This window comes from Chiloscyllium plagiosum, chromosome 2, assembly GCF_004010195.1.
Source record: "Chiloscyllium plagiosum isolate BGI_BamShark_2017 chromosome 2, ASM401019v2, whole genome shotgun sequence".
NCBI classification, from domain to species: domain Eukaryota; kingdom Metazoa; phylum Chordata; class Chondrichthyes; order Orectolobiformes; family Hemiscylliidae; genus Chiloscyllium; species Chiloscyllium plagiosum.
In genome coordinates, this window is record NC_057711.1 from 83,618,465 (window position 1) to 83,687,748 (window position 69,284).

Here is a 69,284-nt window from a genome sequence, read left to right on the forward strand (position 1 = left end):
GGAGGCGGTGGATGGGAGATCCCCTGAGGTGATGAGGTTATGGATGGTCTGGGAGACGATGGTTTGGTGGTGGGAGGTGTGGTCATGGTCAAGGGGGCAGTAGGAGGAGGTGTCCGCGCGCTGGCGTTTAGCCTCAGTGGTATAAAGGTCGATGCGCCAAACTACTACCACGCCTCCCTTGTCTGCCAGTTTGATAGTGAGGTTCTGGTTGGAGCGGAGGGAGTGGAGGGCTGCACGTTCCGAGGGTGAGAGGTTGGAGTGGGTGAGAGGGGTGGAGAAGTTGAGGCGGTTAATGTCGCGGCGGCATTAACTCAACTTCTCCACCCCTCTCACCCACTCCAAGCTCCATTCTCTACTCCCATTACTGATCTGGGCCAAACGATGCGTACACCACTTAGTACACTTGTATGAACAGTCTTACTGGGTTACCTCTGAAAATCAAGTACCCAGAAATGCTGATGTTAAAATTTCACACTCATCCAGTGATTCTGTCCTTCATCCATGGCCTTTTAAGGGATGGATGGAGAATCTGTCTAACAAGAGGCCCTATTGAAATCTAAACATTAAGCTTGACCCATAAATCCATTCTTTCTGTTGAACCTCAGTTCGAGTTACTGCAAACACATGTTGGAAGGGCTGAGGGGTTTTAACCACTAAAAAAAACTGAAAAAATGTAATATCTCTAGGAAAACAGTCACAAAGGTTTTTACTGCAACCTGTTCAAGGTTCTAAAGGATAGTGCGATGAGATTTTGTCTCCAGCAGATTATTTTACTGATGTGACAGAATTTGTGTTATTCTTTGAAGCATAAGATATTGAATGTGGATATCGTGTTACCAAATGTTCCAACAGGCATATTACAGCTAGCTATCATGTGGAAATGATACATTCCACAGTTAATATGCAACTGGACTGATATTAACCCGTTGGTTACAACAAGGTTGCATCTTTCTTATGGTGTGCATGTTTCAAGTGATCCTGGTGTAAGATGGCGGCATGGTGGCTCAGTGTTAGCACTGCTGCCTCACAGCACAGGTATCCCAGATTCAATTCCAACCATGGGTGACTGTCTGTGTGGACTTTGCTTGTTCTCCCCATGTCTGCGTGGGTTTCCTCCGGGTGCTCCGGTTTCTTCCCACAGTCCAAAGATGTGCAGGTCAGGTGAATTGGCCATGCTAAATTGCCCATAGTGTTCAGTGCATTAGTCAGAGGGAAATGGGTCTGGGTGGGTTACTCTTCGGAGGGTTGGTTGGGCTGAAGGACCTGATTCCAAACTGTAGGGAATCTAATCTAAGATGAAAACCTTTATTCCCTCAAGTCACATACATTAAAATGTGTCCCGATGTAATAACCATGAGACCTAAAAGAACATTATATATACCTAAAAATGATAAACCGTGTTTATATTCTTTAGATTCTGGTATTTCCAATTTCAGATCTCAGCGTTTTCATTTTATTTTTCATTTTCATAACTATATCTGAATTTAGACATGGCAACTGATGATTTAATAACATATTGTGGGATTCCATTTCATAATTTGAGAAGAAAGCTGCAAAATGGGTTTTGCTGAATGCACATAAGTTTCCTGAAACATCTCATTCCCAGCATAATGTCATATGCATATGACAAAAATGATTTCACTTACCAAATGTTTGATGATTTGGGCAGGTCATTCTGACACCAGTAAATGAGGACCGTATCATAGTGTCCCTGCAAGATCAACTCGGCTTGTCCCAGTCCCTCACATTTTTCCATAGTCCTTATATTTTTTGCATTCCCTTTTGTAGTTCAGAAATGAATCCAACTTTAAAACATTATTGGACAGTGCATTCCAGATCTTAACCACTCACAGCATTGAAATGTTTTCCCCATGTTGCCTTCATTTCTTTTCATTCCTCTTAAATTGGTACCCTCTTATTCTGAACGATTTCAACAATGAAAATAATTTGTTTCCAATTGCTCTATCCAGTGTCTTGTGATTTCAACTATCCAGTATCTTGTGATTTCCCACTGAATCTTCTCTACTCTAAAGAGAATAGCCCTTGCTTTTACTTCTTTCCTTATAACTGCAGTGCCATTTCTGATATATATTCTACAGTGTTATCACATTCTTTCTAAAATGTAGTGCCCCAAATCAGACACAATATTCCATTTGAGACTGATCCATGTTCTATAAAGTTATCATTTTGAGGCTGGCAGAAGTTCAGGGGAAGGTGAACACCTGGATGGTCATTCTGTTTGGACTTCAGGCAACTCTCTGAATGACCCCTTTCCACATTGGGCACATCTACCAATCACCCAAGACCAGCTCCCTGATGGTTTTATAATCAGCCATTTCACCAAGTTCCACACCACACATCCCCATAACCAAGAGCCACACTGCCCCTCATGCCATGAGACTCACATAGTTCATCTAATCCTGAACTCTGGGACTTAGAATCTGGGAATTGACTGTAGTCTCAGTCAATACCCAAGTATATCCAGAAGAGCAGTTTGAGAACCAATACCTAGGGAACACCATAATATATCTCCCTCCAGTCAACTACTGTTTAATGTTATTCAATTTCTGATCATACAGCTATTGTCCATGAAGTTTCAATTTGCTAACAAGTCTATTATGTGGCATTACTGACACCAGCATTGATGGAAATACTGACCTGTCACCCACTCTGAGGTGGAACTTCAGCCAATGAATACGCCCTTAAACATCAAGTAGCTAGTAGCAGGCAGGGAAATCCCACCATCCAAAAGTTCCTACCCTTTGCCTGTACTTCAAAAGTTCAGGATCCCACATATTGTATTGACCATTTTCTCAATGTATCCTTCCATCCTTAATGATTTGAGCACATATACTCAATTCCTTACCACTTTAGGATTATATCCTTTATATTGTATTGCCTCTCATCATTCTTTACACTAAAATATAACAATTCACATTTATCTGCATTATATTTCACTAACCACATCTCTGCCCATACCAGCAGCATGACTTGTGAAGTTGCTTACCATCCTCCTCATAGTTCAGAAGAAATCCAAGGATTGCATCATCAACAAAATGTTGAAATTGTTTCTGGTATACCCAAGTATACCCAGAAGATCAGTTTGAGAACCAATACCTAGGGAACATCATAATATGTCTCCCTTCAGTCAACTACTGTTTCCTATTTTTCAAATAACTTTCTAACCATACTGCTATTGCCCATGAAGTTTGACTTTGCTAACAAGTCTATTATGTGGCATTTTATCAAGTTCCTTTTGAAAGTCTACGTATACTACATCAGTTGCATTACTTTCATCAACTGTCTCTGCTATCAAACTCAAGCAAGTTAGTTGATAAGGACTTCACTTTTTTTGTTAAGGGGCAAAGAATTTTCATATATAGACGCTGACCAATAATTGGAGAAAAAAAAAGATATTAATCATCCCTCTGTGCTCTGGTCAAAAAACATGTTGTGGTCCACTAAAGCTACATGATAATACACTTTGTAACACAATAATTTTTAGTCAATGGAAAATCAACAAAATAGCTGCAGTTGAGAATTGGTCAGGTACTAATAAATAACCAGGTGTGCATTAATGGGTGACTTACATTTAGCAGTAAGTCTGAAACAGGAAATGCGCTGACTATGTACTGACTTAATAAAGTGCCCTCATCACTAATTAATGTAGACTTTTGAATGACCCAATGCCTGGTCAAAGATGATACAATCAAATGTAAAGTTAATAACATGTAGCCAATGTGGTATGAACTCAATTTTTTGCATGTCTTGAAGATAGCTGAGAAATTCAGCCTTGCACACATATGAACTCACAGTTGTTAATGAAAGAAAGTAAAATCAATTTTCTAAAAGCTCAATTTGATCCAGATTTAAGGCATTTTTGATATTTTCTTTAATGTGCCCAGTTCAATTAATTTCTAATTTTATTCAAATTATTTTCCGATAGATGCAATTTTATGTTTATGTCTGACTGTACTGTAATAATCCAAACATGAAGGAATCTAAATCACATTTTAATTCGGGCAAAAACAATGATCTGGATTAGGAATCAATAATTAACACATATTCACCTAAAATTTTGAAATAGTGTCTTTAAAGTCAAACAAAAATTTATTAACATAATATTCCATTTCCTATTTCATTGTTATGACTGTATTAAAATTAGATTTTCAATTTTATGAAAAGAAATCTGGAAGGACTTTTTCACACAAATGGTCATGTTAATCTGAAAGTCTCTAATCATAAAAGGCTGTGAATACTGATATTTTTAGGCTGAAATCATTAAAATTTTGTTAGATAAATATATCAAAAGATATGGAGCAAAGAAGCAACGTTTCTATCTTTCTATGTTTCTGCTACTACCCTAAGACTCCTCAGAACTAGTGCAAGTTTAAGGCAAAAGCCTAACAGAAATCAATGGAGCCGTCTAAGATATTTGGTCAGTAATGATAGGCTGCTGCTCCATACTCAGTTCATCATTAGATTTCTGCAGGGTCACGGGAATTTCAAAATTCAGATGTTAAAACAAAAGGACAGAGGAATCAGCAATATGGAATCACTCAATGAATTACTCACTGATCCTGCCTCCCTTAACCTGATAACACTGGGTGTTGGCTATTTATTGATAATCAACAATACAATTCCGACATCTAAGGTATTCCAGGCCAGGGTCATGTCTTGGAAGATTCAAACAAGACACTTGAAATATTTCAAACCATGTTCAAGTTATGCAACTATAGAAAGCCTGATAAATCATTTGACCACCTGATGTGACCCACAGTTCCTGTTTGACGTGCTCCTTTATAGTAGGCTTTGCCTTCTCTTGCACTTCCTGCACTGGCTGTTCTTTGGTAAGATTTTGTGGCTCAAGAGATGCTGGTGGTCATCTGCGGTAGTGCGGTCCAATTTGCCTTCTTTTATTGGGTTGATTTAATTCAGAATATTGCAATTGTACAAAATTGTCAAAGAGGGTAGGTTTTCAACAGGAAGCAAACCAAATCAAGGATTGCTATATTGAACTGCGTTACCAAAGGTCACCCAACCTGTGCATCATAAAAGCAAAGCAAGGAAGCCATCACTCTCTCACAGAAATTATTCTGCCCAGTCTGCCTAAGGGAGTAGCCTCCAAATATTCAACTACATTAGTCGTCACAGCTGCTAAATTCTGACTTCAAATTTTCAACCCCATCTCTGTGAAAAGAGAATATTCAAGATCTTCAATAGATCTTCAACAATCTTAGAGATTGATTTAATTTTCGCCTTTATACATTTCTTTAATTCTTGCTTACTTTTAATCTATCTGTATTTATTAGTTTATAACCTTTACTTAAAGAACTTCTAGCAGTAGCTGTTTTAAAAAACTTTGATCTTGTTTAAAGTATTAAATTATGTTGTCAATTATTTTTAAATTGTAACATCCATAAACAAAAAAAGGATATAAATTAATGATACAAAAATGCAATTCACATCCCACTGTACATGCCAAATATGTTTTTTACATATCTACATGATCTAGAAAAAGGGAAGAAAACTAAACGTTAGTATATAGTTTTATTAGTACAACAGATCAGTAATGACATTAATGAATCTGAACTCTCCCTGAAATTACAGATAAATAGGAATGAAAGTTGGAAATGAAAGATGCTAACATACGGGAGCCTGTGCCAATTTTTCACTATCACCGATGCTGATTTTTAAAAAAAATAATTCACAGAATGCTGGTGTCTGCTTCCTTGAGCCATTTATTGCCCCATTGCTAGATGCCCAAAGGACAGTTAAGAGTCAACCGCATTGCTTTAATTCTGGGATCACGTCAGACAGACTAAGTAAAGACAACAGATCTGAATGACATAACAAAACCAGATCAGTTTTTCTGACAATGGTTCCATGGTGATCTTGATACCTCTAAAGTCCAGATTTACACCTGGTTCGGCGGGATTTGAATCCACATTCTCAGAACAGTAACTGGGTCTCTGCATTAATAGTTAAGCGATAATACCATGGGGTCATCACTTCCCTCTAATAAGTTATTCAAACACAATATCCCATTAAAAAAATCATATTGGCAGTGACTGATTTATGGTATTATTTTCTAAATATCTTGCTATTATTGCTTTAATGATAGATTCTAACATTTTCCCAATCAAAAATAATAATCTTTGTAGCATTGTATGCTTTTTTTCTTTCATTTTAATATTATCCTTAACTTCCACATTTAGCCATGGATAATGAATCTTTTTCATATACTTTATTTCTCAATGTAAAGTATCTCGCTGGCAATTATTAAATATTTCCTTAAATGCTTGCAACTTCTTTCTTGTCATATTTTAAATCTGTTCCTCCAGTTCTCTATAACTAACAGTGGCCTCGTACCCTTGTAATTGTCTTTATTTAAAGTTTAAGTCTTGGACCAAAATTTCTCATATTCAAAATAAATGTAAAATCCAATCATATTATGGTCATCACCTTGTTTTGAGGTTGGGTTAGGCAGATTTTTGACTGACAAAAGAGTTAAGCTTTCTGAAGTAGAACCAGGAAATGGAATTGAAGCTACAATCAGATTAATTGTGATAGAATTGAATGGTGGAGCAAACCTGAGGGGCTGAAGGGCCATTCTAACTCCTAATGTTTTGTTCTTGTATCTCATGGCTCCTGATAAATCAGCAGGATATACGTCATATAACTAATCTCTGGTTTCACTCACACTTCAAAAAGGACCCACACAGTTGTGTTGCAATTTCCTTACCATTTGGCCATTAGTCTTCAATTAAGGCACATTAACATGTTTAAAATAATCTGCTTCCTTGACCATATAATCATAACATGTCAGAGCAGAAATAGGCCATTTGGTCCATTGCTTAACTGGTGCCATATATCATTTTAGCAAGACTTCCCTACTTTTATATTCCATGTTCATTTACAGTCCATTTACTTAACTTTTTACCTGTTGAACTTGAATGCTAGCTTTTTTGCTTCATGCACATGAACCCCTTAAACTTTTTGTGTGGCAGCTTTCTGCAGTCTTTCCCGACTTAAATATCATTTAGCTCTTATATTCTTTCTGTTAAAGTGCATAACCACACATTTTCCCACATTATATTCAAGCTGTCAGGTTTTTGCCTTGTTGGCAGCAGATTTACTCCTCTAAGAATTTGTCCTGAATAAACTCTATGAATTAATTTAGCAGGACATTATTGCCAATCTGATTTGTGAAGTTCGTGAAGATTGAAATCACCCATGATTATTGCAATATCTTTCAGACAAGTCTCATGTATTTCTTCCTGTATACTCTGTTCTACTCTGCAGCTACTGTGAAGGGTCCTATAAATTACTCCAACAAATAATTATTACTTGTGCTATTTTTTTATCTCTGCCCAAACTCGATCTTGTAAGGTTCAGTCACATGGAATACAGACAAACTAGCCATTTGGATATAAATTTGGCTCGAAGGTAGAAAAGAGAGGGTGGTGGTGGAGGGTTGCTTTTCAGATTGGAGGCCTGTGACCAGTGGTGTGTCACAATGATCAGTGCTGGGTTTTTTTTATCATTTATATAAAATGATTTGGCTGTGAATGTAGGAAGAATACTTAGTATGTTTGCAGATAACATCAAAATTGGAGGTGTCGTGGACAGCCAAAAAAAGTTATCGCAGAGTAGAATGGGATCTTGATCGGATGGGCCAATGGACTCAGCAGTGGCAGATGGATTTTATTTTTTTTTAAATGTGAGGCCTGCATTTTGAAAAGGCAAATTGGGGCAGGACTTATACACCTAATGGTAAGGTCTTGGGGAGTGTTGCTGAACCAAGAGACCCTGTATTGCAGATTCATAGTTCTTTGAAAGTGGAGTCCCAGGTAGACAGGATAGGTATTTGGTATGCTTGCCTTTATTGGTGAGTGCATTGAGTACAGAAATTGGGAGGTCATGTTGTGGTTGTACAGGACATTGATTAGGCCATTGTTGGAATACTGTGTGCTATTCTGGTGTTCCTGCTATAGGAAGGATGCAGTTGTTGTGGGTATGTTCGCTGAGCTGGGAATTTGGTTTGCAGACATTCCGGCCCCTTTCTGGGTGACATCCTGAACTGTCACCAGGGACAGTTGACCTTCTCTCTGATCTCCCACATCTGACAGGAGCAGCATACCACTCCACTGACTGCTATCTCTGCCCCTTTAACAACTAATGGTTTGGGGGAGAAAAATCTTCCCCTTTCCTGTTGCTGCTTGCCTTCCTCAACAAAGTTGGTACTCACCTAGGCCTGCTCTTAGATCTAACTAGCAGCACCTCGACCACAAAGCAGCCCCTTGCAAAAAATGATTGGAACAAGACAAGGCAATGCCTCCTTCCTCCATTTGCCGAAAGTCCCACAATTAGCTCAATTCCTTGCACTTATACTCTCTTGTCATCCTGCTCATAAAAGAATCAATAAGGTCACTTGACAGTCTTCTATGTGTTAGATATCACAAGTTCATTGCACTGAATTTTCATCATTTCTTTCTTACAGTTCCAAGATGACAGTGGAGTAGGCTTCTAAGCTGGACCTTGTCCATTCTGACCCTTTTTCTTTCTTCTTTCTCGCTTTATTTTATTTTTGATTTTAGTTTATCACTCTACTTACCTTCTAGGGGGATCTCGGTCATGGAGGCAGTGGCAGCAAGCTGGGGGCCCAGAGTGCGGACTTTGTCAGTCAGCCACGATGCAGTAGGTCTGCCCGGGCAGAACTCTTGAGGTCGGCATCATCATGGAAGTAGCTGAGGGCCTGAAGCAGCACCAGAGCAGGAGTCTAGTGGCCTGTGGTGAGGTACCTGATGAGCCCAGGTGGGCAGTCAACAGCAAGACGGCAGCACAGAGGCAAGGGGATTGAAAGATTCAGCCCAGAAATCAAGCCTTCATGGGGAAAGCCAGTGTGAAGTAACTGTGGACCCATGGTTAAAAAAAGCACTGTAACTTAGAACGTTTACATTTATTTCTTACTTACTTCCTTAAAATGTTATGAAGTTGATGGCACGAACTGGGACCTGAGGATCCAATAATTTGCTTAGTCGTACTTCCCTGGTAATTGCAATTTTCTTTATTTTCTCCCTCTCTTCCATTTCTTTGTATCCAGCTATTTCTGGATGGTTGCATATATAGTGACAACCAATGTAAAGTACCTGCTAAATTAATTACCATCTTCTCATGTTTCATTATTAATTCCTCAGATTCACTTCCTATAGGGCTCATGCTCACTTCATTAATTCTTTCTTGTTTTCAAAATTGTTATGAAATCAGCTGATGCTATTGCTGGACAAGTCACAGACTAAAACCTGTCTTGATAGGTCACAAATTGATTTGTTTTGGATTTAACATTGTGGTTTCTCACTGAAATATAAGCATGCAATGCTGTAAATTTTACTTTAACAATAAAAAGAAGTTCATTAACAGAATAAATGAAGAGAAAATAGAATATTCCAAACTAACATAGAAACATTGAAACTAGGTGCAGGAACAGGCCATTTGGCCCTTTGAGCCTGCACTACCATTCAATATGATTGTGGAATTTCAGTATCCCATTCCCAGTTTCTTTCCAAAGCCCTTGATCCCTCTTGAATATATCTGATGAACTGGCCAGAGAATATCATAGGTTTACAACTCTCTGAGTGAAGAAACTCTTCCTCATCTCAGTCCAGAATGGCTTACCACTTATTCTTAGACAGTGACCCCTAGTTCTGGACTTTACCAAAATTGGGAACATTCTTTCCACATTTAGCCTATCCAGTCCCACTCATTCTTCTAAATTCCAGTGAGTACAAGCCCAATCTTAGAGTCATACAGCATGGAATCAGACCCTTCGGTCCACAAACCAGCCTTTCTTAATATGTCAGTCCTGTCATCTGGGAATCAGTTTGGTGAATCTTCACTGAACTCCCTCAATAACAAGAATTTCCTTCTTCAAACTAGGAGGCCAAAACTGCACACAATGCTCAAGATGTGACCTCACCAAGGCCCTATTCCTACTCCTATACTTGTTATGTACCAGACCAGACCCCCTCGAAATATTTTTTAAGAAGTAGACCCTAATTTTTTCTTAATTTAAGGTTAGAGGTGAAGTGCTGTGTTGCGGATGTGATGCAACTCATCAAACCACTTGACGTTAAGCAAAACACATATTTAGTTAAGCACTGTTGTTAAAATACAAACAAAAGAAAGAGGATAATAGAATAGCTTAACTATTGGAAAACTTACCTGAATAATATGTACAGTATCTGTTACTAATTAACTGTTCCAGTGTAGTCACATCCCAATACACAAAAAGTTAAATTCAGATACAGATTCTTACATGCAGTTCTCCAAACCAGGAGAAAGAAACATCAAGAGAAAATTCAGAGAGTGTAGCAGCCATGAGATATTCACTGAAGCTTTTGAGACCCCAAACAGCTTCTGATGTTACTTGAAAAAAAACCCCAGAAATCTGCATCTGTGAGAGCTGATCAGACCCATTCAGGTTGCTTCCATTGTTCCAACTTTTTAAAAAACTCTAAATCCCTAAGACATCATAAGCTATTCACTTAACTTATCTTCAAGTAGCCAGTTCGGTACCTCTGCCTTACAACTTCTCCAAAAAAAAACACAGGACAAATAACCTTTTAAAGTGACAGCATTATCCCATATTCAAATCCTCTCACTATGAAGGCCAGCATGCCATTAGCTTTCCTCACTGCCTGCTGCACCTGCATGCCAACCTTCAGCGACTGTCCTACCATGACACCCAGGTCTCGTTGCTCCTCCCCTTTTCCTAAACTGCCGCTATTGAGATAATATCACCTAATATCTCAAATTCAAGGATGTCTTATAAACACAACAGAAGTATAACCAATTAATCCCCAAAGACTACTTAATAAATTAAAAATAAAAACAACAGCTTTTCCACAGTACCTCAAAAACATAGCATCCAAAGCACCATCCATACAATACTCACTGGAGTACCTGTCTTGAATAGCTCAGTGGGTTTAAGTCACTCCTCTACTAACATGTAGGCTGGAACTGCTAAAAGCAATTATACACCTTAAGGAATTATACATCTGAATTTAAATATACTCAGCTTTAAGCAACCTCTTCTGGGTTTATTTCAACACTTCTGATCTGGGACTAACATTAATTCTTCAGTTAAAGGTAGCCTATTTCATTATCTTCTTTCTTTCTCTGCAGTCTATACAGCTACCTTTATCCAAGGGACCGCTCAAAACTCAGAGCAAATTTTAAATAAAACTCTCTCTAAACTATGGGTGTTTCCCTAATCTTAAACAAACAAGTTCCAGAAATCTCTGATAAGACGTCGGACCCCAAAGGCTTTTATCTTGTAGAGTCACAAAGTCGTCCAAAGTAAACACAAATTAATTAGTGCTGCAAAAAAAATTTCCAAAGCCAGTCCTCAAAAAATGGTGTAAAATAACCAAAACTTACAATAAATGATCTTAAAAATAAATTACAAAATTTACATTATAAAATTTCTAAAGAAACTATTAACATCTATTTTGATATTTTTAGCTAGCTTTCTCTTGTATTTTACTTCTCTCCAAATTAATAATTTTGTCATTCTTTCCATCTTCTAACCTGCTGGGTCCAGAATTCTTTGTAGAATTATGTGCTTTTTCTTTACGTTTGATACTATCTTTAACTTTTTAAATAAACCACAAATAGTGAGTCTTCTTCATGGATGTTTTTTCTTTTTCATTGAAAAAGATCTGTTTTGTCAATTCTAAAGTATCCCCTAAAGGTCTGCCACAGCATGTCTGTTGACCCATCCCTTTACTGAAATTTTCAGTTCACTGTAACTAGCTCTGCTTTCATGCCCTTATAATTGTCATTATTTAAGTTTAACATGGTAGTCTTGGACCGATTTTTCACTCCATCAAATTGAATGTTAAATTTAATCATAATCTGATTGCACCTAGAGGTGTTTTAACTATTAAGATAATCAAATAATCCTATCAAATTGGTTGAACTGTGACATTTCCGCAAACTCTTTCATGTTCTGGTGAGGAAGATCATTAAATGTATTGCAGCTACATATGGCTAGCAATTTGTGCATTAGTTGGTGCTTCCTCACTCCACTCACATAGCTTCTGACAGTAATATATGTTCACAAGCTACTCAAGGATATAGTACCAAAGATAGAAAGAAAAGTAAAAATAAATCCAGGGCAAGGATCTACTGGATTTAATATCAGTAGCAGTTTGGTAATAGAAAAAAAAGATTGAAGATGCCAACTCTAGATATAAAAGGTTCCACCCCAGGATACTTAAACACATAAATAAGAAAATTGTATGTGTTCTAGTCTTGGTCTTCCAGCATTCTGTTGATCTAAAATTTCCCCCCAGTATTAGAAAAAGCTAATCTATTATCTAAAAAGGGTGGGAAAGACAAACTAGGAAACTTATTATTTTGTCGCCTGCAAACTAGTTATTAAGTGCAGATTGACAGAACATTAGGACAAATAAGAACAGATCAGAGAGCTAACGCAGATTTGACACAAACTTATTTGAATTTAATGAAGATTTTATGAACATACATAATGGATTGCCTATTGATGCCAACCATCTGGATTTCCAGAAGGCATTTGATAAAATTCCATTTTAGAAATAGTTAATAAACATTACTTTGCAAGGATCTGGAACCAAGCTATTGGCATTGGTAGAGAACTTTTTGAAAATTAATTTACAAGATGTAGGCATCCTGACTGGTCCAGCATTTATTGGTCATCACTAATTGCCCAGAGAGCTGTTAAGGGTCAACCACATACAGCTGTGGGCTTGGAGTCACATGTCAACCAAATGAAGTAAGGCTGGCAGTTTTCTTCCTAAAAAGACATTAGTAAACTAAAGTGTATTTTCAACAATCAACAACTGTCACAGTTCAACTCTTATTTTGTTTGTTCATTGAAATCATGTTCCACCGTCTACCATGGTGGGATTTGAACCCAGGTCCCAGAATGTTAGTTCCCTGGATTAAAGGATCCAGGGATCTTTGAATTAATAACAATAATACCACTAGGCTATTGCCTCACCTCAGGAGGTAGAAAACTGAAAGTAAGGATTACATATTGTTGTGGCAAAGGATCAGAATGTCAATCTAGTTATAGACTCATTTTAACTTTTAATTCCAAAATGTATTGTTCTTAGAAGGAGGTCAGTGACAGAAAAGCTACGTATTTAAGTTTAGTGACTGACAAATCAATTGACTGTTAAGGAAACATCAAACAGGGAACAATAACATTTGACGATAAAGTAAAATGAGCAACATTAGATTATTTGCCATGACACGGAAATTCCTTTCCTCTGAATGAGTTTCTTTATTTAAGAAATATCTTTGTTCATTGGAAATTTCATGACTTTGCTGTCTGCACTTGCTGTACGTTTGATCTTGTTTCAGACTCCACTCCATCCTGAACATGTCCTGCTTTATCCAGGGCCACCTTCTCCAGCAAAATCTTCATAATCAATGTTTTAGGATTGCTCTAGATGCAGGCAAGTAAATACTAACTCCCTTCAAGTACAATGCGTTTAAAAACTTCTATATCCTGAGTTCCCAACATACGTTAGGTTGACATAGCACTGCCTACATGGAAAACATGCAAGGATCTGAAATAAATTATTTAAATTTAGCAAACCTTGTCAAACCCCAATGGAATTGGCTCACCACACAATGAGGTCAAGGAAATCCTCTTTTTGGCCCAATCACAGAATAACCGTCCAAATTGTTAAATACATGCAATTATTTGTTTATGAATACTACTCAGATCTATAAGAGGGATAGAAATGTATTTAAAATGATTTATTATAGCCATTATTTGCTATGTAACAAAATTTAAAGTAGCTCATTTTGTTCCTCATTAAGAATAAGAATGAGTATTCCAGATTTATTAATTCTCACCAGTGTAACATGCTGAAAATCAAGTCTGCAGTTCCTTGGGTTGTCACAAAAATTAAAGAATTTAAAGTATGCAAAATTCATCAATTTACCTGTCTTTTAGACCCACATTGACCTTCTGAAAGCAAGTGAAAGAATGTGGAAATTATTATTATTTAACAAAAACGACTATTTATTATGAATAAATAAATTCTAACAGCAGGTAAACAGCCATGATCTGTCAATGTATAACGGCGCTAGATAAATCTCTAACACCCTACTTAAACCCATCCCTACACACGTACAGACAGGCATAAACAGGCAGAAGACATTGGCATTATGGGGGGAGGGGGAATCATGAGCAGTTCAATTACCTTAGACTACAGGGCTAGCTAATCTGATCCTTTTACTCACAGGATTTTCTATTCTTCAGTCTCTTTCACTTCTTCACAGGAGGCACATGCAATTTGCACTTTAACAGTAAAGTCTCTCTATTTATCGTTAAAGGACACAGTTTACAGTAATTGGTGAGAGAAAATAAATTAGCTTTCTTCAGGCTTTCCATATTTTACTGGAAAGAAAGACACACTGTTGTGCCCTTACAACAGGATGAAGGCTTCTACCAGTGTTATGCATATCCATAAGCTATTCTGCTTCTCAATCACATAATCATTGTAAATCTGATGGCTTTGTCATTCACAATTGGTCACAACTCCACAAACTAATCAGTAATCTGCTGCTGGCCAAAACCCACTCTGCGTACGTTTATTGGTGCTGGCCAGTCGACAAACAATACCACCACTGCGAGAGCAAAGCAACAGTGTAAACACAGTTTCCAATCAGTTTTGGCAGCTTTCTTTTCAAACATGCAGCAATTGCTTCCACAGTACTTGCTTTCACAACTGTCCCTTTCCCACTTCAGTCAACAATCAAAAATACAGAAATGTAAAAAAACTATGGTCTTTACATTATAAATAAATACAAATGTGCTCATTAAATTCTGCTAAGGATGATGCCACTTTGGAAAAAGCCTTGTTTTCTAAAATGAGTTGCAAGAATTTTGTTTTATAAAATAATAAATTAATTTAGCAACTTTCACGGTGTAATGTTTGTGCTTATCAAGGTTAAGAAGGTTGAGGATTGGGCTTGGAGACATTTAGGGTTGGTATTAAGTGTATGTTGGTACAGGGAAGTGGGGAAGATCCATGGCTTACTCAGTTACTGAAATCCAACCTCACAGAAGGTCTCTAAGGAAATATTAATTTCACAGTGACAGTTCCAAAGAGTCTGGCTGACTGATCAAATATAACCGAATGTGGAAAGGATTGAAAAGTTAAAAGGATGATAGTGTCTTTCTGTAATTATGTAATGCATTCTTAGGAAGGGACACTGCACTGACATGTTAACTCTGATTTCTTGGTTTTCTTGAGAATGGAATTCCTCAGTACGGTGCAGTGAAGTGAGAGACAAGCATCTCAAAATTGTTGGAAGGTTCCACTCTCTCTAATTTATAAGCGTATTTGGGTTTCTCAGATGAATATACTTTAGTTCAGAAATCTTGAAAATGTCTCATTAATTTTGAATAACCATGTTCTAGAGGAGTTTGTGGTTACTGTGTTGAGAACACCTTTGTAGTTTATGCAGCTAGTGTCTGAACTATCCCTAGGTATGTGAAGCTCCTTCTGCCATGCCTCAAACAGGGCCCTGATATTCCTTGTTTTAATAGTAGAGTTTCAGATTGAAACATGGAAAAAAGAGTAACTAGAACACTCAATTCTTGCTGGCATTTTTAACTGCACAAATTCTGGGATGTTATTACCTTATCCCTTTAAAACCATTGTCATCACTGTTCCATTTCAAGAAAAAGAGGCCAAAGTATTTAACAACAGCAGGAACTTTAGTGTATAAAGTGTTGAATCTACAATGCAGCAAGCTACACTGAGCCGTTTCCCTCCAAAATAGTCAATGACACAGTCATTATGTCATGTGATCAGAGTCTTAAAGTGACAGTACACCTTATTTACAGAAATATGCAACATTCCTCCTCCTTTGCATCAGAGGTTCCTGAAATGAAATAAGTAACAATATTTATAACCATATATACAACAGTTAGCTCCAGAGGACATTGATAACGTTAACTGTTGGCACACTTAAGGCATTTATTTATTTCTCTTGCTGCTTTTCTGGACATTGCCTATTCTGCATACAATCTTTGGTGCTGGTTGATCCATTTCACATTTTAAAATAACAGTTCCTTTCTCTTCAGATTTCTTTGCTGTACAATTTATGGAGCTGTTTCCCTCCAAAAAGACTGACACCATCATCATGCCTCATGATCAGGCTCTTAAAATGACAGCCCAACATAATTATGTAAGAAAAGCTGAAAGAACTGTGAATGCTGTAAATCCGAAACAAAAAATAAATTGCTGGAAAAGCTCAGCAGGTCTGGCAATATCTGTGGAGAGAAATTAAAGTTAACATGTCGGTGCAGTGACCCTTCCTCAGAATGCATTACATAATTACATAAATACACAACAATCAACCTTTTAACTTTTCAATCCTTTCCACTACAGGCCAATTCTGTATCTATCTTTCCCTGTTCAAAACTAAACAGCATAGTTTTCATCAGGACTGTAGCATCAAAGCCTCTCTGGCGAAAATTATGAAAGAACATTCCACATGACTGAAGACTTTTTTTAGGTGTTAACAGAATGAGGACACTGCTTGTTAGGCCAGCAATTTGCCAATCTTTAATAGCCCTTGTGAAAGTGGTGGTGAGCAAACATTTTGAAATGCTGCAGTTCTTGGACTCAATTTACACCCACAGTGCTGCTGGTAAGTGGGTTCCAGAATTCCTCCCAAGTCAGGGTGGTGTGTAGCTGCAATGAGAATCTGCAGTTGGTGTTTTTCCAATGCATCTTCTGCCTTTGTCCTTCCAGGTCGTTGCAGTTTTGGAAAGTGTTTCCAAAGGAGCCTGGGTAAGCTGTTGCAGTGCATCTTATGGATGGTACTCTATGTTGATGATAAAAGGAGTAAATGTCAAAGGTGAATGGATGGGTACCAATTAAGTAGGTTACTTTGTCCTGAATGGTGTCAAGATTCTCAAACAGTGTTGGAGATGCGATGCACCCACCCAAGCAAATACAGAGTATCCAATTATACACTTGACTTGATAGAATCCCCTACAATGTGGAAACAGGCCATTTAGCCCAACAAGTCCTCATCAACCTTCCAAAGAGTATCTCACCCAGACCCTATTACTCTACATTTCCCTGACTAATACTCCTAACCAAATATCCCTGGAGACTATGGGCAATGTAGCATGGCCAATTCACCTAACCTGCACATCTTCGTATTATGGGAGGAAACCAGAGCACCCGGAGGAAACCCACGCAGACACAGGGAGAAAGATGCCCAAGGCTAGAATCGAACCCAGGTCCTTGACGCTGTGAGGCAGCAGTGCTAACCACTGAGCCACCAAGCTGCACATAAGACTTGTGCCTTGGAGATGATGAGCATATACTGGGGAGACTTGAGGTGAATTATTTACCACAGTGCATGCACAGCATGGCCAAGTCAAATTCTTGATGCAGGCACTCTGTTTTCTACTTCTAACAGTGTCAGATGGATAATTATTTTAGAAATGTTGTTAAGTTGTATCGGTGGATCAGATGGCTCATAGCATCTGAAATCTGTGAGGACATAGGAACAAATGCAACAATAAGCCTGGCCACCACTTCATCATTTTCTACCATCCTCCAATAGCAAAGAAAAGCCAAACTAAATGGTTTAAGATCCATGAGACTGTTTGAAGATTGTTGATAGTATGAAACAGAGGTGGGCAGATATTCAGACCAGCATCCACCCTGCTTGCATTTGCTGGACAAAAATGCACAGAATTGAAATTTATGACTGTTAGATTGCGTATCTCTCACCACACCCACTCTCCTTCATATGTCCCATGCTCCCACTATATCACCATTTCTCTTCATATTTTCCATTCCTTCTTCCCAGTCAATTCCATAAGTCTTATATCTCCCACTTATTTTATATGCCACTGCAACCTTCATACTACCTCAAATCTCCCCTGCCCACTACTTATCCCTCAAACCCCATCATATTTTCCATACTCCTTCCATACAACACCTACACCTTTATTCCCCCTCTAATTCCCTGTTGTCATCTCCATGGCCCTCGATAACCATTATATCCCGTCATATCCCTCATTCCCCTCTATGCTGCCTGCCCTTTATCTCCTCATAATTTGTATGATTCTCCTTTCAACCACGTTGCACTTTATATTCCCAGGGCAGGATTGACTGGTACGAGAAGTCATAGGTTGAAGATATTAGGAGGAATATATAAAGGAGATGTCAGAGGTAGGCTCTTTACGCAGAGAGTTGTGAATGCATGGAATGCGATGCCAGCTGTGGTGGTGGCCGCAGAGTCATTGGAGACATTTAAGCGACTGCTGGACATGCACATGGATAGCAGTGAATTGAGGGGTGCCTGGGTTAAGTTACTATATTTTACATTAGGATTAAATCTCGGCACAACATCGTGAGCCAAAGGGTATTTTCTGTGCTGTACTTTTCTATGTTCTATGTTCTATGTATATATCTGTCTTGCATCCTCTGTACGCACCCAGCCATTGTCCACTATTGACAGAACCTATGAGTTGTATAACAACATGAGAATTTTTAAAAATATTTAAGAAAAATCATGAATTAAAAGTCCTTTTTCAAAAACAGTTTCCTTTTGCATGTTCATAAAGCTATTACCAAAACACATAATCACGTAAACGCTAGTTGAAAGAAATCCCACCTTAAGTGTTCAATAATCTGTCAAAATAAAGAAATAAACCTTCATAAACCTCTTTAGTGCTCAACCAAACATCCATAATGAGCTTGCAATACACCACAATATAGATTCAATGGAGCTATATCACTGTATTAAATACATACTCAACTCATTGTGTAACAGGTAATTATGAATTCGACAAGAAATTCTATACTTACCTGCCAAAGTGTACATACTCCACAACAGATTTTCCCTTTGTTTTGTACATTGATTAACATAATATGTTTTGCATAGCTTTCAGGAACCCGTTGCCTCATCGAAGCTTTCAAATGCATGGAAATTGAAAATTGATGCATACATTTAAATTTTGGTTGAACTGACATCACTTTGACTGTACTGTTGACTTGAAACCACCTTGTTTCCATTGCCAAACAGATGGCAAGGCAGTTTGGCCAGTCACAGGATGACAAAATCCAGCCCTCTTTCTCTGGCTGAATTTATAGAACTGCAAGGGATTGAAAATGTTAAAGCCCGAACTTCAGGAGTGAAGTTGAGAAATCATAGAAAGGCTGGTACGGTTTAGAGCTCTCTTATTTAATTGGCTGTTGGTGATAGATTAATTTTAAATTTTAAATGTGCGATTGATTGTTTTTTGTTAATCAAAGATACTAAAAGATCTAGGAAAAAGGCAGGTAGTTGGAGTTTGATCACGGTGCCATGAGAGATATACCAGAGATTGTGGCAGGAGGCCTTGAATGACTATTAGTTTGCCTCTTAAGAGCCTGAGTTGGGTCAGACACAAGTGGGTTGCCCAATGTCTTCCCTGCTGCAGTTAAAATATCTGTCAGGAAGGCAGCAACGGGTTGGAGACAACCAGTGCACCACTGTTGTGGTGGACAATATTATGTCCTCATCTTCAATACACCCCCAGGGAGCCATAAAATTCACGTCTCTACGCAAGTAAACACATACCATGAGCCCCAACCAATCATTTTAATTCAGCCAGTAATGTATGCTTCCTGCTCTTAAATACAGAACTAAATTGAAATAGCTACGTTTTCTTCAGTGCAAATACAGAAGAATTTTTAAATTAAATTTAGACTGTCTAAATAATTTCTTCAGCATGGGATTTTCTCTACTCAAACTAAGACTGGCTTTTTAAAAAGGAAATTGTTGATACAATGAAATAAAAACATTAACATGATTTATAATACAATGCTTTGAAATTTGCTAGGTAACATATCATGTATACATCATAATGAAATTAAAATGTTCATATCACTTCACATTGAGTTGAAGGACATACTAACTATGCTATCTCTCTGCGCAAACCATGTTATCAAAAGATCTACAAACTCATTCCACTAACCTTTCTTTCTTAGCTAAGCTTTCTGATTAATAGAGCAAGTTTAAAAAGGCAATTATGTCAGAGTCCAGATAAACCGCTCAAACTTTACTCTAATGATTAGAGTGATTCAATAACCTGCATCCTGCTACCATGTAACTCACTTGCCATAATACTTCACTCTCGCTTGACTACCATCTCTTATTCAGGGAACAGGACTCAGAATACCAACTTATATCTCAGAAAGAAATAGAACCTCTTACAACAGCAAATATCAGATATTCTGGATAATCTGCAAACTTATCACAAACACGTGTAACTCATCTGTCACAGTATTGGAATAAGCAGCTGCATCACTATTGTAACCCAAAAAAAATGAAAATATAACAGTTTACCAGCAGTAGCGAAGAGAAAAGATATTCGTTACCTAAGCATGTGTTCTCCAGTTTTCATCAGTAATACAAAGGAAAGGAGAAGCATTTTTATCCAGTCGCAGAGGAATCTCAATGTGCTTTAAAAAAAGAAAAGTGAAATAGTTGCTGACAAAAACCTCTTCAAGATTACATCCTCTGCTCCAGTTTCCGGCCAAAGACCAAGAAATATAGTTAGATAAGCAAAACTGTCTAGGATAAATCATAAATGGTAAAAGTTAGAAGGGAGTAATTTCAGAGCTGGATTTAAACATTGATTTAGGTGATGTTCAGCAAACTTTACATTTCCTTTATAACACAAATCTGTCAGAGATTTCAGGAACCTAATGGTGGAATTAATGTAGAGTTAAAGGAAATGGCAACATGAAACATTCTTGTGCTAGTATTTAGTTGTAAATGTTCATTTTATTTGTGTTTATTGGATTAGTTGTGTGTTGAAAAGGCTAAAGGCAATCAAAGAAATGTGATGAACTATAGTTCAGTTTATAAATTAAAGTGAGGGTTCTATCACTAGGGCATATAGAGTTGAGAAGATTCATAATCTTCCAATATTATTAGTTTTCCAACAAAAACTGTCATCAGGTGCAAGATTCCACAAAGCACTGTAGTCAATCTTTCCACCGTTTAACCTCAGTACCTTTCTGACATGGGGGAAATGATGAATCAATTGATCAATTAATGGATCAATAACTCTGTTTTGACATTCTGCATTAAGAAGTAACTAATTGGCCGATGGTAAATGCTTTTTAAAACATATCCTGGAAATCAATAATGCAGTAACTGCATTTTAAACAGAAGAATGCACAAAACCACCAGGAAGGATATGGACTCACATCATCTTTAAAGGGAATAGTGGTACAAGCAAGCCAGGCCACAATTTATCTGTTTTCATTTATGGTTTTGTCTTTTTGATTATCTTATACACCTTTTAACTACCTAAAGAAGTAACTACTAAATCCTTAATTAAACAATTTGGTTCATCCGTTCCAATTACGTGTATGGTCAAACTTGAGCTGCAGACCCTTTCTCTTTATAAAGACTTCAAAATGTGATATTTTTCTTGCCTTTTCTCAAGTGAAGTACAGAGAGATTAGTAATATCCTTTAAACCAGACAAGATATAGCACTGTCTTTTGTTGCTGCTTTAAAATATTTCAATGTGACTTTTAAGTCCAAAGGTGGTAAGTTTAACATTTAATTTTCAAATACCTTTCTGTAGTTGCTTGGTGCAGGTTCTGGATTATCAAAAACACTTGAATTGGGGGGCTAAGTAGGACAAGTTTAAATGGACCATTACAGCAAGACCTTCTTTGGAACTTTCTATAAGGGTACATTGTAAGTCAGGATTCCATCCCTTGCTCCATATCATTCTGTTCCAGACTTTAATGTCATGGGTTTACATAAACTTGAGAAACAGCAACTCATTTTCAATTAGGTACTTGATGAAACCTTCCAGACTCAACATCCACCTGAACAGATGGAGTCAATGGAGGAGAAGGAAATGAATGAGGCAGGGGAGTAGATACCAGTGAGAAACAAGCAGAGAAAGAAAACATATTGAGTCCCCACATGCCCACAGCAAAACAGAAAGAGGCAGCTGCACACCAACAGTTCCTCTGGCAATGAAGACATGTGGAGGGATAGCCACCAACAAAAAAAAGACACAGCTCCACAGGGGAGAAGGAGAGGATTAACCTGGAAGGACTGGACATTGTGAGGGATCCGGTGAAACCCATCTTCCAGCAGTCGGGAACCGGGGGTACCCCAGGCAATCAGGAGCAGCAATGCTCCAAATCAGGAGCAGAGCACAACAGGCCCTCTGTTGGACTCCAAACCACACCTTCCTGGCTTCATTCTCGCCCCAAAGATTCCGGATCAGGGCATTTCCCCCCAGGGAGGAAAAGGACAGCTACCTTAGCATGGAGAGTGTCAAATATTTTGTCCACCACAGGGATGCAGGGAGTCCTCCAATCACAAGGCCACGGGGCAATGAACAATGGGTCTACAGATAATTCTATAAACTCTCAAAATGGATTTTAAAATTGCCAATATTAATGTGTGTAGCATTAAATCTACTACACTTTGTGTTTCCATGTTGACTTACCTGGTCAACGTCAAAACAGACCTCCTGTTTCTGCAGAATCGTGGGATACTGCACCTGAATAGTCACAGGAAATGGTCAAGCTCATGGGCTCATGGGCCTTCGATTTGGTTAGGGGGAAACTATTGCTATTCCTCTGGCCTGGGCATTCTGCTGCAAGGAGGTAACTTCACCATCTCTGAAGGTAAGGAGGTGGTGGGTGGGTGCCTCATTGTAGCAGATATTACATAGAGAAACACTCCCTGAGACTAATTAATGTGTACGCCCTGTTGGTAATGAGGGAGCAGCTGCCTATCCTGCAGCAGCTCCTATGGCTGCTGACCTCATCCATGCCAGTCATGCTGGCTAGAGGCTTCAACTGCATCATTGATGCAGATGGATGAGCCGCAGGGGCTGACAGCAAACTGGATGCATCGTTTGGCATTTGGCAGAATGACTTATCACCAGAACTTTTGAACAAACATCAAGACATTACTTGGCTGGTGGTGAGAAGGGCACTACCTGTACGATCCTTCACGTATGCCTGGACTCTCCATCACCACAAGCTGCCCTTGAAGTGGCTGCAGAGGAGACAGTGACTGTCACACACCTCATTCTGGAGTGTGCCTTTGCAAAAGATTTTTGTAATCCCGAGCAGCTCTGTGCTCTACCAATGGTTCCCTGGGATGCACACCAAGATAAACATCGACTGTGCTTGGATGACCATCCACTCAGTGAAAGACACTCTTTGATTTGCCCAAAACTTGTTGTCATCCAGAGCAAGGAGTTGACCTCAACTGCATGTTGCAGACCGGTGCATTCCAAGGTGCAGGACTACACGTTGAAGGACGCATTAAAGCTTGTGGCAGATGCCACTAAGGCACAACAGGAAAAGTCCTCCATCTAAGGTCTTTCTGCAGAATTTAAATGGGTTTTGATCAATTATTGTACCCTCCTGGTGCCTCAAATGTATGTAAATATAGTCTTGTATAAGTAAGTACGGTTGGTTGTTGGATAGAGCCAAACTCCAATGTTTGTTTGTTTCTTCATATGCTACTGTCCAGAACCAAACTGCTTTAGTATTACATTCATACTAAAGATATTTTTATGAATAAATATGTTTCAGAAATTTTTTCCTTAGTGTAAACCAATGTTACAACAATATTGAAAGTTTGTGAAAAGATTTGTAGCTCGGGTGCTCGTTGTTGTGGTTCTGTTCGCCGAGCTGGGAATTTGTGTTGCAGACGTTTCTAGGTGACATCCTCAGTGCTTGGGAGCCTCCTGTGAAGTGCTTCTGTGATGTTTCCTCCGGCATTTATAGTGGTTTGAATCTGCCGTGTAAATTTTAATGGACATTGATTTAAATTTCACGATACAGAGTAGGATGTCAAATATTTATGACCAGAATTTTGCAGCAAAGTTTGTAAAATAATGACGCAAGTAAGGAAGATCAGTTATGAAAATTACCTTAAATATAGCCAATTGTGTGTTAAGTTGAATGAGTTCCCTATTACTATCAGTAGTTGTATTGAATTACATCAAAAATGCTTATTAACATTTGTATCACCATCCTTTCACCATCATATCTTCATTGTTCCCTTTTGTTATTAAGTAACATATTGTAAGTTATGGATAAAATTACATTTTTACATCTGAACACAGTGTACAATTTTGTATGTATGTATAATGTATTATGTGTTCTCCATATGGCTATGCTAACGTCTTTAGTTAGAATGGTGGACGTTTCCACCACTTCTCTGTGAATGTGTTCAACACGAGGTAGTATTTACCTCGAAACGGTATGCACAGTAATGCTATGTAATATTACAGAATAAAATCCTTTGGTTGCAAGAAGATCACTTTAATTTTTGTGACAGTGTAACATGTGATCCATTTTCCCCATCTTGAGTTATTTATTTCTGCAGACGAATGATATTAATTTACAATTACCTGCTATGGACTAGGCCAGACCACTCAAAACATTCTTGAGCAGGCAACCCAGACCATAACTTTGCAATTTGTTTCGGTAAGTGTACAGTGAGAATTGCCCGGAGTAAGTTAGCTAGGCTGACTATTAGGTTTTAAAACAGACAGAAATGTATTCACAAAATTACACAATAAAACACAAAGAACAGAATAAAGAACCCCTACAGAACTCAGTCCATCCAAACTAGACTTAATTATGCAAACTAGACTTAATCATGAGCAAAACCAATGTAGTGTACAAAATCCCATGCAAGGACTGCACAAAACACTACATAGGACAAACAGGAAGACAGCTAACGATCCGTATCCATGAACACCAACTAGCCACGAAACGACATGACCAGCTATCCTTAGTAGCCACACACGCGGATGACAAGCAATATGAATTCGACTGGAACAAACTACTATTATAGGACAAGCCAAACAGAGAACAGCCAGGGAATCCCGAGAGGCATGGCACCCATCCACAGATGCTATCAACAAATACATTGACCTGGACCCAACATACCAGCCACTGCAACGGACAGCTGGAACTGACAACCGGAAGCGACAGATTCAAACCACTACAAATGCCGGAGGAAACATCACAGAAGTGCTTCACAGGAGGCTCCCAAGCACTGAGGATGTCACCTAGACAGGGGACGGAGTGTCTGCAACACAAATTACAACAATACTATGCAAAAAGTCCAACATCTGTTTCACATATATGTGTCCCTTACCAAACTTTAGCTCATGCTAATGCAATGAAAGGTGCATTTTTGCTAAGCATGTGCATTTTCTGAAGGTTTAGCAAACTATTCAGATCCTGGATAATGACTGCTTTGCAGCCAAGTTTCTAGTTCTATAACCATTGATTCCTATCAAAATGAATAGCTTGAGAGTGAGACAGAATCAATCCTTGAGACAGAACATTTTTGGTAACAGCATTGATTTTTGATCCAGTGCACTTACAGAAAACTCCCTTCCAAATTGGAGACCCCTATCAGGCCAGGCAGCAGCCAAGGAGCAGGAGAATCGATGTTTTGGGTATTAGCCCTTCTTCAGGAATGAGGAGGGTGTCCAGGCAGGCTAAGATAAAATGTAGGGAGGAGGGACTTGGAGGAGGGGCGTTGGGAATACGATAGGTGGAAGGTTAGGTGAATTTCCCTCTCCCCACCTTAACTCAGTCCCAACCCTCGGACTCAGCACTGCTTTCTTGACTTGCAATCTTCTTCCCGACCTCTCCGCCCCCACCCCCTCTCTGGCCTATCACCTTCACCTTAACCTCCTTCCAACTATCACATTCCCAACGCCCCTCCCCCAAGTCCCTCCTCCCTAGCTTTTATCTTAGCCTGCTTGGCACACCTTCCTCATTCCTGAAGAAGGGCTCATGCCCGAAACGTCGATTCTCCTGCTCCTTGGATGCTGCCAGACCTGCTGCACTTTTCCAGTAACACATTTTCAGCTCTGATCTCCAGCATCTGCAGTCCTCACTTTCTCCTAACTGACCCCTATCAGGTCCAATTTCAGACACGTCACAAGAAACAAACCATTGATTTGACTAGATATTCAACTTTCTGTTACAACTTCAAAGCTAATTAGTACATTCACTGTGCGAGAACTCCATTTGCTAAAATACTTTTTTTAAAGCAGGAGAAGCAAATAACCAATTAAGTATCACATGAAATATCCATAACCATATAACATTCAGATTCTGTGGAAGTATGATATTCACTTTTCAGAGTTGTAATAATGCTAAAATAAAGTTCACCAGCACAATAGAAGAATAATGTGAAAACTAGATGAATATGTAAAAACAGTTTGGATGATATGTGTAAAATGATAATGGACAAAAGGGATTTCGGGAAGCAACTCACATTGCATTCCAACTGTACTCCTGGTCTCATCATTTTGACTTACTTGAATTCCAGTACAGAAATGTAATCTACCCTAGAAAAGTGGGGTTGAATTGGAAAGGTAGTATTGCATCCCAGTGGTATATCCGGACACATTCACTACTTTAACAATGCTGTGGTCCTGGTCACAAGATGCCAAGATATGTTTGTTCTTTTTCATTTTTAAAACTTTGTGGGCCAGGTGCGCAGGGATAACTCAGAAGGATACCTTGGGCTTCTTCTGTCCCGTACCTCTCTCTTCCCCTGTCATGTTCATACATACACCCCCATATCATTGCTCTTCTTCCTGGGAACTGTTTCTGTGAGTGCATCGCAGCAAATGTACCTCTACCAAATCTGTCCACCAATCTGAAGCAAAAATGGCAAGTTCTGGAGAAACTGCTCAGCATGTCTGGCAGTATCTCTTGATCGAAACAAGAATCATATTAGACTCAAAATGTTAACCCTGCTTCTCTCTCCATAGTTGCTGCCAGAGCTACTAAGATTCTCCAGCATTTTTTTTTCCAGATTTCCAGCATTTGCAATATTTTGCCTTCATCATTGTCTTCCCATCACAGCTTTAAGATTAACCAATGGTAATGAAATTTAATATTTTCAAAGTGAATTTTACAGTATTCTTTCTGAAAACTTATTAAGTCATGAGTTTAGATAATTTTAAAAAAATTAAGAACTTTTGTCACAATATAAACCTTTTCATTCAAACAATTCAAACTGGTTTTTACCCTGCTGACTGAAAAATGCAATGTTGTTTTTATTTGTAAGGCTCAAATAAGAAATATATTTAACTTGTGTATTAACAACAATACTTTGTCAACAGTAACTTGCTGGTAGTGATCGTCATAACTGAGGATTAATTTGAGAATTAAGTTGCAGAGAGTGAGGAGGAGAGGTATAAACAGTACATCACGGGTTTATCAATGTATAATAATGACAGCAAGATGTTAAAAGGTGAGACCAAATACATATATAGCATTAACAGCCCTGGATTATGAAAAACGAAACTGGGACTTTGAAGTACATCACCAATGAGTAATAGTGCCACTCCCTTCGATATTCTGACAATTCAAGTTAAAAATCACACAACACAAGGTTACAATCCAATAGGTTTATTTGGAAACACAAGCTTTCAGAGCGCTGCTCCTTCATCAGGTGGTTGTGGAGTATAAGATCATAAAACACAGAATTTATAGCAAAGGTTCACAGTGTGATGCAACTGAAATTATAAATTGAAAAAGATCTGGATTGTTTGTTAAGTCTCTCATCTTTTAGAATGACCATGTTGGTTTCAGTTCTTTCCTAGGCAAATCCCAGAACTTTTTTTAATGTTACATTCTCGAGTGAACTTTAAAAATAGGTACCATGTCAGCTCAGGAGCTGCATTGAAGGTGTGAGGTGCCCTGAGTGAAGCTGTCTGTGTCCCAATGTTCAGACTGATTCTATTTTTAAAAAAGGGATTTACAGGATCTTACACAGATTCATGCAGTCTTTGAGCAAAATAAAATTTAATTCTGCAAGTACAAATTCACCCCACAAACTTTTATGCTTGTGTATGGGGGTGGAGGGGGGCAGGGGTGGGTGGCTTATGAGTGACTGTGAGACACCTCATTAATTACTCTGCAATATTTTAAAAATCAGATGGTTAAGTCTGTATTTGTGCAATCTTAACAAAAATAAATCCTGATTATTTTGAGCCGAGCACAGGGTTTATATCTGTCAGGGAACAATGGTGTTTGAGCATAACATCAGTAATTTGTTCACACTGTGCAGGACAGCAGTTCACTTCTGTAGCAGCGATATTTTTTTCAAGAGAGCTGTGACCATTCAGTTTCATGTAGTGGAAAGCTGCCTAACAACAGCACACAGCCAACCAGTAAGTACAGTTTGTTATTTGGAATGGGAATTGAAATCTTTTTTAAGAAAGCATACATTTTTAGATTTAAACTGCATTCACTTTTGCAATTCTTTTAAAGAATTCAACATTAGACTTGTCAATGGGTAAACAGCCTCTGCTATGGTTGCAAGTTGCAAGCCAGAGCTCTAGAAGAAAACCTATTTTCTCCAAGCTGGTGTGTACAGGAGTTCTGGGTACATAAACAAACTCAAAACTTGATTCAGGAATGCAAATAAATAAATCAGTCCCTCACCAGACCTTCAACAGCTGATCATCTACTTTTCTGTTATATGATGGACTATCCACCATTTCAACCGCATCCCAGTATGTAGAAGGAGTAGTCCCAGATTGAAGCAAAGTTCTTATAAAGTAATTTTAAATACGATTTTCGGCTCATTAGGTATATGCTGGCTTTTAATCTTCTTTGGAATTTTCCCCTCACCTCTCGTCATCTAAACTCAATGACAAATCCTTCCAACCCTTTATTCCTCAGATATTGTCCAGAATTTCCTTAAATGCAGCTGTCAACCAACTCAATTACTCTTTGTGAGAGTGAGGTCCACATTCTAGCTACTCTGTGGGTAGATGGAGAGCATAAAATTGGGCAGGCATCGCATGAGGGGCTCTGCTCAATGTCTAATAGTTGTATTGGAATTTTACTAACAGTGGGGGAGGGATCAAACAGCCCATGCATCTTGAACCAATACAGCTCCTAAAGTTGTTCTTTAATTGTGCCACCGCTGATGGTATTTTGCCATCAACGGATGATGTCCATGCCAAGCGACAATAAACCTGCATCTTGAGCCCAAAAGTGGTTCCTAGCAACTGAAATAACTATTCTACCTTGCCCCTCCTCTCCACTTGGTCACCCAAATGACCTGCCTGAACAGTCCCAATGAAGTCACCAGAGTTATCTCATCATCCAGCTTATCCTGGTTTTTGTCAGGAACGAACTGCAGAATCAGCAGTGCCATTGCTCCCTATGGCATTTGAACTGGAGAACTGCTGCACTGGGATTTAGAACCCACCTCTCCAGAACCTCTGCATTGCCACTAGCGACATTACCACTATGCTCTCTCCCCACCTAGATAATGAAACTTATTACACAAAAAAAATTCACAAGCTACTCATTTCTCTTCTGTTGTCACTCAATTGAAATGCTTTACTCAACAATTGTTATGTGTAAGTTTCTGGTTTGCCATCAGATTTTTGCTGACTTTTAAGTGGTTCAAATCACAATACTGGATTGTGGATGTTTATTTAGGATTGTGAAATGAAGAAGGCAGTAGACAGGTGTTTCAGGGCAAAAACATCTCTATTTATCAAATACAAAAGAAATAAAGACAAATGTAATAAACTGTGAAATTGACACAATTATGCAGTAGACAGTAATTAAATACACTATTAAATCAAATACAGGTTAAACACTATTAGAACTAAACAGTAGTTTTAATCGCAGAAAACTTTAATCAGGCTTCCTACCCTTGGTGTTCCTACACTGTCACCACCCACCTTCCCCTCCCTGCTAGCTAGATTAGAAGCTTTAGTGTCTCGGGAATTCAAGCTCACCACTGGGGAAAAGCGTCATTTTGAAGTACAGCTGACTGTTTCCCCTTGCCATACCCGATACTTTGGTAAAGACTTCGGACGATGTGTGGGTTGTGTCCAATGATATGGTAGGATGCGGAATGGACTTATTAGGTGAGCACTTGGCTTTGTTTACGTTTGGGGGTTTTGCGGGTCATTTCTCATTTCAGGACACTTCTGAGGCCTCGTGTTGTCAGCTGGGAAGTTTTCAGAGGTTGTCAGTTCTTAGGTCTGCTGGTCTTGGTTAGTTATTGCTGGTTCCCCTGGCATGGAACAGGCCTGTGTCAGTAGGTTTCAGAATTGCTGTTGAGATTCCCCCTTCAAGAGATAGCTCTTGGAAATAGCTGCTGGAATTAGCTGTTGTAAGTCTTCTGGGATCACTGTTTGCAACACCTCCTGGGAGTAGCTACTGGAGGATTGCTGTCAGGGAGATAGCTGTTTGAGATCCCTCTTCTGGAGATAGCTATGGGGATAGGTCTCAGTGAGATAGCTGTTCGGGATACCTCTTCTGGAGATAGATCTGGAGATAGCTTTTGGAGCGATTGGTGCCTACAATTATACTGATTATTGGCCTGTCATCTTCATGCCAAGACTGCACTTGTCAGTTGGCTTCCTGACAGTTAAGAGTATTTGTGAATGTATTTTGATTGAAGTTGAATGCCCGATACATCTTCGAGGAGAAAGTGAGGACTGCAGATGCTGGAGATCAGAGCTGAAAATGTGTTGCGATGAAGAAGGGCTCATGCCCGAAACGTCGATTCTTCTGCTCCTTGGATGCTGCCTGACCTGCTGCGCTTTTCCAGCAACACATTTTCATGCCCGATACATCTGAATGTATATTACTTGAACTTGAATGTCTGGTATCTGTATAGGTCCATAATGTATGCCAAGGGTAGCCCCAGGTGTAAAAGTCTAGTGTGTTCGGTTTTCTCTTATTTGGAAGTGTAAGTTGGACTTTTTGGGCTGAAAAATGGTTCCAGGCAGCTATCTCTGTGTCAGTGTATTTTTCCCAGAGCTCAGCCCAGCTGCCCCCTTTCTTTAAAAAGTTTTGAAAAGTTCAGGGGTAGGCCCAGTATTGTAGAATACGGGGATTTTTGCTCAATCCTAAAAAAAAGTTTAATTTCCCAACTCCTTAGACTAACATCCAAACTTTGGAAAGAAGGAAAACAAAGCTGAAATACTCACCAGGCAATCAACTCACAAGCTTTTTGTGATGTCACAGTTTATTTCTAACAAGATTTCTAGCAAGTTCTAGACCAAATGAATTGGAAGCAAAGATTTGCAAGAAAAAACTAAGTGAATAATGGGCTATCTTCAATGAATAAGTATTTTAAGTAAAATCAATGAATATTCCCATGATGGGAAAAGAGATGACAATCAAATTGAGATATCTCTGGATAAGGAAAGAAGTGTGCTTATGATCGCAGGTGAATAATACAACTGAGAAACAGAGTAATAAAAGTTCAAAAGGGCATTGAAAAATCAAATAACAGAAAGGTACAGGAGTTGGGAACTCATGTTGTAGCTGTAGAAGACATCGGTTAGGCCACTTTTGGAATATTCTGGTCTCCTTCCTGTCAGAAGGATGTTCTGAAACTTGAAAGGGTTCAGAAAAGATTTACAGGGATGTTGCCAGGGTTGGAGGACTTGAGCTATAGGGAAAGGCTGAATAGGCTGGGACTGTTTTCCCTGGAGTGTCGGAGGCTGAGAGGTGACCTTATAGAGGTTTGTAAAATCATGAGGGGCATGGATAGGATAAATAGACACCCTGGGGTGGGGGATTCCAGAACTAGAGGACATAGGTTTAGAGTGAGAGGGGAAAAATATAAAAGAGACCCGTGGGTCAACATTTTCACAAAGCGGGTGGTGCGTGTATGGAATGAGCTGCCAGAGGAAGTGGTGGAGGCTAGTACAATTGTAACATTTAAAAGGCATCTGGATAGATATATGAATAGGAAGGGTTTGGAGGGATATGGCGTGGGTGCTGGCAGGTGGGATGAGATTGGATTGGGATATCTGGTCGGCATGGACAGGTTGGACCGAAGGGTCTGTTTCCATGCTGTACACCTTTATGACTCTATGACTAAAAAGAATGTGTGAGAAGTGACTGGAAGCTCATATAAAAGGAATCCAAAAGACTTTTACAGGCATATAAATAGAAACAAAAGTGGTAAGTGGATGACTGGGACTAATTAAGAATCAAAAAAAGGGACTTAGGCATGGAAAAACAGGGCATAGCTAAGGTTTTAAATTCATAATTTGCATCTGTCTACAGATCTTTATGGTGCTGCCCAGGTCTCAGTGAAAGAGAAGGTAATTTAGACACATGAAGGATTGACAATTGAGAAGACATAAATAATGGGTAGAGTTTCTGTACTTACATCTGTTAAGGTATCTGAACCAGATGAGCTACATCAATGGTATTGAATGAATTGAGATTGGAAATTGTGAAGGTTGTGATAGTCATACAGCACAGAAACAGATCCTTCAGTCCAATGGTCTTTGAGATGGTATAGAAAAGATTCACAGATTGGTTCCAGGGATGAGAAACTAGTTACATAGATAAATGGGAGAAATTATGACAGTTCTCCCAGAAGAAGAAAATATTAAATGGAAAAATTTATAAAAGATATTTAAAGTCATGAGGGTCTGAACGGAGTAGACAGGGAGAAACTGTTCCCATTGGCAAAAGGATCCAGAAGTAACAGACACACATTTAAGGTAATTGGCAAAAAAAGCCATGGGACCAAATGGGAAAACTTTGTTACACAGAGAATAGTTGGATCTGGAATGCAGGGCCTGAGATCATGGTAAAGGCAGATTTAATCAAGTGATTGAAAAGGGATTGGATCATTACCCAAAAAGAATGAATGTACTGCCCTGCGGGAGGAAGATAGGGGAGAGGCACAAGGTGATTTTCTTCTTCAGAGGACCAGTACATACATCATCAGCTGAATATCCTCCTCTATTGTAATCATTCTACAATATTCTTGGTGACAATGCAAAACTGAGAAGTTAGACTAATGGTATAAGGAAAAGGCAGGAACTATCAGCCTTAAAACACAATGTAGGACCGAATTACTGCAGATGCTGGAATCTGTTCTGAAAACAACAAGTGCTGGAGATCACAGCGAGTCAGACAGCATCCATGGAGAGAGAACAAGCTAATGTTTCGAGCCTAGATGACTCTTCATCAGAGCTCTGTGCCGACCTGTGGAACCAATCTGAAGCCCTTCTAACCTATGCTATTCCATTTTCGTTCATATGCCTATCCGATGATGATTTAAATGCCCTTAAAAGTTGGCAAGTCTACTACTGTTGCAGGCAGTGCGTTCCACGTCCCTACTACTCTGAGTAAAGAAACTACCTCTGACATCTGTCCTGTATCTATCACCCCTCAATTTAAAGCTATGTCCCCTCATGCTAGTCATCGCCATCTGAGGAAAAAGAATCTCACTGTCCAACCTGTCTAACCCTCTGATTATCTTCTATGTTTCAATTAAGTCACCTCCCAACCTTCTTCTCTCTAATGAAAACAACCTCAAGTCCCTCAACCTTTCCTCATAAGACCTTCCCTCCATACCAGGCAATATCCTAGTAAATCTCCTCTGAGCCCTTTCCAAAGCTTCCACATCCTTCCTGTAATGCACTGACCAGAACTACACACAATACTCCAAATGTGATCACACCAGAGTTTTGTACAGCATGATGTCATAATTCCGAAACTCAATCCCTCTACCAATAAAAGCTAACACACCATATTCCTTCTTAACAACCCTATCAACCTGGATGGCAATTTTCAAGGATCTATGTACCTGGACACTGAGATCTCTCTGCTCATCTACACTAACAAGAATCTTACCATTAACCCAGTACTCTGCATCCCAGTTACTCCTTCCAAAGTGAATCATCTTACACCTTTCTGCATTAAACTCCATTTTCCACCTCTCAGCACAGCTCTGTACCTTATCCATGTCTTTCTATAACCTACAATTTCCTTCGTCACTATCCACATCTGACCTTAATGTCATCCGCAAATTTACTAATCCATCCTTCTATGCCCTCATCCAAATTATTTATATAAATGACAAACAACAGTGGACCAAAACAGATCCTTGCGGTACCTCACTAGTAACTGAACTCCATGATGAATATAACCCATCAACCACCACCCTCTGTTTGCTTGCAGCCAGCCAATTTCTGATCCAAACAGCTAAATCACCCTCAATCCCATGCCTCTGTATTTTGTGCAATAGCCTACTGTGGCAAATCTTATCAAACGCCTTACTGAAATCCATATACACCATATCAACCTGTTTAGTCACATTCTCAAAGAACTCAATAAGGTTTGTGAGGCATGACATATGCTTCATAAGACCATGTTGACTATCCCTAATCAACTTATTCAACTTTTACTATGAAATGTATGCACTGATGCAGAATCAGATTATATGTTGCATCACAGATTTGTTGTGAAAGCTATTGATCCTGCAAGGTATTTCCTTGATTGTGGAATTATAAAAGAAAATGTGAAACATAAGAAAAATCACTGTCAGGAGCAAATGTATATTAAAACAAGGTTGAATGAAATTTTGATCGCATCAGAATTGGGTTGAGCAAAGGTGCTGTTGATCTTGAAATAACACTATGAATAATGACCACAGACCAAATTTCTGATCATTCGAATTTAAATGCAGCCAAAAGACTTGATGCTTAAATGAATGCTTTTTCCAGAAACAACACAGTGTGTGCACAAACAACATGAGGGAATATCTGCTCTAAGAGGCAAAGGCTTGTTTACTTGAACAAAAATCAAACTGCTTTGTTTAAAAGAGCTGAGAACTGTTAAGAAAGAAGATCACTTTTAGGGAAGATATACAAGTATCAACTGAAAAAGGTGTTAAAGTAATAATTATCACCATTTCATAAAGGAAAATACCACAAAAAGTCCACAGGTTATTTAAATTATTACAGTGTAGCAATATAGAATTGTTATGATGTATTCACATGATGATTCAAATCCCCTGACTGATATGAATTCTGTCCAGGCTCAAAAATGCATCACCAAGGCATAGTTTGGCAAACAGTTTTGCAATTGTAAGGGTGCATAATACCTGGTATAGCACTAATATGGAGAGGTTGCACAAACTTTCCTGTGTTGCTCACACCAATGTCCGTTTCTTGTATGATATTCACAGAGCTCTCTGAGAATATGTTTGCGCACAACACTGATTTACAGCAATTCTGACGTCACATGGTCATGACTGGCTAAGAGAATCAACAAGATTTTACACTTTACTGGTGTTATTTAAGGCAAAGGCACCCTCATTGCAGATAAAATAATTTGTCAGAATTTGTTTGATTGCAAATTATGCCAATTGAATTGAATTGAATTGATTTATTGTCACGTGTACCGAGACACAGTGACGAGCTTTGCCTTGCGTGTAATACAGACAGATCACAGAGTTAAGTAGCATCTGACAGTGTTTCTGGAGATTTTGCTGGGAAGAAAGACTTCTATGATCACATTTTCAGCAGTTGGCTTCTCCTGCCAAACAGCAGGATGAGGATGAATTGGAAACTGAAAAGGGGCATAAGACAGGACCATTCTGTTATTCTCAATGTTTTGTGTTATGCCAGATGTCATGAGTTCTATCACAGCCAGCGCCACGATGCAGACAACTTCAGGAATCAGGGATGAAAGCATCCTTGGCCTGTGCCATTTCAGTGTGAGCCAGAATGGAGGCATAACACTGTGATTGGGTGATAAGCTGACCAAAACGAAATAGCGAGATGAATTTGGAGGCAGCAAATAGTGAGTGAGAGGCTGGGAGCATTGTTAGATTCTTGAGAGTGAGGTGGAGCATCTAGATCAAAAACAGAAATAGCTGGAGAGACTGTGGGCCTGAAATGTCAATTCTGTTTTCTCTCGACAGATGCTGCCAGATCTGCTAAGTTTATCCAGTAATGTCTGTTTTTATTACAGATTTCCATATGAAGAGGCATTCACTAAGGTTGATGACATTACCCTCTTGAGATGCTGTTGTCAGGTCTTCAGAACTAATGACCCTCCCTGAACAACTGGCCCTTCTCCAATCTGAGGCTGGTCCTTAAGAAACTCCTGACATCCCCCATGTCATCTCTCCTCCTGTCCACCCTCACCACTAATGGCTTCATCATTCTGGAAGCCGCTGTTGGCCCTGCTGATCACTTTGCAATAATTTACATTGCAGAAATATGTTTGTGTAGCTTCATTTGAAGGTGCAATCTGAATTTAAGAAGAGAAAGCTACTTGTAATTTATTGTTGACAAATAATGCTGTCAGGGCTCTTGGCTGTGCACAGAGGCTGAAACTTATTTAGAGGGCATGGAAGCAGCTGGGCTCAGACCACATTTATGCAATTAATTTAGGCCTCCACTTTGATCTGTATGGGTGTGTGCAGATTGCAAATTATAACCCCATCACCAAAAACCAGAGCAACTAAATTGTTTGCCTACATTTTTAGATGTGAAATCCTCCTATAAATCTAAGTAATGGCTACATTCTTTGCAAATGACATTAATATGCAATATACAAATTACTCATTAGATAATCATTTGTTCTTAAAGAATTGTAGCATAATACAACAGAGAATTACAGTATACAGTCATCAAGTCTTTTCTTTTTTTTAAAGAACAATCAATTTTGTTGCACGTTATCACTTTTTCCAGGTATCCCTGGGGTTTTTTCTACTTCATGTAAGTACCCAATACCCAAAACCAGCTTTTGTTGAATCTGCGTCCTTTGCTTTCATGCAGTGTATTCTAACCACTCATTGCTTGTTTTCTCGTGCTGCCTCTTGTTCTTTTGTCAATCACCTTAACTCTATGGCTTCTGATTATTGACACTTTAGCCATTGGACCCAGTTTCTCTTTCTTTATGCGAGAACCTTTCATGATTTTAAACACCTTCATCAATTCTCTTCTCCTTCTTATCCGATCTACTTTCTCCAATCTATCCACGTAACTGTATACCATCATTCCTGGAATCATTCTGGTAAATTTCTTTTGTATTAAGTCATAGAATCATAGAGTCATAGGGATGTACCGCATGGAAATAGACCCTTTGGTCCAACTTGTCCATGCCGACCAGATATCCCAACCCAATCTAATCCCACCTGCTAGCACCCACCCCACATCCCTCCAAATCCTTCTTATTCATATCCCCAACCAGATGCTTTTTAAATGTTGCAATTATATCAGCCTCCAACACTTATGCTGGCAGCCCATTCCACACACACATTACCCTCTACGTGAAACAGTTGCCCCTTAGGTCTCTTTTATATCTTTCCCCTCTCACTCTAAACCTATGTCCTTTATTTCTGGACTTCCCCACCCCAGGGAAAAGACCTTGTCTATTTACCCTATCCATGCCCCTCATGATTTTATAAACCTCTGACGATCCAGCGAAAACAGCCCTAGCCTATTCAGCCTCTCCCTATATCTCAAATCCTCCAACCCTGGCAACATCCTCGTAAATCTTTTCTGAACGCTTTAAAGTTTCACAATATCCTCCCGATAGGAAGGAGACCAGACTTGTACACATTATTCCAAAAGTAGCCTCACCAATGTCCTGTACTGCAGCAACATCACCTCCCAACTCGTCTACTCAATACTCTGACTAATAAAGGAAATCTTACCAAATGCCTTCTTCACTACCTTAACTACCTGAGACTCTACTTTCAAGGGGCTATGAACCTGCACTCCAAGGTCTCTTTGTTCATCAACACTCCTTAGGGCCTTACCATTAAGTGCATGAGTCCTGCTCTGGTTTGCTTTCCCAAAATGCAGCACCTCGCATTGATCTGAATTAAACTCCATCTGCCATTTCTCAGCTCATTGGCTCATCTGATCAAGAACCCGTTGTAATTTGAGGTAACCCTCTTCGCTGTCCACTACACCTCCAATTTTGGCGTCATCGGCAAACTTACTAACTGTACCTCTTATGCTCACATCCAAATCATTTTTACAAATGACAAAAAGTAGTGGACCCAGCATAGATCCTTGTGGCACTCCACTGGTCACAGGCCTCCAGTCTGAAAAACAACCCTCTACCACCACCCTCTGTCTTCTACTTTCGAGCCAGTTCTGTATCCAAATGGTTGTTTCTCCCTGTATTCCATGAGATCTAACTTTGCTAAACCAGTCTCCCTTGGGGAACCTTGTCAAACGCTTTACTGAGGTCCATATAGACTTCACAACTTTCATAAAATTTGGTGCTTAGAATTGGATACAATGCTCCACCTGGGACGTAACTGGTGTTTTTAAGTTTGGGATGACTTCTTGACTTTTGTAAACGATGAATGGATTTTTGAGGGTTCAGTTCAGGGTTAGTTACCTGATTCATTAATTGGTGAACTTTGCCACAGCTCACTCCCAGAGACAATGGATTAAAATCCAGCATAATCCAGATCTCCTGATCAATTAGAGAAGGCAGGATGACAATATCATTCTTTCAAAGGAAGAATTTCTAATTAAACTGGACGATATCCTAGGTTAGAACAGCAGAGCAGCATTTAGATTTTAAGGCTTTCCATGAAAATGGAAAGGACATCTATGAAAACAATTATCAGCAAAGTCATGGAAGGGTCTATTCACTTAATCTATTTATATCCCTTCATAGCCTCCTCATATCTTCTTCACAATGGGTTTTCCTACATATCTTCGTGTTGTCAGCAACATTAACTAACATCTTCAGTCTCTTCATCCAATATAAATGTAAAATGTTGAGGCCCCAGCACTGATTGCCAAATTGCTGCACTATTTCCATTTCCAGAAGTCACTGTCATACACAAATCTCAGAATTTCACAACAGCTATTCTAATATAGCCTGCTCTCTGCTTCACATCAGAACATGCTGCACTGGAAACTATCTTTAAAACAGCTTATGAACTCTTCATTCTAGATTACCTTTTAATCTGCGTGATTATCGCTTTGCCTTTCTGATAAATTCCCAGTTCTTCTTCCTATATACTCTGTCCAACCTTGTGGTTAAGGTTAAAGGGTCAGTACACAAGTCCCACAAGTGACTTCTTGCCTTTATCAATTCTCATCTTTACACAAAACATTTCTACTCCCTGGTTTCCTGTTCTGATATTATGTCACCTTTTATCATGAGGTTATTACCATCATTTGTTAACAGAGACATCGCTACGCATTTACTGAGCTTCCCATCCATCCTAATTGTCAGATAGCCTTTAATGTTATGTTTATAATCAATGCCATCATACATATGCATGTCTATAACTTTCAGACTGTATTAGTTATTTCTATTTGCAATATCAACTAGTCTATTTTGTTTCAAATCTTTTGTGCATTTAGTTATAGAGTCTTTAATAGAGTAATTTTATTATTTTTGTAAACTGTGTTAATTTGTACTGTTGACCCTTCCCTTTCACTGTTAATTTAATATTTCCCATATGAATACTTTTCTCTCTTGTTTTGTCTCTATTTGTTGATTTACCATATCTTGCAAACTTTGATCCCTTAGTTTAATATGATCTCTACTTCCCTAGTTATACAGCTCATCCCAGGATGGTTCAGGTGTAGACCATTACAGACCACACTTGCCCCAGTATTGGCACCCATGTCGCATGAAGCAGGATGCATTTCTCCCACGCCAGTCTTTGAATGATGCATTCAGTTCTCTAATCTGATTTGCCCTCTCCTAATTTGCACATGACTCAGGTAATAATCCAGGGATGATTACCTTCAAGCTTGTTCTTCTTAATCTGGTTCCTAGCTCCTTATACTTGCCCTCTTCCCTTGTCTTGTCTATGTCATTGGTATCCTTCCCCTCCCATGATGAGATCCTGTTTAGCCTTGCGCAACACAGCTTTCTGCACTCATTCTCTGCTGCTGAAGAAAGTGTCATTCCCTTTGTTATCTTTTCCCCTAAGACAACTACATTCATTTTTGTTTCCTTCACTTGTATAGCTTCCTGTACCGTCAGTGCCATGGTCAGTTATCTGATCTAACCTGCAGCCCTCACTTTGAACCAAACAAGATGTAAATGCATCAAACCTTTTCAGCAATTACAAAGCCTCCAGGCCTCCTGCCCTCTCTGTTCTTTTATTTGTCTTTCTCACAGTCCCTGACCACTGATCAAATCACAAGACCCTTTCCTCAGAGGTATGACTACCTCCTAGACTAAAGAGTCCAGGGAACCTTTGACCTCCTTGTTGAGTTACAGTGTCTGTAGTACTGAGCCAAAGCCACTCAAGTTGCAAAATGCATTTGCTTTAGATTAGACAGATATTCAGGAGCTCTCACATTCTGCAATTATAACACATCATCTGCTTTGCCATGCCGAATGTGTTTTAATTAATTACTTAATTACTTTGTTCAATTATTTATTTTTCTTTTTCATTATTGTATTAATATTACCACTGTGTCCTTCCTATTTTAAATCCTAAGAATTGAATTGTTTGGAACCACTTTGTTAAAATTCCTACTCGTGACAAAATATTTAAGAATTCAAAAAACATTATGTTTTATAAATTCCAGCATTTTAATACTTAACATACTTTACAAGTAGAAAGGATTCTTGCATAAAAGTAAAAGTGAAAAGATAAGCTAGTATTTATACTTTGCATAATTGCTTGATAATTTTATAATTGCTCCAATTAAAATATCCTGGTTTAGATAAGAATGAAACAGAAAATATGCACCAGCCAATCACTTACCTGCTCTCCTTAATACCACATTTCAATTTTACTTTCCAACTGTGCACTCTCCTCTCCTGCAGTGTCTCTGTTGGTAATTCCCACTGTCTGTTTAAACAGTTCTCTCCTGCTGTGCTTCTGTTGCAATAGTTTGTCTTTTGTTGTGTGGTTACAGGCCCACATCCAACAGTTTGAGTTCAAGACAGATGTTTGAGGAGGAGGCAAAGTCAAAAACTGTTTTCAAGCTTACGTTCCTCAGAACTCCTTTTTGCTACTATACGTTACTATAGAGAGTAATAATCAGAGATGTACCAGAATTTCATTTTACTGTTGCATTATTGAAAGACTATTCTGTACATGTACTTCTCTCTTCAAATGTACTTCCGAAATGTGTAACTTAGATCATTTCTTTTTACAACATTTAATGTCCTTGTGTCCCTGTATTGCTCACACCTCCTCAAGTCTTTAACGTGACTCAACTATAATGATATGGATGAAAATTCTTTGACAAGGTATAGAAACACTCGAGGTCAAGATGGTGAGCTTCCTTTCACCCGTTTGATTTGAGATTTAATTGATCTGGTGGCCTGCCCCACATGGTAGTACGTGCTGAAGTGACTTGTGATGATGGAACTGAAGGAACATAAGGGGAAGTCATGTTAATTCTTCTTCTCTGCCAGCAGCATCTATTTCAGGTAATTGTGTTAACTCTCCAAGAAAGGAATGAAATTGTCCATCAAAGGTAATGGTTCCCCACATACAAAAAATTGGTCCATTGCAGTATTGATTGGTTTTTCAAGGTTCTGTTTCATGGCGTGAACATATATGTCAGCCTAGACATGATTTGGTTTGATATTTAGTGCATTATTTAGATAGATCTTTAGCACATCTTCAAGAAGGGACATCTTTTTCTACAATGTTGGCATGAGGCTTGACAGTTCAGTCTTGGCTGATGTGGGACTTTGCAACTACACCTGTGACGGGATACTGTTATTAGATTGTTTTGGGTTTTGTGTTCAAGTTGTCATATACAGTATATTTTTCACTTCAGAGGTGTGAATCTTCTGGTTGAATATTCTATTGTGCTGTAAATAGTCAACACTCTCTTGGGAATGTTCTGCATTAAACAGAACTTTTGCTGTATTATACTTCTTGAGTAATTAGATTAGATTAGATTACATTTGATTACATTACAGCGTGGAAACAGGCCCTTCGGCCCAACAAGTCCACACCGACCCGCCGAAGCGCAACCCATACCATACCCCTACATTTACCCCTTACCTAACACTACGGGAAATTTAGCATGGCCAATTCACCTGACCTGCACATTTTTGGACTGTGGGAGGAAACCGGAGCACCCAGAGGAAACCCACGCAGACATGGGGAGAATGTGAAAACTACACACAGTCAATTGCCTGAGGCGGGAAATGAACCCGGGTCTCAGGCGCTGTGAGGCAGCAGTGCTAACCACTGTGCCACCGTGCTGCCCACTAATGTTTTAGTCGATGTATCCAATACTATGTGGACTGCTCATTCTAGAGTTAAATCCTAGTTTGATTGAATTACTTCAGAAACAGATTTATTTAAGAGACCCAAAAGTAATTCTGTTGCAAATGATCCCTTATAAAATGTTTCTATAGGTTGAATGGCTCAGTTAGTCCATATAGTGAAACATTACAGAATCAGCTGAGAGTTGGTATCTGTTTTGAAGCTTAACTTCACCAGAATCTTGTTTGTTCTTGAAGTGAAAAATTGATCAAAGCTGTTATGAAGTTGCCAAATGTAATTTGTATCTGGTCAACCTGTTGTCTATGTAACACATAATATTCTTACCACATGGTACAAACATGCACTCGCTTGTTTGGCATTTAATGGTGTAATACTGTGAAGCTGTTCAACGTCATAAGAGTTGTGCTTTCCATATTTGCCAATTTGTTATATCAAATGGATCTAATAGCTTGAATTTCACTGGCAGTAAGATTGGTACCAGTGCATTGATGATTGTTGAAAGGCACTGGGCCTGCTTTGGAAGTCCCCAGCATCACAGATGCTAGTTTTCAGATAATTCAATTCCCTCCATTTCATATCAAGAAACAGCTGAATGCACTGGATACTGCAAATGCTACAACAACATTCTGGCATTAGTACTGAAGAGCTGTGCTGCAGAACTTGTTATGCCTCTAATCAAGCTGTGCCAGTACAGCGACAACACTGGCATCAACCCAGGAATATGATAAACTATCGTGTCCACAAAATGCTGGGTAAATCAAATACCAGTCCATCAGGCTACTCTTGATCATCAGTCAGATGATGGAAAGGTTCATCAACGATACTGTCAAGTAGCGTTTGTTCAGTAATAACCTGCTCAGTGACACCTTTACTCAATTTGATTCAGTCTATGCGGTATTAAGAAATGATTAGAGACACTGGATATTGCTCCCCTAGCCAAGCTTTTCAAGTACAGTTACAAGACTGGCATCTACCTGACAATGTGAAAAATGCCCAGGTATATCCTGAACACGCAAAGCAAGGCAAATCCAACCTGACCAATTAGCACCCCATCAGTCTACTCTGGATCATCAGGAAAGTGATGGAAGGTGTCATCAACAGTGCTTTCAAGTAGCTCTTGCTCAGTGATGCCAGTTCAGTTTTGCCAGGGCCACTCAGTCCCAGGCGTCATTATTTGGTTTAAACATAGACAAAAGAGCTGAATTCCAGAGGCTAGGGGAATAGTGACAGCTCTAGACATCAAGGCTGCATTCAGCTGAGTGTGGCATCAAGGAGCCCTAATGGGTATTGGGGGCGAAATCCCTGCTGATTGGAATCCTATCTGGCACATTGGAAGATGGTTGTGGCTGTTGGAGATCAGTCATCTCAGCACTAGGATATCTTTGCAGGGCTGACAAGTAGCAAGTAATATTCGTTTCACATAAATGCCAGGCAATGACTGTCTCCCATAAGAGATGATTTAACCACTGCCTCTTGACATTCAATGGTGTTACCATCACTGAATCCCACAGTATCAACATCCTTGGGTCACCATTGACCAGAAACTCAATTGAATATGCCACATAAAAAGTGAGGACTGCAGATGCTGGAGAGTCAGAGTTGAAAAGTGTGGCACTGGAAAATCACAGCAGGTCAGGCAGCATCCTAGGAGCAGGAGAGTCCTCAGGATGAAGGGCTTATGCCCGAAACATCGACTCCCCTGCTCCACAGATGCTGCCTGACCTGCTATGATTTTCCAGCGCCACACTTTCAACACATAAGCACATTGTCTGCGACAACAGGTCAGAGGCTCAGAATACAGCAGCAAGAATCTCACCTCCCGAATGACTCCTTGAAGCCTGTCCACCATTTACAAGCCACAAGTCAGGAGTATCATGGAATACTCCCCACTTGCCTGGATGGGTGCAGCTCCAACGACATTTAAGAAGCTTAACACCATCCAGGACAAAGCAGTCTGTTTGATTGACACCATATCCACAAATATTCACTCCTTCCATCACAGGTGCTCAGTAGCAGCAGTGTGTACTATTTACAAGATATACTGCTAAAATTCACCAGAGAACCTTAGATAGTACCTTTCAAACTCACGACTACTTCCATCTCAAAGGACAAGGGCAGCAGATATATGGGAATACCACCACCCTCAAGTTCCCCTCCAAGTCACTCACCATCCTCATTTGGAAATCTATTGCTGTTTCTTCACTGTTGCTGGGTCAAAATCCTGAAATTCCCTCCCCAATGGATTTATGGATCAACCTACATCACATGAACTGCAGCAGTTTAAAAAGGCAGTTCATCACCACCTTCTCAAGGGCAGCTAGGGACAGACAGTAAATTCTGGCAAGCCAGAAATGACCACAACCCATGAGTGAAATAATTTAAAAAGTGACAAGTAACTTTAATTGCTACACAAGGTATTAATTGCCAGGCAATGACAATCTCCAACAAAATAGAATATAGTCATTATCCTCTATGTTTGATTACCATCACTAAATCCCCATTGTTATCATGTTGTGTTTACCATTGACAAGACACTGAACTGGACTTGGCATATATGGGTGGCACTGTGGCTCAGGGGTAAGCACTTCTCCATCACAGTGCCAGAGACACGGGCTGTGTTCCTCAGGAGACTGGCAGTTTACACATTATCCCCGTATCTGCATGGGTTTCCTGCCACAGTTTAGATGGATTAGACATGCTAAATTGACCATAGTGTCCAGGGATGTGCAAGCTAGTTGGATTAGCTATGGAAAATGTAGGGTTACAGAGATAGCTTGGGAAGATGGGTCTGGTGGGATGCTCTTCAGATGTTCAGTATGGACATGATGGGCTGACTGGTTTGTTTCCACACTGTAGGGATTCTATGATTCAATGTAACTATTATGGCTGAAACAGTAGGTGATGCTAGGAATTCTGCTGCAAGCAACTCATCTCCTGAATGTCCAAAGCCTGTCCACCATCTACCAGGCACAAGTCAGGAGTGTGATGGAATACTTCCACTTGCCTGGATGGATGTAGCTCATTTCCCCTCAACCCACATTACCCCAGTCCCAAGCCTCCAACTCGGCACCGCCCTCCAGACCTGTCCATCACTGCCCCCTCCGACCTATCACCTTCTCCCTCACCTTCATCCACCTATCGCTTTCCCAGCTACCTCCCCCAACCCCACCCCTTCCCATTTTTTCTCAGCCCCGACCCACAAGCTTCATTCCTGATGAAAGGCCTTTGCCCAAAATGTAGATTCTCCTGTTCCATGGATGCTGCCTGACCTGCTATGCTTTTTCAGCACCACATTCTTGACTCTAGATGTAGCTCCAAAAACATAAGAATTTTGATGCTATCCAGGACAAAGCAGCCCACTTGATTGAAACCACATCCACAAACACTCACTCCCCCCACCACTAAAACACAGGAACTGCAATGTGTGTCACATACAAGATACTATGCAGCAATTCATCATAGCTGTTTAGATAGCATCTTCCAAATTCACAATCATTGTCATCTAGAAAGACAAGGACAGCAGACACATGGGAGCACCATCACCTACAAGTTCATCTCCAAGCCATTCACCATCACTATCCTATATTGCTGTTGGTTTGTTGTCACTGCATCAAAATCTTGGAACTCCGTCCCTAACAGCACTGTAGGTGTACCTACCTCTCTTAAACTGCAGCAGTTAAAGAAGACAATTCATCACTATCTTCTCGATGGCAACCAGGGGTGGGAAATAAATGCTTGCCTACATCCCACAAGCAAATTTTAAAAAGACACTGCAGAGCAGAATAACAACAACTTCACTTCAAAAACAATGCATGGCCATGACCAAGGAATCTGGGGCAGGTACAGTGCGAATAAATCACTTTTTAATTCTTTCAGCATGTCTTCAGTTCATAGGGTGCAAAATCTACCATGTTATCTGAAAGTATACAGCTAACCAGATAAGTATACCAATGGATACAAGAGTAACACAGAGATACCAAGTGAACCTTAACTCAAAGGCGAGATCATCATTTCACAGGCAAACCATTCTGGCCATTATTTAACCTCCAGAAAGTGAACTCTGACAGTTAGCCAGTTGAAGCTTGAAAAGTGCTTATCCTGGTGAACAGATTTGAGCAACAGAGAAAACGATTCCTCCTCTTCATTTATTTTGCATTTTTATTTATATCCTAAATCATGAAATAAGTTAGACCTGTCAGTTGGAGGATGGTCAAAGATAAATGTTTGGACAGGGCCTTCTAAACAAATCCTGAGCAGAGGCATGAGCAACACAATTTTTTATTGACTGTATCAAGCTGACATGATTAGGAAAACCTCTGAGTGATACAAAAATAAAAAGATAGACAAAAGAAAATTCCAACAACATTGAATGTCAAATGAAAAAGGGTAACCATAGCTCACCAAAGTATTAAAAGATTTCCTAAGCAGCTTGCTGATGATGAGACAAGGGAAGGTTGTATCTGTTTAAATATTTCTTATCCATTTTCTCCTTTGAGATGAATCAACATCAAGTACTTCCAGGCTTCCTGTATACTAAAAGCACATAACAACTGTCTTAACATCTGTGAAGACAGCAGTTTCAAATAGAAAGGGTTGTGACCCACCCTCGCCCCCAGGGGCAACGTTTTGTTTAGAAAAAAGATGGCTGTTCAGAAACAATATTATTTTGTTGCTGGCAGATGATGAAATCCACAGTAACATTCCCCAAATGCACAGGATATCCAGCACCCAGCAGGTGGGCTATGTTTCCTAAATAAATCAGAATTTTAAGGCTTTATTATGTTTGTGAAATGAGCCATAAGAAGCAATCATTCTGTCAAAGAATGAAGATGATGAATAACTAAACCACGCAAACAGGACAGACAAGAACTATTTCAAATTGTCAAATAATTTTAAAAATCTATCATTATGATTTGAAAATACTATCAATGAAAGAAATTTTGGAACAGAGATCTGTTCTAAATTAATCATATTTTGGTGAATTACACAAATCTTCCTTTATTAGTCAATCTAACATTTTGTTCTACATAGTGGAAGATAAAGGTATGAAGAAGTTTGAAAAACCCTTGAGGGGTAACCAATAAATATTTCACTAGTTATTTTATCATCATGTTCAATCATAAGAAAAATTTCAAAATCTGAAGCATTGTAGTGATATAATGGTTGTCTGATCCATTCTTGGGATATGGGTATTGCTAGCAAGTGCAGCATTCATTTATAGCCCATCCCTCAATTGGCTAAAAAGGTGATGGTGAGTTGCCTTCTTGAACTGCAACAGTAAAGGTACTCCCATTATACTGTTAGGATACATCTGAGTTAAAAGATTTTGACCCAGCAATGTGGATAGAGCAGTATTGTATGTCGAAATTGATTTGAGAAGTCATCAGATTGCACCAAGTAGGTAAAGATTAACAGTTATCTGTTAAGCTTTTTTCACATTTTAAACTAAGCTTGTTGGTGTTTATTAGTGCGGGCAATGTTTTGTTTGTCAGCTGAGTGGCATGGTTGCCCTCATCACAGTAGAAACCTTTAAATGAGCAATTATTGGCCTGTTGTGGCTTGCTTCCTGCCTAGCCCTCAGGGTGAGGGAGGAAACCTTTCCATGTCAGATTCACAAGAGGTTTTCATTTTATGGGGCTCCCTCAACCCTCTGGCCTCTACATTAAGATTCCTACTGCACACACCCGACCCTGTCCCAGGTCGCAACACTCCCTTACCTACCATAGGACACCCAACACTTACCTGATCGTGTGCCATGAAACATGTAAGCTAGAGGCTGCTTGTCATCCCACTCCTGGCCACTGCTGTGGGCTCTGATGTAGGAAGTTTACAAATGTGCAGCTTAGCTTCAAATTCCAGAGAAATCCTTGCAATGCAGGATCATCAGGAAAAGCCAAGCTATGCCCACCCTTTCCTTTACAACACCAACTGCTATATTCTATGAAGTGAATAGTTTAAATCTCCAAAAGTCTCAATGAAACATTGCAAACAGTGGGTAAGTGTGTAAGGTAAGTGGCTGAAAGTGTAGACTGGCAGGTCAGTGCGCGAGCAGATAGAGTGGCAGCTTGGTGGATATGGAGGAAGAATTGCAGATGAGTGGGTGAGGATGTAGTTGGCACATTGGTAAAGGAATAGGGCTTAGCATGCCAAGTTAGTGAGGAGATTGGGTAACAGTGAGAGGGTACGGTGTAAGTGGGTGAGGGGATTAGAGTGGCATGTAAGTGGGTAAGGATTAAAATGGGCAGAAGATTTGAGGTCAGCTCAAGGAATGTTGCAAAATGCGAGGTCAGAACCAGATCTCTCAGGAGTTGGGCGGGGGGGGGGTTGGTGTCGTTGTCAGTCGGAGCCAGGTCGGTTAAAGCAGGGGTTAATGAAATGGGTGTCAGATCAAGTTGGGGAGCTGATAGGGTTGTCATGGGTAGAGGAAGAAGTGAAGTTCAGTGGTGATTTCGGAGAGTAGCTTGTCAATTTTGTAGTGACCCAAGAAATAGAGCATATTTACTCCTTCTAACTTTACTTGGGTTACTATTTAAGAAAATTCATCAGAACTCCTAAAAGAGTCTAAATCTAACTTAGAATTGGATACATTTTTAGAAGGTTCGAGCTTCCAAGTAATTGCCCATTGCGTGGTTAAACTTCCCAGACAATTCCAGGATAATCACTTGTCAGGGCTTACAAGGGATCTGTGACAATACTATGGCTTTGAGAGGTGTATTTTGTCCTTTTTTTTGAAGAGAGGTTTTAAAACAGAGGTGCTGAGTGATTTATTTGAATCCAATAGAGTAACCAGCATTTTGTTTTAAAGTTGGAACAATAGGAGCAGCCTGAATGGTGGGGCCAAGCTCTCCCAAACCCAGGATTTCTAGTTTTAGTTTTTCAGTAGCAGTTGCTGGGATCTTGAAGCTGGGGTTTGACACTGCAGTGCATCTCTCTCTGCTACTCTGTCTCTGAGTTTTCTCTTGATTTTTTTTCCTCCTGGACTGAAAAATTACATCTAAGACAATCTGTTTTACTGAATTTGCCTCTGCCAAGGGTGTGTTTATGGGATATTACAATATTGGAACAGTTACTGTTCAGTAGTTAAATAATCTATTATTCTGTTAAATGTTTCAATAAAGTTAAATCATTCCAATTTCATTTTTCTTTTATTGCATTTTAAATATAGTATATGAATGAAGTGTGTTTTGCTTCAAGACTGGTAGTTTGACCAATTGAATTGCATCTGGAGTGTATCTCCTGGCATTTGCCTTTAAAATAAGAAAACGTCAGGGCCTAGGCTACCTTCTCAATATATTTTGAGGGGGTTTGGTCTGGTCCACAACAGATTCTATTGCACATCTTTCAGGATACAGTGCCACAATGTCTGTCTTCTGGTTAGAAGATCTGGGCCAAAGTTACAAAATTCTCCAAATTGTTTCCTTTCTCCAGTTAGAGACGTAATCCTCCTGACAATATAGTGGTAGGGCAAAGGCCTAGTGTTATTATCGCTGGGCTGTTAATTCAGAGAGCCAAGTAATGTTCTGGGGACCTGGGTTTGAATTCCTGCATGACAGACAGTGGAATTTGGATTCAACAGATATCTGGAATGAAGAATCTAATGACGACCGTGAATTGATTGTCAGGAAAAACCCATCTGGCTCACTAATGCCTCTCACGGGTCTGGCCTACATGTGACTCCAGACCCACAGAATGAGGTTGACTCTTAACTGTCCTCTGAGCAATTAGAGATGGGCAATAAATGCTGGCCTAACCAGTGGTGCCCTTATCCCTTAATGAATGAAAACAAATTCTTGCTCTTTCTGATGTAATCTATGTATTGAAATACAAGTGATGTAAAGAAGTAGGTGAGGTAGGCATGATAATTTCTTTATAAATGGAGGATATTGTCAACTAACCATGAAAAGTAATTCCACCAATGACACTTAAATAAGTCATGTATGAAAAAGTCACAATGAGCTGTAACCACATCATGAGGCATTTTTCTTAATAAACACTTTATAGATTTCAACTGGAAATAATGGAACTTAAATGAGGATTTTTATAAACCCAACACCTGAACATGCTTGGTGAGATTATGTCAGAATTAACTAGGGCAAAAATTTCTTTTGATCATTATTTCTAATATGATTGTAAATATTTACAGGAGAATATGTTCATTTTAACCACAGCTAAACCAGTTAAAACCAGATGAGTTTACAGTTAAAAATGTGCTCAGAAATCAACCTTTTTCTGTGATTTATAATATTAACTGATTGGCAGAGTCTTATAAATTACATGAACTGGATACTATTATATCATTAACAGAATCCCAAGGCTGGTGACTGAATGAGGAAACTTCCACAACTTTGTCTTTGCATGTGCAAAATGTGGGCCTAACATTTATTTGAGATGCCAGTTAAAAAGCTATCTAGCTCGATGCTGGAAATATGAAATAAAAATAAAATATGAATGAAAACATTCAGCAGGTCAAACAGCATCTGTGTAGAAAAAGAAACAGAATTCACATTTCTGTGACCTTTCATAAAGTATCTTTGAACAACAGATATGAGGAACAAGGACAAAATCAAGTCTGTGATAGGGTGGAAAGCAGGAGAGATTGACTGACAGAAAAGTTAGTCTTCTTGGCTCAAGGAAATAGTGATAGGGCAAGAAACGAAACAGAGAAACAAAATATGTACCTGTGGAGCAGGTGAGAATATGGTGCTGGAAAAGCACAGCAGGTTAGGCAGCATCCGAGGAGCAGGAAAATCGACATTTTGGGCAAAAGCCCTTCATCAGGACACGTCAACTTTCCTGCTCCTCGGATGCTGCCTGACCTGCTGTGCTTTTCTAGCATCACACTCTTGACTCTAATCTCCAGCATCTGCAGTCATCACTTTCGCCCTGTGGAGCAGGTGTCCACTGGCTGTATGAAAGAAAAGCTATAACAAGTAAAACAAATAAACAAAATAGGGGGTATAGTTTACATCTGAAATTATTGAATTCAGTCTTTCCAAGATTCAAGATGGTGGCAGAGTAGCAGTGCTGCGTTTGGGCTCCTGGCCTGATTCTTTTATTTTCTTCTTTATTTTTGCTCATTTTCTTTTGCTGTTTCTCTTTTTTCCTTTCTTTCTCTTTAAATGCCTTTATCAGTGTTTCCAGCCTACTGAGCATGTGCAGCAGTGGCGGTGACAGAGTCGATCCTCCTGACAATTGGTAGTGACAGCAAGGCAACAGAGGTGTTCAGTGGAGCATGTCTCAGGAGGAGGCTGACCACAATCCTAGGCAAGGGAGATAAGACATTAAAATCTGGATTTTTTTCTTTTCTTTTGGATAAGGACTTTAAGGTCTGAATATTTTTCTTTTTCTTTGGGATCTGTTTTTTTTATTTCTTCTCATTTTTTAAAATTCTGGTTTTGTATTTTGTATTTTAAGGTAGTGCCGTAGAATGGCAACTTTGTACTGTTTTCATTGCATTCCTCTATTCCTGCACATGATTACATGTGACAATAAAATCTAATTCTAATCTCAGTCTGGAAGTCCGCAAAGTGCCTAAATGAAGGAGCTGTTCCCTGAAGCTTATATTGAGCCTCAGTGGAACAGCAAAGCAGGCCAAGATTGGAAATGTCAGAATGAGAATAAGGAATAACATTAAAATGAAAGGATATCAGTTTCAAGCATGTGGGCTGAGTGGAGGTTTTATACAAAGCAATTGCCCAATCTATGTTTGATCTCCCCACTGTAGAGGAGATCACATTCTGTGTAGTTAATACAGTAGACTGGATCAAAAGAAAAACACTACATCTACCCGAATGTAAAGTTTGGGGCTTCGGTCAGTGAGGTAAGGAGATAAAAGGATGGTTATTAAATCTCCTGTTGATTGCATGGAAAGGTGCTATGGGAAGAAACCTACATGATTACGGTGTCGGCGTTTGGTGGTGGCTAACTGAGACCCCTTTATACAACAAGGTTGATTTGAACACAAGCAATGCCAGGCTAGCTGATTCGACAGCCCAGCATAAAGAAAGGGAATTTTTGAAAAATGTACATTTTGAGTGTGGAACTGGAAGGAGTATCTTTGTTCATCCAAGATCCACTGCAATGTTGGAAAACTTTTCTGACATGACTCAGCCTCCTCACTATTGTGTGCCCACACCGCCCAAGAGTCACCTGATGGGGATATCTGAGTTAACATCTCCCTCTTCAGGTTGCACAGCTGGTATCTGCAGTTCTCTTTTCTCGTGTAAACACAACTACCATGGTCTTACCGGGTCTGACACAGAGGTCATTCTGAGTGTCCTATTTGTGGCAGAAGGCCATTGACATTCTATCTCTTTCCAAAGTCATTCATGTCATATGTGCAGCTAAACTGAATCTGCACCTGACCTTGATGTAATTTTTCTGCCATCATCCTTTTTAAGTGTGGAAATCTCCAGAGATTATATCCTTTATTGTTCTAACTGGAAAAGGTTCTTGTATTATAAAAAAAAGCTTCTTGTTAGCAGCTCACAGGATATGCTGATAAAATAGACATGTTCCAGAGACTATGAGGGGGATCTGGATGTTAGATCTCACTTCTTTGAGATCCTGAACTTTTCTGTCCACCCCAAATCCATTTGAAATCATCATAGAAACACAGAAACTAGGAGCAGGAGTAGGCCATTCAGTCCTTTGAGCCTGCTACACTGTTTAATATGATCACAACTGATCCCCTAACTCAGTACTATATTCAAGCTTTCTCCAACTACTCCTGGATGCCTTTAAAATCTAGAAATTTGTTTGTCTTTCTTGAATCTATTCAGTGACTTGGTCGCCACAGCCTTGCATGGTCGAGAATTCTGCAGTTTCCTTATCAGCTGAGTGAAAAGATATTTCCTCATCTCAGTCCTACATTGTGTACCTCATTTCCTGAGACCATGATTTAATGAGATTAGATTAGATTAGTTACAGTGTGGAACCAGGCCCTTTGGCCCAACAAGTCCACACCGACCCGCCGAAGCGCAAACCACCCAGACCCATTCCCCTACATTTACCCCTTCACCTAACATTACGGGCAATTTAGCCTGGCTAATTCATCTAACCTGCACATCTTTGGACTGTGGGAGGAAACCGGAGCACCCGGAGGAAACCCACGTAGACACGGGGAGAATGTGCAAACTCCACACAGTCAGTCGCCTGTGACGGGAATTGAACCCGGGTCTCTGGCCCTGTGAGGCAGCAGTGCTAATCCCAGTTCTTGACTCCCCAACTAAAAAAAAATTCCTCCCTTCATCTAGTCTCTCCAGCCCCATCAGAATTTTATATGCTTCAATCAAATTTCCTCTCATCCTTTCAAACTCCCTGAATACAGGCCCACTCAAACCAATCTGTCCTCATAGGACATTCCTGTCATTCCTGATTTCAGCCTGGTGAACCTCCACTTTTTTTTTATTTCAAAAATATACTTTATTCATAAATATTTAATCTATACAATTGGACATGTCATCATTCTGTAAACATTCCATTTCTTTGCGTATCGAAACAGGGTAATCATTCCTATTCACAGGTTAGTGCGATTACATTGAGCTGAGGCGCCAGCGGAGCCCAAATGACTGCGTGGACCCCCTGTTCTTCTTAGGCAGGCAGATGTTAGACGGTGGTCTTTCCCCACCGCGCCTTGGCGGCAGCTGCCCCAAGCTTCAGCGCGTCCCTCAACACGTAGTCCTGGACCTTGGAATGTGCCAGTCTGCAACACTCAGTCGGGGTCAACTCCTTCAGCTGGAAGATCAACAGGTTTCGGACAACCCAGAGAGCGCCCTTCACCGAGTTGATGATCCTCCAGGCACAGTTGATGTTCGTCTCGGTGTGCGTCCCGGGGAACAGGCCGTAGAGCACGGAGTCCCACGTCACAGCACTACTTGGGACGAACCTCGACAAACACCACTGCATTCCTCTCCAGACTTCCTCTGCATAGGCACATTCCAGAAGGAGGTGTGTGACAGTCTCGTCCCCCCCCCGCAGCCGCTTCGAGGGCAGCATGCGGTGCGGCTGAGAGTCCGGGCGTGCATAAAGGATCTCACAGGCAGAGCCCTTCTCACCACCAGCCAAGCCATGTCTTGGTGCTTGTTGGAAAGTTCTGGCGATGAGGCATCCTGCCAAATGGCTTTGACAGTCTGCTCAGCGAACCGCTCGACAGGATCCGCCCTCTCCTTTCCCCGAAGGGTCTCAAGGACACTACGTGCTGACCACTTCAGGATGGACTTGTGGTCAAAGGTGTTTCTCTTCATAAATTTCTCCACGAAGGACAGGCGATACGGAACGGTCCAACTACTCGGAACGTTCCGCGGCAGCGAGGCCAGGCCCATACTTCGCAACACCAGGGACAGGTAGAACCTCAGTACGTAGTGACACTTGGTGCTTGCGTACCGGGGATCCACGCACAGCATAATGCAGCCACACACAAAGGTGGCCATCAGGGTGAGGGTGGCACTGGGTGTATTTTTTCACCCGTTGCCCAGATCTGTCCTGACGGTGAAGGGGATGGAGGATTGGTCGGCCCAGTTCCCGAAGAGCATGGCTTCGCTCTTGCCTTGGTTTACCTTGGCCCCCGAGGCCCATTCGAACTGGTCACAAATGCACATGAGTCTGTGCACGGACAGCGGATCCGAGCAGAAAACGGCGACGTCATCCATGTACAGGGAGACCTTAACCTGCAGACCCCCGCTGCCAGGAATAGTCACCCCTCTCAGGCTCGCATCCTTCCTGATGGACTCGGCAAATGGCTCTATGCAACACACAAACGAACCTCCACTATACTCCTTTTTCAGCAAGTATATCCTTTTTAGACAAGGAGACTAAAACTGCAGGCAATTCTCTGGGTGTGATCTCACCAAGATCCTATTTAACTACAGTAAGACATCCCTTCTTCTGAACTCAAACCCTCTTCCAAAGAAGGCCAATATACCATTTACTTTCCTAAATAATACCAGTCCATTTTAACTGACTGGTGTACAAGAACATTCAGTTCCCTTTGTACATCCACACTTCCCAATATATCGCTATTTAAATAATATTCTTTCAGTCTGTTTTTCACACCAAACTGTATAACTTCACATATAACCACATTGTACTGCTTCTGCCCATTTGTTTGCCCATTCAACTTGTCCAAATTACCCTGACGTCGTCATGTATCCTGCTCATGACTCACAATCTTGCCCAGATTTGTGTCATCAGCAAATTCAGAAATATCGTATTTAGTTTCCTCATCCAGGTCATTTACATCCAACATGAATAGATTTAGATGTATTTAATTTAGTTTATTTAATATTGTCACTGGTACCTAGGTACAATGAAAAGTGTATGATGTTGCCATGCTCCAGCACCATCTTGGAATACTGAATAAAATGTATAAATCATAATAAATTGACGTTACTGAAACTGAAACAGCTTCAAATGTTTATCTCTCCCTCTCCATAGCCTTCGCCCTTTGTGCTCCTCCGATCACCGCTGACTAACATCGTGCCCGGATCCTAGCAATATGCTCCTTTTCTGCCACCATTGGCACCATCACTTTCGTGTCTGCTGCCTCTGGACTGGAAATGGTCCCGCTGCATGGGTCCTTCACCTCCTCCAATGCTGGACATCACATTTTTTCAGTACCATACTAGTCATGGCCTGCTACTTGAAGGAAGATCCATTTATTCTTACTTTCTGTTTCCTGTCTGTCAACCAATTTTTGATCCAAGCTTAATATATAATCCCACATCCTTTGGCTTTAACTTTGTCCAGTAATCACTTATGAAAGCATAAGCTCCCAACCAACACAAGTAAACATCATCCACCCAAAGCACATTATTCTCCCTCTTGTCCAAATGCAACACATCCTGCTTGTACCAGCCTCACTTTTCAAGAACTGGACATGATGTCCCAGAAATCTGAATCCCTTCCTTCTACACCGTTTCTTCAGCCAAGTATTCACCTGACATATTCTGTTATTTTTAATCTAGCTACAATGTCCAGTGTTATCAATCCTAAGTTTACTACCTTTGAGGTCCTAATTTTTAATTTACGCCCTAACTCTCTATATTATGCTTGTAAGACTTCTGTATTTTAGCCTGTAACATTCGTATCAATATGTACCACAACTATTGACTGTTCACCTTTCACCTTGTACACTGTCAGAGACATCCTTGACCTTGGCAATGTACCATCCTGGAGTCAGACACTTAAGACACTCCTCAGTATTAACCCTTTCAGACTCTTACAGATCTATAATGAACATAATTTATAAAGCTATTGTCCATTCTGAAATGCCCAGAGAAGGTGGTGGTGAGCCACTGTAGTCAATACGGTGTAGTTACACTCACAGTGATGTTAGAAAGAGAAGTCCAGGATTTTGATGCAGCAATATTGAAGAAATCATGTTTCAGTTTGGGCTAGCATTTGATTTGAAGGGAGGGGAATGTGCAAATGATAATGTTCCCTTGCATCTGCTGTCGTTATCCTGCTGGATGGTTTGGAAGATGCTGACTCTTAGTGAGTTGTTGCAATGTATCATGTAGGTGGTACATAATTCTGTTACTTTCCTTCAGCAGTGGAGGGAATGAATATTAAATTACCAATTGACCAGGTACCACTCAAATGGGATGTTTTGTTCTGGATGGTGTCACATTTTTTTTTAGTGTTGTTGGCACTGCACCCATTTACGCAAGTTGGGAGTATTCCATCACATTCTTGACTTATGCCTTATAGATGGTGGACAGGCCTTTAGTAATCAAGAGGTGAGCTACTCACCATAGAATTTACAGCCTTTGATCTGCACTTGTACCCATAGTATTTGTACGGCTTTTTCACTTCAGATCTAAACCATAATAAAAGAAAAATACTGTGAATGTTGGAAATATAAATGTAAAAAACTGAAAATACTGGAGAAATTCGTCAAGTCTGACACCATTTGTGGAGAGACAAGCAAAGTTAACATTTTGAGTCTGATATGACTCACCTTAGAATTTTGAATCGGAGATGCCGGTGTTGGACTGGAGTGTACAAAGTTAAAAATCACACAACACCAGGTTATAGTCCAACAGGTTTAATTGGATGCACACTAGCTTTTGGAGCGACGCTCCTTCATCAGGTGATTATGGAGGGCTCGATTGTAACACAGAATTTATAGCAAAAATTTGCAGTGTGATGTAACTGAAATTATACATTGAAGAATTGATTGTCTGTTAAGCCTTTCATCTGTTAGAATACAATGATAGTTTCACTTCTTTCATGTGTAAATCACAAAACCTTTTTTTTTAAATTGCATTCTCGGGTTAGAAGTTAACAATGGTGATAGCTAGACAATATGTTGAAGGTGTTAGCCCCCTGTGTTCTCTGTCTATGACCTGATGTTTAGATTGATTCCAATCTAAAAAGTGAGATAACAGAGTTTTACATAAATTCACGCAGTTTTTGAGCTCAGAATTTTGAAGGTTTTGAGGTCAAGAAATAATTTTTGATTATGAAGTATGTTTAGGCTTTCTGATATTTGACATCACTTGTATTGGAGAGCTGCTTGTAGCAGACTTTTAATCTTAAGTGCTATGCCTTGTAGAGCACGTAGCTCACTGTGTTTCATTTTAAAACCAGGAACACTTTCTAATAATAGATTAATATTAGCTGAGGTGTCTAACTTGAAATTTGAGAGATAACCATTGACAAAAATATGAGTTGTCTCTAAGATCTGGATCACCTATTTTCCCTGAGAATATCTTAATTTTTCTTCAGTTAAAGACTGTTCTGCTTCTTTAACCTCTTTGTGTGGATAAGCATTTAGCTTTTTTGTTTTTCATTGATTGTGTCCTTCAGCACATTTTTTAAAAGTGACCTATTACAAGATAGATTTGCTTTGGGCATTGTTTGTGCCTGTGAAGTTTCTTTGCTTTGCGGAAACAGGTACTAATGTAGGTCTTTCGTAAAAGCGAAATTGTGATAAGCGGGGAATAACTGTATCCCTATTAGGTGAAGCCATCAACCAAATTAATAATGACCAAGTTAGTGCCTGTGACAATTTCACAGAGAGGAATGTCACAAATCACAATCATTGGTGCCGGAAGTCTGAAGGTTGGCTAATGTGGTGCCATTATTTAAGAAAGGAGGTAAGGAAAAGCCAAGGAGCTATGGACCGGTGAGCCTGACACTGGTGGTGGGCACGTTGTTGGAGGGAATCCTGAGGGACGGGATTTATGTTTATTTGAAAAGTCAAGGACTGATTAGGGGTAGTCAACATGGGTTTGTGCATGGGAAATCATGTTTCACGAACTTGATTGAGTTTTTTGAAGAGGTAACGAAGAGGGTTGATGAGGGCTGAGCAGTCGACATGTTCTATATGGACTTCAGTAAGGCATTCAACAAGGTAGATTAATTAGCAAGGTTAGATCACATGGAATATAGGAATAACTAGCCATTTGGAGGCTGAATTGTCTCAAAGGTAGGAGACAAAGAGTAGTGGTGGAGGGTTATTTTTCAGACTAGAGGCCTGTGACAAGCAGTGTGCCACAAGAGTCAGTGCTGGGTCCAATACTTTTTGTCATTTATGTAAATGATTTGGACGTGAACATAGGAGGTATCATTTGTCAGTTTGCAGATGACACCAAAATTGGAGGTGGAGTGGACAGTGAAGAAGGTTACTTCAGAGTACAATGGGATCTTGATCAGATGGGCAAATGGGCTGAGGAGTGGCAGATGGAGTTTTATTCAGATAAATGTCAGGTGCTGCATTTTGGAAAAGCAAATCAGAACAGGGCTTAAGGTCCTAGGGATTGTTGCTGAACAAAGAGACATTGGAGTGCAGATTCATAGTTCCTTGAAAGTGGAGTCACAGGTAGATAGGATAGTGAAGAAGGCATTTGGTATGTTTTCCTTTTTTGGTCAGCGCATTGAGTTTGGGGGTTGGGAGATGATGTTGGTGCTGTACAGGACATTGGTTAGGCCACTTTTGGAATATTGTGTGCAATTCTGGTCTCCTTCTTATTGGAAGGATGTTGTGAAACTTGAAAGAGTTCAGAAAAGATTTACAAGGATGTTGCCAGAGTTGGAGGATTTGAGCTTTAGGGAGAAGCTGAATAGGCTAGGGTTGTTTTCTCTGGTTGAAACTTTATTGCTGGAACAGCACAGCAGGTCAGGCAGCATCCAGGGAACAGGAGATTCGACGTTTCGGGCACAGGCCCTTCTTCAGGAATGAGCAGAGAGTGTTCAGCAGGAGAAGATAAAAGGTAGGGAGGAGGGACTTGGAGGAGGGGCGTTGGAAATGTGATAGGTGGAAAGAGGTCAAGGTGAGGGTGATAGGTCGGAGTAGGATGGAGGCGGAGAGGTCAACAAGAAGACTGCAGGTCAGGAAGGCGACGTGGTCGACGGTGCCCTCCACCGCATCTCCTCCACTTCCAACTCCCCTCCTCCAAGTCCCTCCTCCCTACCTTTTATCTTCTCCTGCTGAACACTCTCTGCTCATTCCTGAAGAAGGGCATGTGCCCGAAACGTCGAATCTTCTGTTCCCTAGATGCTGCCTGACCTGCTGTGCAGTTCCAGCAATAAAGTTTCAACCAGTTACTACAGGTGGGGGGTGTGGATCTGACAAGGGAGTCGCGGAGGGAGTGGTCTCTACGGAAAGCTGATAGGGGAGGGGAGGGAAATATATCCTTGGTGCTGGGGTCTGTTTGGAGGTGGCGGAAGTGACGGCGGATGATCTGCAGCATCTGCAGACCTCACTTTCTCCTTGTTTTCTCTGGAGCTTTGGAGGCTAAGGGGTGACTTTATTGAGATTTTAAAATCATGAGGGACATGGATAGCATAAATAGACAAGGTCTCTTCCCTGGGGTGGGGAAGTCCAGAACTAGAGGACATCAATTTAACGTGAGAGGGGAAAGATGCAAAAGGGACCTCAGTGGTACCTTTTTCACGCAGAGGGTGGTGCATGCATGGAATGAGCTGCCAGACGAAGTGGTGAAGGCTGGTACAATTGCAGCATTTAAAAGGCTTCTGGATGGGTATATGAATAGGAAGGGTTTGGAGGGATATGGGCCAAGTGCTGGCAGATGGGACTAGATTAGGTTGGGATAACTGGTCAGCAGAACATGTTGGACTGAAGGGTCTGTTTCTGTGCTGTACAACTTTATGACTCTTTGACTTTATAACATTGTCAGTAACCTCTATCACAAGTTGTCTGTATTTCTTACAAAAATGAAAAGAAATTAAACTTTGCTATATTTATTAAATTAACTATAAGAAGCAATCATGCCTTTTGAAACATTTAGAACAACAACAAAGCCATGAAAATAGCAATGTTCAAACACTAAAATTGTGACTTAAAAGCATTTGTAGTGGTTGCTAGGAGAATTTATGTCATCAAATAGCTCTTTGTATAATTAGTTTAAAATATATTGAATAAAATATGTAAAAAATAATGCCAAATGATCAAACAGAGAAAAGCTTTCCCAGTTCTTGCTTCCAGCAGTATTTTCACAAACATTGAAATACAAATAAGGGAATGAAACAAATTGGCAAACTTGATCTGGATCATGCCATCAATTTGTTGAAAGCAAGGACTGTGTTTGTCAACAGGAATGCCTTGTAAGCAGACTTTTAAATATACATGAGCTTGGCATATCGATCAGTACAGGCTTGTCCACTTAAGCGCAAGTTAGATAGGTAAAGTTCCATTTGAGAGAAAGTATGATAGTTTATGGATTTTTTTTCCTGTTCATTTCTCAGGGCTTTTCGATTAATCATTTGACAGTGATGTGTGGCTACATTCACCTTTGTCTTTCTGAATGCCAGAATATACACAAGTTAGAAAATCATTCGGAGAGTAGGAAAAGGAAGAAAATCAAAATTCATTCAAATGCAGATATTCATTCAATACATGGAATAAGGTGCCCATTCAAAAGGTTATTTTTATGTTACATTCTCCAATCTATTGTTTCCAAACCTAAATGTTAATTTGAATAAGTAGGGGTTAACTTACTTCATCAAAATTATTATGACTGGAAAATTATCACAGTTCTTGGTGAACAATAAATACTTTAGGAGTGAACCTTGTCTCAGACAAAGCAAGCAATAACAACTCATCAGCTGGTTTATACCCTGGCTGTTTTCCATATCCAATTACTTTAACAGAAAAAACAACCACAATATCTGCAAAGAGAACTGCAGATTTACTATTGCTCATTTTGCACTCCTGCCTAAGACCATCTTGCACATAATTGCACCATCAACCTGTCCACCCTCCCAGCCTTTGTACTTATCATTCTCTGAATCAATGAGATAAACCTTTTGCTGAACTGTCAAATAAACTTCCTTTTTAATTTTTCTGACTATATGTGACAACACCAACAGATCCAAGCTATTTTGGCAGCTTGAGCATCACTCCTGTGGTCTCTGTTCGTTTGCTACTTCCAAAGGCCTTTAAATGTTAATGATAAAATAAAGTTATTGAGAGTTCAAACTCAATTAACCTTAACCAGTGAAAATGGTACTTAAGGAGTTTCGATAAATTTAATGGATTTGTCTTCACATTGAAGTCTATTTATACTATAACTGATGTGATTGAGAGTCAGTTAGCTGGGTCCATGTTCAGATTGTAATCGGATTCCAAAGTGGTACTACCATACATTGTCCATCACTAATTGCTTGCTTGAAAAGCTGGTCTCAGCCATGGTTATTGAACTGCTGCAAGTTCTTATGGAGAAGGGTCATCTATATTGCTTTTAGTAGATGGAATCCTAGGTCTGTCATTAGGCATGGGAGTGAGAAACACTTCCACTGAGAGACAGATTCACAATCCTCATGTGATCATGTAGTTCTCAGCTCATTTACATATTAACAAACAAGGAGACTGATTCATTTTATGGATCATGCAAGTAGCAAATTCTCTCTTGCTGTTAACTCTTGGGTTCACAGGTCTTGGCACAATATTTAAAGGGAACTTCTATATTCTCTGTAAGCCAGGAGTTTCCATTCAGCCTCAGTTTCTCCTGGAAAACCCACACTTGAATACTTTTACCCAGGCATCACTGAAAGTAGCCCAATGGTTCAGTGATACCTTGTTTCAACAGAGGTAGTAGAAGTGGGAGGTTCACTTGCTTCAGGCTCATACATGCTTGATGTGATAGGTATGAACAAAAGCAAGGACTGATATTTTCAACATTTTATTTATAGCTTCTCCTCTGTCCCTACTTTGAACAACAGCAATAAACTTTCATTTCAAAAGCTAGAGCAGCTCCTGATCTTGCTGAGATCTCAATGTCATGAGCTCTCTCAGTCAAGGAGCAGAAACAATTCCCTATGAGCTTCTCCATGCAAAGGAGAATATACCTTCTGAGTTGTCCCCCTAATACATGGAAGCACTTTTATTTGACCCACGTAGCATGACAGTCACTCTTTCTACCTGCAAAATTCTCAGTTGACTGTTTGCCATTGGTGAGGAACTGCTACTGAGCTTGGGAAAGGTAAACTTCAGAAGAAGATTCATCAAATCCTACCCTCCCCAAATTATCCTTGATCATCCTCATAGAACATAGAACAATACAGCACAGAACAGGACCTTCGGCCCACATTTGTCCTAGCTTAAGCACCTATCCATGTACCTATCCAATTGCCGCTTAAAGGTCACCAATGATTCTGACTCTGCCACTCCCACAGGCAGCACATTCCATGCCCCCACCTACCCCTAAAAACCTACCCCTGACATCCCCCCATACCCTCCACCCTTCACCTTAAATTTATGTCCCCTTGTAACACTCTGTTGTACCCAGGGAAAAAGTCTCTGACTGTCTACTCTATCTATTCCCCTGATCATCTTATAAACCTTTATCAAGTCACCCCTCATCCTTCGCCGTTCCAATGAGAAAAGGCCTAGCACTCTCAACCTATCCTCATACGACCTATTCTCCATTCCAGGCAACATCCTGGTAAATCTCCTCTGCACCCTCTCCAAAGTTTCCACATCTTTCCTAAAGTGAGGCGACCAGAACTGCACACAGTACTCCAAATGTGGCCTTACCAAGGTCCTGGACAGCTGCAACATCACCTCACGACTCTTGAATTCAATCCCTCTGCTAATGAACGCTAATACACCATAGGCCTTCTTACAAGTTCTATCCACCTGAGTGGCAACTTTCAAAGAGCTATGAACATAGACCCCAAGATCCCTCTGCTCCTCCACCTTACTAAGAACCCTACCGTTAACCCTGTACTCTGCATTCTTATTTGTCCTTCCAAAATGGACAACCTCACACTTGACAGGGTTGAACTCCATCTGCCACTCCTCAGCCCAGCTCTGCATCATATCTAAGTCCCTTTGCAGCCAACAACAGCCCTCCTCACTATTCACAACTCCACCAATCTTCGTATCGTCTGCAGATTTACTGACCCACCTTTCGACTCCCTTTTCCAAGTCATTAATAAAAATTACAAATAGCAGAGGACCCAGAACTGATCCCTGCGGAACTCCACTTGTAACTGGACTCCAGGCTGAATATTTACCATCTACCACCACTCTCTGACTTCGACCGGTTAGCCAGTTCTCTATCCAACTGGCCAAATTTCCCACTATCCCATGCCTCCAGACTTTCCGCATAATCTTACCATGGGGAACCTTATCAAATGCCTTACTAAAATCCATGTACACTACATCCACTGCTCTACCCTCATCCACATGCTTGATCACCTCCTCAAATAATTCAATAAGACTTGTAAGGCAAGACCTACCCCTCAAAAACCCATGCTGGCTCGCCCTAATCAAGCAGTGTCTTTCCAGAAACTCATAAATCCTATCCCTCAGTACCCTTTCCATTACTTTACCTACCACCGAAGTAAGAATAACTGGCCTGTAATTCCCGGGTTTATCCCTATTCCCTTTTTTGAACAGGGGCACAACATTCGCCACTCTCCAGTCCCCTGGTACCACCCCCGTTGACAGTGAAGACGAAAAGATCATTGCCAACGGCTCTGCAATTTCCTCTCTTGCTTCCCACATAATCCTAGGATATATCCCGTCAGGCCTGGGGAACTTGTCCATCCTCAAGTTTTTCAAAATGCCCAACACATCTTCCTTCCTAACAAGTATCTCCTCTAGCTTACCAGTCCGTTTCATACTTTCCTCTTCAACAATACGGTCCCTCTCATTTGTAAATATGTTCCCTCTGTCATCCTTAAACCTTCACCCTTTACACTGGGTGCCTTTACAGTAGTCACCCAAATGCCTGCACACTTTCCCAGGCCCACACCTCTCATCACATCCCTGCCCAGTCTAACCCTTAAACCTCCTAATATCGAAGTCACCTGCTCCTTTTCTGTTCGAGATCCCCTTCTGTGACACCTCACACCTATGATCCTTGAACTCCCATCCTGCTGTGCCCCACTTGCCCCTATCACTGTCACTATTCCAGTTGCTTCTCAGCAAACTCAGTTTAACCTCCAAGGCCACACAACTGACACCACCACCCCACCCTTGGAGCGCTACACTCAATTACCACCCCTTCCTGCAAATCCCCTTCCTATTTGTAGCTCCGCTACTCATCTTTGTGTCCAACCCTTACACCCTTCCCTGGTGACTCTGGTACCTTGGTCAGACAGAAATTCACCCTTCACCAGCCTCTTTGTCCCACACCCATTACACCCCAGCCTCCCTACCTCAGCTATCATCCGTACCCCAATAAACCCCACACGACTGACATCTTAGCCTTGCACAGAATAGGTGAAAGACCCCCAAAGAGGACAGAGCAGCAGCTACTCATTCCAAAGTTCAGGACAATGACAACCTTACCTGCTACCTGCCTTTATTATGAAGTCTTGAATCTAAAGGCATGCATTTCTCATGTGTGCAGAACTCCTTTGGGAGGTTAATTCTTAATTCTGGCTTAATTCTGCCAAGTGGGTCTGTTAATGAGCATGTGTGAGATGCAAATGCACATAATAGAGCTTCTTGATTCTTGCTGTCAGGAAGCTTGACCCACATTTAATGTTTCTGGAACTTAATTATAAAAGTTCATCCCACCATCAAGCTTCTAACTTTTGGTCTCCCTTATAATTAAGATCCCCTGATTACCTTTCTTTCTGCTCCAGACAAAAGATTCTACCAGATAGAGGACTTCCCAGTGAAAGAATGGTGATGTACTTTCAAGTCATGATAGTTTATGTCTTGAATACTTACTATGACCCTTGTGCACAAGGGAAGACTTGTCAGCATTGTTTGCTGATCACATGCCAGCCTGCTCTTTGTAAAGGCAAGCTGTACCTTGAAGAGTTCTGCAGAAGAGTCATATTTGACTAGAAATACTTGCCCTGTTTCTCTCTGCATAGATGCTACTTGACCTGTTGAGTATTTCCAGTGCTTTCTGATTTTATTTCAGATTTCCACTGTATGCAGTATTTTGCTTTTATTTAAGCCAGACACTTGGGATTTTTACAAGGATTATCTTTAGTAATCTAAGCTTGTTTTTGCTGCCTGAAAATAATTATCATGAACCAGTCTCCTATTGGCAGATCATTATTTGTGTGACTTTGTAAATAAACATGCTGGTAATAAAGTTGACGACCTTTCTCTGGGCATGGAGTGATGATAGAAGAGAGACTGGTACAAAAGTGGTGGATTGAATCAACAAAAGCCACAATGATCTGCTGGTGTGCTGGGCTGTGATAGCTTTGTTAGGTGGTAGAGCCAGTAGTTCTTGTTTTTCTACAGATTCGTCAATAGCTTCTTCTTTTCCCTACTGCTCCATTGTTCCACCCCTGAATGTTTCTAACGTCCAGCGCAAATCTAGAGTTTCTTTCTGGTCATATTGAAAGAACACCACAAGCTATCAGGTGAGCCAAACTGTTACAAAAGACTAACTGTTTAGTAAGTCAAAATCATGATAGATATATGGTTTTGATTGTACTACCGCTCTGTATCATTGTTCAGTTCCTGACAAGTGTCATGAAAGTTCAAGTTATAAGTCTGTTATAAAAACACTTGGAAAACAATGACAAGATTGAACAGAATCAGCATAGGTTTACAAAAAGAGAATCGTTCTTAACAAATCTATTGGAATGTTTTAAGGATGTGATAAGTAGATTGATAAGGGGGAATCCAGTAGATGTGGTTTACTTGAACTTTCAGAAAGCATTCAGTTAGGTTTCACATAAGAGATTAGTATGTAACATTAAAGCATATGGGATTGCGGTAGCATACTGATATGAATAAAGCATTGACTGGTAAACAGGAAACAAAGAGTAGGAATAAATAGGTAATTTTCAGAGAGGCAGCCAGTAATCAGTCGTATCACAAGGATCAGTGCTTGGATCCCAGCTAATCACAATATATGTTCAATGAGAGACCTAAATTAATATCTCTAAGTTTGCGCACAACACAAAGCTGGGCGGGGGATGAACTGTGAAGGGGATGTAGAGATGTTTTGTTGTGATTTGGATGAGGTGAGTGGGGTGATAGATGAAAAATGAATAAATATGAAGTTATCCACTTTGATAGCAAAAACAGGAAGGTTGATTGTTATCTAAATGGTGATAGATTGGGAAATGGGGAGATGTACTAAGACCTGGGTGTCCTTGTACACCAGACACTGAAAGTAAGCATGTGAGTGCAGCAGGCAGTGAAGAAGGCAAATGATATGTTGACCTTCATAGCGAGGGATCTGAAAACAGGAGCAGTGCAGTTTTGGTCTCTTTATCTAAGGAAGAATATTCAGGCTAATAAGGGAGTGCAATGAAGGTTTACCAGACTGACTGCTGAAATGGCAGGACTGATGTATGAAGGGAGAATGAATCAGCTAGGACTACTGTATATTCACTGGAGTTCAGAAGAATGAGGGGAATCTGTTAGAAACATGTAAAATTCTAACAGGTTAAATTCAGGAAGGATATTCCCAATGAACTAGGGAGTCCAGAATTAGGAGTCACAGTCTAAGGATATGGTGTAGTCCATTCAAGACTGAGATGAGGAGAAATTTCTTCATCCAGAGAGTAGTGAGCCAGTGGAATTCTCTGCCATTGAAAGCTGTTCTTGTTAAAACATTGATTTTTTTTCAAGAAGTAGATCTATTTGTTCTTAGGAGAAAGGGATATGGGATGAAAGGGGGAACAAAGTACTGAGTAGATCATTTTGAAATCATTGTCACATTGAATGGTGGAACAGGCTCGAAGGACCAAATGGCACACTCCTGTTCCTATTTTCTATGTTTCTGTCAGGATGGTCCTTATTCCTAAGCACCAGATTGACATCCAATTGTCCAGGTGGAAATGAAGAAATGATCAGGGACCAGAAGAAGCTGAAGTTACCAAGACAAGGGGATACTGGAAATAAACCTGTATTCTACATTGATATCTGTTATAAATCACCAGCTGGATGTTCAGCGAATGGAAGCCTTCCATTTATTTACTGCCAAAGTTGGAGCGTGAGCAGCTATCTAAGTTCATTCAATGAGACCTTACTGTTGAGAAGTCTGCAATCTTTGTAATTTCCAGAGATTTGTTTTCCTGTTTTACTAGACCCCTTGGAAATGTAATGACTTTGTAAGCCTTAACAAAGAAAGCTGTAATTTGACTGTTGGTTATTATTGCCTGGAATTACCCTGAGATATGGAAATTCAAGACTACAGTCGTATGTGACCTGGTGTTAAGCTGCAGATGGTGTTGAAGTCTCCCTAGCCAAGTTGAGCTGTTAGTCACACCCCCTATTCCTCAATTAATTGGATGTAAAATATTCTGTTGCTGTAAAGTTATATGGTGTAAATCCTCCTGCACACCCCATTCCGAACCTCTTTTCAATTAAGCTGTATTTCTCTCCAGTCCTACCTATTTTTATATTATGGCTTAGAATTGACACCAGATAGTCTGTGCCTTTAAGGTAATTACATGACATTATGACATGTGACTGTCCAGTATAACACTTGCCACCTCACCTTCAATCATTTCCTCTGTGTAATGGACTCTGTGTAGCGTCATTAGTCTTGTAAGTCAGTCATCTATGTAACATCAGTAAACACAGAACACAGACTATGTAAATCTGTGATATCATAACCTTGTAAATTAGGGTTACATTTTGTCTCATTGTCAATATGATCATTTCAGGTATGTGCTCCTGATATTATCACTATCACAGTGTATGACCAACAAACATACAAACATGCCAATCTAGGTGAGGGTACAAAGATCTGAGGGTATAAATATCTCAGGTACTATCTTACTGGGATCACTTGAAGAATGACATGCTTCTCTGTTATAAAAAAATGAATTAATATGAACTCTGAACTGATGTACCTGCAAAAGTAATATTTGTATTTTTAACATTAACTGGGAAATACTAAGGGGTCATAATGTCTGTTGGATCTTTTGCTACCACTTATCCAAGCTCGATTTCTTATGTTATGAGGGAAAACATAAGCACTGATGCATCAGTTAGTGTATTAATAATTAAATTTTCAAGTTATTTGACACAACAAAAATCCATGGTATATGTTACATGAGTGAACATATTGTACAGCACAAGCACCATCATTTGTTGCTGTTCTTTCCCCAAAGGCAGACTAAGGATGTTTACCCTTGCTGGCAGACTAACTTTGTGCAGATGCCCCTTAGCACAGATTGCCGACAGCACCATACAATAATTTGCAACAATTTATCTGATCAGCTACAGCAACCATCACAGCTGGAAATAGGCCAGAAAGCCCGTTCCAACCATTCCAAGGAATTTTTGTTTGGTTTTTAGAATATGTAAATTCAGCACTCGAGAAGCTGAGTTTCTGAGAACGATCCTTAGATACACATAGAGCCTTTGTTAACACATATTAATTTGGCCTCCTTCTGTTTCAGACAGTTACATTGAATGACTAAAAGGTGCCTGACTGCATCAGTCACCCACCCCGTGCACATCTGGCATTTGAAATTATTAAATGAAATACAGAGACCTAGTTCCTATTTTATGACTGCAAATTGGTGATTGTTAGTTGCACTTCTTCATCTGACTAGGTAAAAACAATGACTGCAGATGCTGGAAACCAGATTTTGGATTAGTGGTGCTGGAAGAGCCCAGCAGTTCAGGCAGTATCTGAGGAGCAGCAAAATCGACGTTTCGGGCAAAAGCCTTCACCAGGAATAAAGGCAGAGAGCCTGAAGCGTGGAGAGATAAGCTAGAGGAGGGTGGGGGTGGGGAGAAAGTAGCATGGAGTACAATAG

At 40.0% G+C, this 69,284-nt stretch overlaps 1 long non-coding RNA gene across 1 annotated transcript; it reads right to left on the bottom strand.

Moving 5' to 3' along the window:
* Positions 1-16,655: 16,655 nt before the first annotated feature.
* On the bottom strand, positions 16,656-40,695 carry LOC122561351. Its single transcript, XR_006314999.1, has 3 exons — positions 40,626-40,695; positions 20,460-20,543; positions 16,656-16,899 (listed from the first exon to the last, which is right to left on the bottom strand). It is a non-coding gene; the product is annotated as an uncharacterized LOC122561351 (long non-coding RNA).
* Positions 40,696-69,284: the final 28,589 nt, after the last annotated feature.